The sequence below is a fragment of the Triticum urartu genome, chromosome 2A (assembly GCF_056163025.1).
Source record: "Triticum urartu cultivar PI428250 chromosome 2A, HENAU_Tu73, whole genome shotgun sequence".
Lineage (NCBI taxonomy): Eukaryota > Viridiplantae > Streptophyta > Magnoliopsida > Poales > Poaceae > Triticum > Triticum urartu.
Window position 1 is genome coordinate 164,750,601 of NC_141874.1, and position 72,089 is coordinate 164,822,689.

A 72,089-nucleotide genomic window follows, 5' to 3' on the forward strand; every position below is an offset into this window, starting at 1 on the left:
GGCCATGGCGTGATGTCATGCTGTCAAAACGTGTCAACAGATTAGATTTGTGGAAATATTATTCTCTCTATGGTGGTATGTGGAACTTATTTTCCAGGGTCGGACACTATCCTTGTATTCAAAATCTTCAATGGTGTATTCGGAGGAGGAACCTGCCTTGCAATGCCGAAGACAACACTATGTGCCGGACTCATCGTCATTGAAGCCTGGTTCAGGGGCTACCGAGGGAGTCCTGGATTAGGGGGTCTCCGGACAGCCGGACTATATCCTTTGGCCGGACTGTTGGACTATGAAGATACGAGGTTGAAGACTTCGTCCCATGTCCGGATGGGACTCTACTTGGCGTGGAAGGCAAGCTAGGCAATACGGATATGTATATCTCCTCCTTTGTAACCGACCTTGCGTAACCCTAGCCCCCTCTGGTGTCTATATAAACCGGAGAGTTTTAGTCCGTAGGACAATATACAATCATACCGTAGGCTAGCTTCTAGGGTTTAGCCTCTTTGATCTCGTGGTAGATCAACTCTTGTAATACTCATATCATCAAGAACAATCAAGCAGGACGTAGGGTATTACCTCCATCAAGAGGGCCCGAACCTGGGTAAACATCATGTCCCCTGCCACTAGTTACCATACGCCTTAGACGCACAGTTCGGGACCCCCTACCCGAGATCCGCCGGTTTTGACACCGACACAGGGTACCTTCGAAGAGTGTGTCCCCCACGCCGGGCGAGCCTTCCAAGAGGAAGGCAAACGAAAATACGGTCGTGCCTTCATCGAAGAGGTATGAATCCGCCAACCTGCGCCTAAACAGTCTCGCCCAACCATGACCTTCCTGTTATCCATGTGTCAGGAGAAAGATGCGACGGACTGTATCTGGAGGTTCGAGCAGCCGTACTTCCGGCAGCCAGGATTCAAATCCTACCATGAAGACGAGGGCTGATACGGATGCGAAGCCGGACTGTCCTCCAGCCGAGGACTCGGATGATGTATCCTTTACCAACTCGGAAGTGGAAAGTGCGATGAATCATCGGCGCCTCCATGCCATTTTATAGGACCTTGGCTTTTCAGAGGGGTCGTTTAATGCCTTCAACTCAGCCGATGTGTATATCTGAGATGCTCGAGATGGGATTAACAGGGCCACAAAGCAACAGTTGAAAGATGTGTAGGTAAATTTATTTTGTCTGACTATGATAACCAGTAGCCCCCGAGACTTAAAGGAGTTGAACCAACTGATTTAAGGATCAATGTGTTACCAAGTGCTTACAGAGAAGAACACCCAGCTAGCTCAGGAGCTGGAAAAGTGTCGGCGCCGGCTGCTTGCTGCCAATGCCGAACTGGAGAAATACAAGGCATCTCCCGGTAATGTTTCCTTCTATCGAAAATTCAGAATGATACGCCGACAGTGCGGATCCGGGTGTTAATCTTTGTGTTTGGCTGTTAGACCAAGTATAAGAGCAGCTGGACGCCGCTCGAAGCGAAGAACGCGGAGCCAAAAGGCAACTAGCGGCGGGCAAGCATGTATTGACAACGGTTGTCCAAGAGAAAAAGGAACTCCAGGACTCGAACGCCAAACTGGGCAAAGAACTGAAAGACGTGCGAGCTCAACTAGCTGACTCCGTGAAGGAGAAAAAGAAGCTGCGAGGCGGCATATTCAGTATGTGTCCACTATTGTTTTATAACAGCTTTGGAGGTAGTGGTAGCTGATATAGCTGTAATTGCAGGTGTTTTGACGAACCGCCCCGAAGAGGAGGTGTCCGGATCATCGAGTGATCTTCTGCAAGGGATGCCGCAGTTGCACGAGCAAGCTCGGCAGGCGATGTGGAGTGTATCCAAGGCTTTATGGCCCTCTGACTCCCCTCCCGAAAGCATGGAGCAGCTGGTAGAGCTATTCAAGGGAGCGCGGCGGCGTATCCGGCTGTGGAAGATATCGGCATGCCGCGAGGGTGCGCAAGAGGCCTGGGCCATGGTGGAGACATGATATACCAAGCTGGATCCTAATCACCTAGCTAGGGTCGGAGCAGTAGGGTCGAATGGGGAAGAAATTCCCGTAAGTGTAGTGTATAACCAAGTAGAGGTGGCCGCCAAATACTCCCAACAGGATTGTAAGTTAGATTGCATGTTGGAAAGTATATAAGAGGAGGTGTTCGAGTCCAAGTGACTACGTACTTTCCTCATCTAGCCGAATTATATATCATTTGTCATGCTAGACCTTTTCGCTTCAACCTCTGGTCCTGAAGGTGCGGAGTGTTTCCGAATACCGTCGCAGCCCAATAGGCCGGGGTATGCCTGGAAAACTAGGCGTAGGGGTCATAGTTGCTTGAACAGACAAGTTGTATCCGGCTAGCTATGTTATATTACATTGATATCGTAAGAAACATCTTCCAGAGAGAATAGTTCTGTTAAGGGTTCCTTTCCCTGGGTGTGTATGTGTTTAATGCGCATGTCCGAATTATGGTGTGAGCACCATGGTTTGTATACCTTCTAGGGGTGCACAATGGAGTGAGTGTAAAAACATCTTTAATTCACCGACCGAATATTCCCTTAAGAACGCTAGCTTTCGGGTTCACCCAGTCTGAGGTACACATCCGGATGACCCAGTGGTAACAATCGCAGTGGTGCTCCCTTTATGCCCTAGCCGAACTAATGGGAACATAGGGCATAAGCACAGGACCCAGGCAACCCAGCTTGGCCAAAACTTACGTCATATCGATGCATATAATGGCAAAGAAAAGGTACATATGGAAAAAAACTCATATGTGAGGAGCTTGATGCTCAAGGAATGAAAATAACTTCTGTCCGAGAAGCCCCCAGGTACAAGTGGCATACATGTTGAAAGATGTATGTGCCAATGGTGTGCGGTCTAGCCGCATCAAAGCTTTAAAGCGAAAAAAGTAGAAAGTAATCGGAAAAGTGAGGAAAAATAATGGGAACTACAAGGAAGGAGGAGACGAACAAGGGGTGTAGCGCTAGGCGTAGAATCTCCGGAGTCTAGCCGCGTTCCAGGGGTTCGGCTCGAGGCGATTGTCTGATGCATTGCGAAGACGGTATGCTCATCTGGTGAGAACTTCGTCAATTATGAAGGGACCCTCCCATTTGGGCTTGAGTTTGTCCTTTTTCTTCTCCGGGAGCCGTAGAACGAGTTCGCCAATGTTGTAAGTCTTGGCCCGTACTTCTCTGCTTTGATATCTTCGAGCCTGCTATTGGTAAACTACTGAACGGGCTTTTGCGACATCGCGCTCCTCCTCCAGGGCATCTAGGATGTCCTGCTAATCGAGCTCGGCTTCTCTCTCTTCGTAGATACGCACTCTAGGTGAGTTGTGAATAATATCGCAGGGCAATATGGCCTCTGTACCATACACCATGAAGAAGGGTGTGTACCCGGTAGTATGATTGGGCGTGGTCCGCAGCCCCCAGAGTATGGAGTCGAGCTCCTCAACCCAGTGCTTGTCTGATTCTTTTAAAGACCGCACTAGTCTGGGCTTGATGCCGCTCATAATAAGACCGTTGGCGCGTTTGACTTGACCGTTGGTTTGTGGGTTGTAGACGGAGGCGTAATCTAGTTTAATACCCAGATTAGTACACCAGGCTTTTACCTCGTTGGCTGTGAAATTGGAGCCGTTGTTAGTGATGATGCTGCGTGGGACACCATAACAGTGCACAACATCGGATATGAAGTCTATCACCGGGCCGGACTCAGCCGTTTTGACCGGTTTAGCCTCTATCCACTTAGTGAATTTGTCCATCATAACCAGCAGATATTTTTTCTTATGGCTTCCCCCTTTAAGGGGTCTGGCCATGTCGAGTCCCCAGTCCGCGAAAGGCCAAGTGATGGGGATTGTTTGTAGGGCAGTGGGGGCATATGGCTTTGATTGTCAAAGAGTTGGCATCCAACGCAATGTTGGACAAGGTATGTGCATCCGCTCGGGCCGTCGGCCAATAAAACCCTGTACGGAAAGCCTTGCTAACAAGGGCCCGAGCTGCGGCGTGGTGCCTGCCGAGTCCGGCATGAATTTCAGCCAAGAGCTGCCGTCCTTCTTCCTCGGATATACATCGTTGAAAGACTCCAGTGGCGCTTTTCTTGTAGAGCTCTTCATCGTGAACCTTGTAGGCCTTTGAGCGTCGGACAATGCAGCGGGCCTCATTCTGGTCCTCAGGAAGCTCCTTCCTATTTAGGTAGGCCAGGAAGGGCTCGGTCCATGGGGCAATGACTGCCATGATGAGATGCGTCGGTGGTGTTATGTCGATGTTTCCGGGATCTGGGGTTATGTTTTGGTCCGGACTAGAGTTGCTGTTTTCCCCCTGCCATACCACGGATGGCTTAAAGAGCCTTTCCAGGAAGATATTAGGTGGGACGGGGTCACGCTTAGTGCCAATACGAGCAAGAACATCCGCCGCTTGATTACTTTCTCAAGCCACAAGATGGAACTCGAGCCCCTCGAACCGGGCCGACATTTTTATGACTGTGTTACGATACGTTGCCAACTTCAGATCTTTGGCGTCGAAATATCCATTTATTTGAGATATTGCGAGGTTCAAGTCCCCACGCACTTCTAGGCGTTGTATGCCCATGGAGACAGCCATCCGGAGACCATGCAATAAGGCCTCGTATTCAGCTGCATTATTGGAGTTTGTGTATAGTATTTGGAGAACATAATGGACGATGTCTCCGGTAGGGGACATTAAGACGACACCTGCTCCTAACCCTGCCAACATTTTGGAGCTGTCGAAGTGCATGACCCAATTGGAGTATGTGTCGTACTCTTTAGGGAGTTTGGCCTCTGTCCATTCGGCGATGAAGTCGGCCAGTACTTGGGATTTGATAGCTCGGCGTGGTTTGTATGTAATGTTAAATGGTAGGAGCTCATTGGCCCATTTGGCAATCTGGCCCGTAGCATCGCGGTTATTTATGATGTCGTTGAGTGGAACTTCGGAGGCCACCATGATCGAACACTCCTGAAAGTAGTGACGGAGCTTCCGGGATGCCATGAAGACCGCGTATGCTATTTGTTGATAATGAGGGTACCGGGATTTGCATGGTGTAAGGACCGTAGAGACGTAGTATACTATCTTATGAAGCGGAAATTTATGTCTGTCCTGCTCTCGTTCAACAACAAGTACGGGGCTCACCACCTGATGTGTTGTCGATATGTATAATAACATCGGTTCGCCGGCGTTTGGTGCGGCCAGGATTGGGTTACCCGCAAGAAGGGTTTTTATTACTTCTAGTCCAGCTGTTGTCGCGTCCGTCCACTCGAGGTGGTCGGTTCGCCGTAAAAGGTGATAGAGTGGCAGTGCCTTTTCTCCTATTCTGGAGATAAAGCGGCTTAGAGCTGTCACACAAGCTGCAAGTTTTTGGACTTGTTTAAGGTCTGTTGGCTTAGCCAATTGTGACAGAGATCGGATTTTGGCTGGGTTTGCTTCGATTCCTCTATTGGAAGCGATGAAGCCCAGCAGTTTTCCAGCGGGGACGCCGAAGACACACTTTTCCGGGTTGAGCTTGATGTCATACGCCCTGAGGTTGTCGAATGTAAGACGTAAGTCGTCTATTAGTGTTTCCACGTGCCTGGTTTTGATGACGACGTCGTCAACGTAAGCTTCTACAGTTTTGCCGATCTGTTTCTCCAGGCATGTTTGAACCATGCGTTGATATGTGGCGCCGGCGTTCTTGAGCCCGAAGGGCATGGTATTGAAGCAGAATGGCCCATATGGGGTGATAAATGTTGTTGCAGCTTGATCGGGTTCCTTCATTTTGATTTGATGGTATCCGGAGTATCCATCGAGGAAACACAGTGAGTCGTGTCCTGCGGTGGCATCAATGATTTGATCAATGCGGGGGAGGGGAAAGGGATCCTTAGGGCAGGCTTTGTTGAGGTCTTTGAAATCGATGCACAGGCGCCAGGATTTGTCCTTCTTTGGTACCATCACCAGGTTTGCCAGCCAGTCCAGATGTTTGATTTCTCTAATGAATCCGGCCTCGATGAGTTTGGCCAGCTCCTCCCCCATGGCTTGTCACATGGGTTCGGAAAAGCGCCGCAGTGCTTGCTTAACTAGTTTAAACCCCTTTAATATATTGAGGCTATATTCGGCCAGCTTGCGTGGGATCCCTGGCATATCCAAAGGGTGCCAGGAAAATATGTCCCAGTATTCGCGCAGGAATTCTCGTAGTGCAGCGTCAACTGCTGGGTTTAGTTGAGCTCCGATGGATGTCGTCTTCTTGGGGTCCGTTGGGTGGACCTGGAATTTGATTATTTCTTCTGCCAGTTTAAATGAGGTGGCTTTGGAGCGTTTGTCGAGGATCACATCGTCACTGTCCACTTTGGAGGATAGCGCGCTTAATTCCTCGGTCGCGAGGGCTTCGGATAGCGCCTCCAAGGCCAGGGATGCGGTTTTGTTTTCAGCGTGGAGTGCTATGTCCGGGTCACTAGCGAGAGTGATTATACCGTTTGGTCCGGGCATTTTGAACTTCATATATCCGTAGTGAGATATAGCTTGGAAGCGTGTAAAAGCATCCTGCCCCAACAGGGCGTGATATCCGCTGCTGAAAGGGGCCACTTGGAAGGTTATTTCTTCGGAGCGATAGTTCTCTGACGATCCGAATACCACGTCAAGTGTGATTTTGCCCGTGCACCGCGCCTCCCGACAAGGAATAATTCCTCGGAAGGTTGTGTTACTTTGTTTGATGCGGCTCCTGTCTACTCCCATTTTATGGAGTGTGTCCTCATAAATGAGGTTTAGTCCACTGCCGCCGTCCATGAGGACCTTGGTAAGTCAAAACCCGTCCACGATGGGACCGAGTACTAATGCGGCAGGCGCACCTACTGTTCTGTACTTTGGTTCATCACCGGCGTTGAATGTTATAGCCGTGTCATTCCATGGGTTTATTACAGCGATTTGGCAGACTTCGTTGAGATCACAAAGTGCCCTTTTGCGTTTGCTGTTTGAAGTGAATGTCTCGAAGACTGTCAATACTCCTGGGTGGTCGTCTTCTGGGGGCGTTGTTCCGGGGTATCCTTAATAAGGATGTCCTCACCGCTCTTGGCTACCTATCATAGTATCCAACATGCTCTAAGGTTGTGGGTTGCCACGGTGTCTGTTGTTATATGTATTTTGAATGGGCCATCGAGCCACCCCTCCAGAACGGTGCCATGCCGCGTAGCGGTTTTGTGTTTCTTGACTGTCGGGCTGGGCGTGCCATGAGGGTGCGCCCTTTTCGCCTATAGGGGTAGTTGAGCTGGGACTGATGGTTCCCAGTGAGCTGCTTGAGTATCCCAGGCGCTCTCCATCGCGCTGTATTTTTGTACAATGGTTGTTAAGTCAGTGAATTTGAGTATGCGGTGTCAATTGATGGCGTTGAGTATTCCTTCGTCCGCACAGTTTTTGCAGAACGCTGATATTGTGTCCTTGTCGCGGCAATCTTTTACCTTGTTCTTGACAAGGAGGAATCTGGCCCAAAAGTGGTGGACCTTCTCCTGAGATTGTTGTTTTATGCTCATGAGAGACTCTATGTCTGGGTGGGTGGGTGGAATTAAATCCGAACCCCGACCTAACCGGTTGTCCGGGGTTCGATGACCATCCAGACTGGACAGTCCGGGTTCTGGAACATCTTCTGATTGTTCGGAGCCGCCGTCCGAGGCTATGTTCGAAGGGCTGGTTGCGTCTTTTCACGGGTGAGTATCTGGCTCTTTATGAACGGCGAGCCGAACATAGTCCGTCTTCGATATAGAAGAAGGCTCGCCGTCCTGCTCCAGGACTGCTGCGATCTGGTGGGTGCCAAGTGGAGCTTCGGTTTCTCCCTGATCGGTTTTAGGCCTGATCTGATCGTAATCTGTGACGATTCCCAAAACGGCGATGCAATCTAGGAGCTCGTTTAAGGACGAAAGCTCTACCAGATCCATCTGCTTGGAGTGCTCGGAGATAATGCGAAGGGGATTTTCGATGGCCCGTAGAGGTCATCGTCAGCTCTATGGCCGAACGGGCGATCATAGTAAAGTCGCCCAGCCGGAAGGTTTGGCCTGGGCCAAAACTACCCCCGCGGCGATGTTGCCTCCAACGACAAGGCGAGCCATCGAGCCTTTCATCGACGGCACAGTGGAACTCTTAATGAAAGCATCAATGTCGGTGTCAAAACCGGCGGATCTCGGGTAAGGGGTCCCGAACTATGTGTCTAGGATCGATGGTAACAGGAGACAGGGGACACGATGTTTACCCAGGTTCAGGCCCTCTCTAGGGAGGCAATACCCTACTTCTTGCTTGATTTATCTTGATGAATATGAGTGTTACAAGAGTTGATCTACAACGAGATTGTAATGGCTAAACCCTAGAAGTCTAGCCTATGAATATGGTAATGAGTATATGTGTCCTCCCTTCCGGACTATCCCCTATGGTTTATATAGACACCGAGGGGATCTAGGGTTTACATGGAGTCGGTTACATAAGAAGGAATCTTCGGTTGCCAAGCTTGCCTTCCACGCCTAGTAGAGTCCAATCCGGACATGGTGCCGTCTTTGGTCTTCATGTCTTCACAGCCCATCAGTCCGCCCATAGATAATAGGCCCGACGCCCGAGGACCCCTTAGTCCAGGACTCCCTCAGCTGCTTCTTCTTCTTGGGGACAACCTCAGGAGGGTAGATAGCGCCCTCATTGTCTAGGTCCTCGATAATCGCGGCCTGGTAGGCGCGCTCGAGAGAGAACACCGCGTCATCGCAGGCGACCGTGATGACATCGCGGCTCCCTGGCATCTTGAGAACATTGTAGCAATGGTGGGTCACTACCATGAACTTGGCCAGGGCCCGATACCCGAGGATGGTGTTGTACGGGAGGCGAATGTGAGCAATGTCAAAGTCGATGAGCTTGGTGCGGTAGTTGTCACGGGTGCCGAAGGTGACAGGGGGGCGGATCTGCCCTATCGGGTGGTGGAGCCATCGGTCACTCTTGAGAAGGGCTTCGTAGGCTGCAGCTGGTCATAGGACACCTGAAGTCGGTCGAACGTCTCGATGGAGAGGACATTGAGCCCTGCACCACCATCAATGAGCGTCTTGGTGACGAGCACGTTGCTGATGGTAGGCGAGCAGAGCATTGGGAGAGCGCCGGCAGTTTCCGCACACTTGAGCCGGTCGGAAGAGCTAAAGGTGATGGTGAACTTGGACCACCTGAGTGGGCGTGTTGCCTCGAGCTTGGGGAGGGCTGCGTTTACCTCACACGTGAACTGCTTGAAGATGCGATGGGAGGCTGGGGCCTGAGCGCCGCCTAGGATGGAAGCGACGGCACGAGGCTCCTGGAAGCCCCCAGCCCCCTCGTCCTGGTGATGGTCGTCATTCCTTCTTGGTGGTGGAGGCAGCGGGGGAAGGCCAGTGTTGCCCTGAGGGCGGTCCTCACGAGGATGATCTCTCCAGGCACCCTCGCGAGGCTGGCCCTGCCAGCGGTCCTCACAAGGCTGGTCACGCCACTCCTAGCGAGGATCGTAGCCGTCCTAGCATCCTCCGCTGCGGCCACCTCCGCGGCTGTAGCCTCAATCGTTGTGCTCGGGGCGACGACCGAGGCGCCCGTCGCGGATGGCCCTGAGCTCATGATAGTCATTGGTGTTGTGGTTGTGCATGTGGTGGAAGTCGCAGTACGGGCAGCTGCCCTTGGACGACTCCAGGTGGTCGCAGTCACGTTTCATCTCTGGTTCGGCCGCGAGCACGGCCGCTCCCTTGCGCTTCATGTCCTTGGCCTTGGCTTTCTTGTCTTCTGGATCCGTGTCAGGGAGCTCGAGAAGGGAGAGCTGCCCCTCCTTATCTCTCACGCACTTGGTTGCCATGTTGAACATCTCCAGAGCCATCCACAGGTCCTCGTGTATGGCGAGCTCCTTCATCTTGACGTTGCGGACCCCATCGGTGAATGCTGAGATGTTGGCCTCGTCCGACACCTTCGGGATCTTGAGGCAAACACTGTTGAAGCATTGGATGTACTTCTCCAAGGTCTCTCCTCGCTGCTGCTTGATACGCCGCAGGTCACCCGCCGCCCGCGGGCGGCTGCGAGTGCCCTGGAAGTTGGCGAAGAAACGCTCTCACATTTCATCCCAGGAGGAGATCGATCCCACTGGGAGGTTTTGGAGCCATGAGCGTGCACCGTCCTTGAGGGCCATGGGACACTAGTTCGCCATAACCTTCTCGTCGTTGTTGGCCGCCTCGATGCTCAACTCATAGAGCTGCAGGAACTCCGCAGGGTCGGGGGTGCCATCGTAGCATGGAGGCAGGTCGGGCTAGAACTTCCCTGGCCAGATGACGTTGCGCAGCTCCGGAGTGAACGCGCGGCACCTAGCTGTGTTCACGGGAGCCCGACGTGGAAATGGAGCCTGATCCTGGCGCTCACGTGCCACCACCGTAGGTGGCGCGCGGTCTTGACGCAGAGGTGCTGGAAGCGCACACGCCACTCCTTGCGGCCGCTGCACCACCTGGTAGCTCGCCTCGTCGCCTGCGGGCGCCTTGCGAGCCGGGTCGCGCCGTGGTGCCTCGTGCCTTGGCTTGATGATGGCATCCTACCTCAGAGGTGGAGGATGTGTTCCCTAAGCCACATCACCCGCATCAGGTGGCAGGTGAGGCAGCGAGCAAGATGGTGCAGGAGACTCTCCGACGGCGCTGACGAGCTCGGCGATGCGGTCCAGCCAGTCCTCATAGAGGTTGTCGATGGGGTGGCAGCGCAGGAGCTCGCATTCCATGAGCAACGCCGCATGCGCATTAGCTGGACCATGGCGAGCATGGGAGGATGAAGCAGCCGGAGTCAGCGACGGGGTGGCAGTGCGTCCATCACGCCGCACGAAAGGATGCGGCGACGAAGCCTACTGCTCATGGCCCGTGGGGCCGGGGGCGGCATTCACCACTTGCGACGGGGGATGGCGAGGGCAGCCGTCGCCTGCCGGTGCTATCTGAGTGACGTGAGCAGCAAGGGCGGCCCGACACTCAGCACGAGCTCGACGAGAGTCAGCCATGGGAGCGGTGGAGTGGTAGCGAATCGACCGGAGGAAGAGAGGTTCCGACGCACCCCTTGAGAGGTTCGAACTCTGGGGTGCGTGCGAAGGACTCATCCTCCCCAGTCTTCCTACTCACCAATCTCATGGCCTAGCTCGATGAACGGGAAGGAGAAGGGACACAGCAGTTTACCCAGGTTCGGGCCACCTTGCGGTGTAAAACCCTACTCCTGCTTTGTGGTGGATTGGCCTCGCGGGGCTGAGGATGAACTAGTACAGCGGGAGAACAACCTCAGGAGGAGGAGTGTTCTTGGGCTCGAGTGAGCTAGTGAATGCGAGGGTGGAATCGATGATCCTTTCCCCTCTACGGTGGTGGCTAGGCCCTATTTATAGTGGCCTTGGTCGTCTTCCCAAATGTAAGGCGGGAAGGGATCCCACAATGGCCAAATTCGAAGGGAGGCAACTAGTACATGCTATCCTGACAAAAGTAGTCTTCGCCTGCAAAAGCCTCTGGTCATGATGCTGTAGTGGGCTCGGCGATGACCTCCATCCTGCCATCCTGGCAGTCTTGTTGTTATTGCACCGGAATGGAAACCTTTGGGTGATGCCTCGAGACTCCACGTCTGCGCTTGCCTCCTTAGCACCAAAGAGGAAACTGGTACACTGCGCTCGCTGGCGCCCGCCTGTCCTTGGTCATCATGGCTCACATCATATGAACCTCGCGAGGTGAGGCTTGCATAGAAATCTCCACTTCTCGAGAGCCAGCCTAAGGTGGCCGCTCCTCGGAGAGGTCTTGGTGTCGCCCGCCTCGTGAGGCTTTGCACCTCACGGGGGTCTTAAGTTGTTGATGCTGAAGCTGGGCCGTACAAGGCCATCGATGAGCTACGCCGTGGGCCACAGGCAGGCAAGTCTGGGTACCCCCGTTCCTAAAACGCCGACAGCAGCCCCCGGGCCCAAAGCGCGCTTGTCGGTGTCAAAACCGGCAGATCTCGGGGTGGGGGTCCCGAGCTGTGGATTCTCGGATCAATGGTAACAGGAAAGAAGGAGAAGATGTTTTACCCAGGTTCGGGCCCTCTTGATGGAGGTAAAACCCTACGTCCTGCACTTCTTTATATTAATGGAGTATCAAGTACAGAGTTGATCTACCGCGAGATTATATGTTGTGGTCTAAAACCTGAGGGTATGATGAATATGTCATAATAATCTAGCGACTAGCCTGGCCTCGACTTATATAATGTACCAGAGGCCTAGGATAACAAGAGTCCTAGTAGAATACGTTGGTAGAGAGGAGTCCTTGTCTTGATCATCAAGTCTTGTGGAATCTTCCTCGTATGCGGCATGGGCCGCCCGAAGTGGCCCATGAGTGAACCGCCATGGGGGTCCTCGGCCCGATCCAGCTGGCTGGGAGACGACGTGGTGAGTACCCCCTAGTCCAGGACACCGTTAGTAGCCCCTTGAACCGGTCTTCAAGTTGGGGACACTCCTCGATTCTTCTGAACTGTTCTTCATCTTCGGTCGTCAGTCTTGAAAACTGGTTCAACAAATCTTCTTATCTTCGATCTTGAGGATCGCCGAAGTAAATCTGAAGAGTTTACATGTCGGGTATCCTGAGGAGCCCCTTTAAGTTATCGGCCATTATCAACGCCTTGTTATTTTTATGCCCACCTCGGGTTTGAAGTGTTTCCCGTGCGGCGGTGTACTCTCGTGTCTGAGCTCCAATGCCGGACTGCATTCAATGTATCTTTTGCAGCCAAGCACCAACGCCGGACCGCTTCTGAGCTTCAACGCCGGAATGTATCCGAGCTCCAATGCTGGACTGTATCCGAGGTGTCATAGATTACCTTGGTCTTGAAAAAGTTTTAGTCGAGCTTAATGCCGGAAATGCCCTCTAAGGAGCCAGCCACTTGCATCCGAGCTATATGTCGAACTGTGTCCGAGGTGGCTCAGCACCTCGGTCATGGGTTGATTGTTTGTCAATTTTATTTCTGATGCATATAAATTTATTTGCTGACCAGATGTATGGCCAGTAGCCCTCAAGGTGTCTGTCGACCTAAAATCCGAGATGCACCTAAAGGAAAATATGAAACTGTTGATCCTAGTAGCTTCTAAGACTCGGGTCATGAAATCGGCCTGAGGATCAACTCCTAGCTCGGCAGCATACATAGGAATAGAAATGCAGTGTAATATATTAGAGGTAATAGTGATCGACGGACGGGCCCTTGAGAGATGGTTTTGAGAAGTCGCTGTAATATATTAGCTTGATGCCGGATAAGTTCCAGATGGTACTTATTGTTGTCCGAAGACGCGTTTGCCCATAGTTCGGTCCAGCCGAACACTGAGCATTTTGAATTTTCTGCATTGAATAGGCAGTGTAGTAGCCCCCGAGTCACTGGTCGGGTGGCAACACCAGATCATGGGATCGATACGCCCCTTATAATATTAGTGAATGATAAGCCTGAAGCCCAGTAGCCCCGAGCCTTAATGTGGGCACGGGTGGCCGAATTAAGGATCGATATCCAGAGTAAAATCACAAATTATGTGTAATGATTCTACGTATCCAAGTACTTTACATCATTAATGCTCGGATCCACATTGTACAAAACTTTGTTGATCGACCATCGGCTTCAACCTCCTCGGCCAGAAGCTGGGGAGTGTTTGTCCTACTTTATAAAACCGTTATAAGGGCAAAGATTTATGCAAAACAAGGCAATCCGGCCATACGGTTTTTATAAATAAAGGTACGTAGAGAGATATGAAACATCTTCCAAAAAAATAATCCCGCTATCGGTTCCTTTCTTTGGGTTTTCACGCTGATCATGATCATGAAACCTCACCTCCAATCAATGTGGGAGGAAAATATTGAGGATTTAGTTCGGGGAAAGTTACCGAACTCTATGGTATTAATGAACCAAAATTTTCACTTCCGTCGTTGTCGACCAATTATATTCTTTAAGATCGCTAGCTTTCGGCTTCACCTAGTCTGAGGTACTAACTCGGATGAACTGGTAGTAACAATCATAGAGGTGCTTCCTTTACCGCCTAGCCGAACAATCGGGAACGTAGGGGTAAGCACAGGAGCCAGGCAACCCAGCTTGGCCAAAATCTTAAGTCAAATTGATGCATATTTATGGCTTTATAACAATGATTACGGAAGGTAGCCCTCGTATATAAAATACGAACACCGATGATATATTTATTTTGACTCCGTTGCGACCGTTTATCACTTGAAAGTGGCCCATCATTAACATGGGGTAATTGGTATCGATCTATAGTTTGATACCGTCATCGGATCGCTGACCAGTTTACGCCCATTGTGACAGTCAGTTTTCGGCTTTCTCCACTGAGATGCTTAACCATTCGAGTTCGAAGCACAATCGCAGTGGTTCTCCCTTTGCACACCTAGCCGAACAAAGCGGAATGTAGGAGGCAAGCACAGGAGCCGGGCAACCCAACTATTGACCAAAGACACAATTCGAAACCGATGCATATATAGCAATATCCGAGATTTTTTGTGCCAAATCTCTAAAGGTGTCCAGCGCTGCACTACGAGACTTATGCTGGAAACAAACAAATAGTTTAAAAGTGCCATAGGCTTGAAAAACCAAAAAACTTCAGTAAAAACTTCACGCACGAACTAAATCAAGTCATTTGGTGCCAATCCGAAAATTGGTCTTACTTTTGTGCTTCCGTCGTGCATTAATATGACACATCCGATCTCAAGACTTCAAGCGGGTCAGCCTATGGCTGCAACCTCCTATCCCGAAGGCGGAATACTACTCGTTAGACCAGTTTAGCGAACTAAACTCGAGCAGTCACTAGAGAGAAAATGGGCTATCTGGCTATTAACCACACACTCGCGTCAAAAAAGGATTGATACTATGAGACTTGTGCAATAGATTTTTGTACTCATGAGTTCCATTGTGTGCCGACCATGATTGAAAACAATAAGAGCGCTATATTTTGGCTTCACCCAGTCTGAGGTCCGAGCTTGGATGACCCGATCGTGACAATCGCAGAGGTGCTCCCTATACTCCCTAGCCGAACAATCGGGAACGTAGGGGTAAACACAGGAGCAAGGCAACCCAGCTTGCGGAACACTTAAGTCAACATGGTGCATATTGTGGCGTAATACACGAACAAGGAACGAAGCCGTACAAGTATAATCATATGCAAGAGGGAAGGCTTCATAAAGGAAGCCCCCAAGTAAATAGGGTATTTGAATTTGTGTGTCACAAACAAAGTTTTGACAAGGAAGTTTTTCACAAACAACTCTTTGCGAAAAAAGTATAATGTTTGGTCGAACCGAACAAAATTTAAAAATTTAGAACTTTGAGCATAAAAGCGACTTAGCTGGTTATTGTGTTCGCAGTGATGACGCGGTACGAGCTTACGGCGGGACCAGCCCCCAAGCCGGTCCTGAGGTGGCAGAGCGAAGAGCTCGATGCTCCGAAGTGGCAACATAGCATGGTCGATGCAGGCCAGCAATGTGATGCTGAAGTACCCGGCATGGGTTAATGAAGTGATGACGAAGGCCCGGTCCAGCCAAGGTGACAGCGCCAGGTTCGGGCCCTCTTGATGATGCTGAAGTCCCCAAGGCGACCGAACATGTTGATATGGCAATTCAATCAACAAGGTGATCATGCGAGCCGATTTATGCCAATTGGGACGACGACGTTGGCTTGCCGAAGTGACTGCGTGATGCAGTCGAAGTCGATCACCTACACACATAAAATAGTGCACTCCAAAAAGAATAATATAAAAATATATATATAATCCTTGCATAGTTGCTTTTCGCAAAAATAATTTATTTAAAAAGATGTGGCCTGGTGCCGAAGTCAATGTTGATGCAGGGCGTCGGCGTGACACGGTGAAGGCGTGGCAAAGCCTGAATTCACAGGCCGATCCGAGTTCCGGATTCGGCATTCGCCGAACTACATATAGAAACTAACCGAACCACCATGCGACCGTCGTTAATGCGGCCACCATTTGACAGACCTATGTACAGATGATTGAACAAACTAGAGTAATAATTCCACAGAAATAATAAACCCAAGCAAGAAAAATTACTAGGATCAATAGCACTTGGTTTATCTGTTGTAGCAACATGAAGAAAGATTACTTCCAAAATTGGGACTCGATCCACACACCCATTGCCTAATGAGCGATGAAGCGACGGCATGGCGATGCTGGCAAAGATTGGCTCGCCGAGACAAAGCCCCCGGTCCAGCTAACATGACGAAACTGGTCGGCTGGTGACGCCGAAGTCACCGGGGTATGTTGATGAAGAAATTGCAAAGTCCCCTGTCCAGCCGAGGTGTCGAAGCCTCCATGTTAGCCGATGAGTCGAAGCAGGTCGGCCAGTGACGCCGAAGTCACTAGAGTGGGTTTGATGAAGATATGGTGAAGCCCCCAGTCCAGCCGAGGTGACGGAGCAGGCCAGTAAGGAGATGTTGCAGCTGCCGTGTCAGCTGAGGTGTTGAAACAGTTCGGCGTGATGGACATCGGCTTGAAGAAGCAATAGTGCGGCCATGCCGACGCAGGTCGTAACTTGTGACATGGTCAATGCCGGCTTGATGAAGTGACCATGTGGCGATGCCGGTGTGCCCGCTCCGTGTGATCCGTGGGGTGGCGATGTTGGTGATGATTTATCCTTTGCGATTCTGAACTATGGTTCAGCTCGCCGATATGATGATTCGAAGAAGTTGAGCTTGGCTCAACAAAGCGACGATGTGTCTAGTGTAGGTCGGCAGCCGTGAAGCAATATTGCCGGACTGGTTTGACACCAGCGTGATGGTGAAGATTACCTTCTAAAAGGAGCAAAATTTGTGAGCATGTGTTCGAAAACAAAACATAATACCCTAGAGAGAGATTCTTCCAAAAAGGTTATCCAATATCTCGTTCATGAAAAGAGATGAACTCAGGTCGGATTCGTATTCGCGCAGAAAATAGATCCGAAAAGTGATGCACTAATCGGAAGGTTTCCGGAGTTTGAACGGTCGGATCGAGCTGAAATTTAAAGAGGTGGTAGGTATGGAAATTCCGCAGCAGATGAACGGTTGGATCTTCCAAATAACCTCCGAACAGGGCTCTGGAGATCACGCCCTAAACTCATCCTGATTCCCGTCCAGACTCGACAGGGCTATGGTATATCGAAGATCAGCGGAGACTGCTCAATCGGAACGCGACGAAATTTTACAGGGTTGTTGTAGACTCAATTTCGCACAATTTAACTGAAGGAATCGTCAAAGTGATGTTCGAGGAGGTGGTGGCAGCGGATACAAGTTTGCTGTCCGGAAAAACAGCACGGTCGCCCAAGGGCAATGTTGTCGTTGAGCCCCCGAGCTCCAAGGATGATTCCTCCATGATCATGATAGAGATCGGAGTTGATGTTTGATGAAGGCCTCATCCAAACATGACGATCGGAGGCAAGGCTCAGTCCTCGGTCAAGCCAAGGTGACCAGTCGAGCCGGCGACGAAGATGCCGACGTCGCAGTTGATCTGCAGGCAAGCCATTGATTCTTTGTCGATCTCACAACGGAACTCTCAATGAAAGCACTATTGTCGGTGTCAAAACCAGCAGATCTCGGGGTAGGGGTCCCGAGCTGTGGATTCTCGGATCAATGGTAACAGGAACGAAGGAGATGGTTTTTTACCCAGGTTCGGGCCCTCTTGATGGAGGTAAAACCCTACGTCCTGCTCTTGTTTATATTAATGGAGTATCAAGTACAGAGTTGATCTACCGCGAGATCACATGTTGTGGCCTAAAACCTAAGGGTATGATGAATATGTCATAATAATCTAGCGACTAGCCTGGCCTCGACTTATATAATGTACCGGAGGCCTAGGATAACAAGAGTCCTAGTAGAATCCGTTGGTGGAGAGGAGTCCTTGTCTTGATCATCAAGTCTTGTGGAATCTTCCTCGTGTGCGGCATGGGCTGCCCGAAGTGGCCCATGAGTGAACAGCCATGGGGTTCCTCGGCCCGATCTAGCTGGTCGGGAGACGACGTGGTGAGTACCCCCTAGTCCAGGACACCGTCAACGCTCGGACTTGGCTTCGAGGCAAAGCCAAAGGACAAGTGTGAAGCACCGCGGGCCCCAACTGCCTGCGGCCTCGGTCGACGCATGGCATTTGATGGGACGTGGGCGTCTTCGCTTCCCCACACTGCCTCGGCAACCGTTCGACTTGACGAGACCCTGCTGCATGCAGAGAAAGCCATGAATTCATGCGATCGTGGAGGCCGGCGGTTGGCCTCCCTCCGACTATAAATGAAGGGAGGGGAAGAGCCCCCTCGCTCATCTCCGCCTTCTCGCTGCTCGCTCCTTGTTCTTCTTCGTCATGTTGTAGAATCCATGGTGCCAATCAGGAGATTCTCCGCGGTGGAGAAGGGGAAAGCCCCTTGGGAGGAGCCTAAACCACTTCCGTCGAAGAACGGGTTTAGCCGTCCTCACACGCCGACGAAGGACATGCGGTGACGCGGCCTTGGTATGAGCGGCCTCCACCTGGCTTCCTTCTCCCCTTGTACGCTCGTGTGCAAGGCCCTGTGCCAGGTGGTAGTGCCCAGCACCGCACGGTTCAGGATCACGGTGGGCAGGCCGGGGCTGTGCAGCCAGCCGACCTGCGAACTCACGCCGAGGTCTCCTCGCGCGAGTTCGTGATATGGGCGACAATGTCGCCGCGCACTTGGATCCGGTTCCCTGAGTTCTTCGCCGTGGAGATGCCGCCGAGAGGGCCGCTCGAGCTGTGGCTGTAGCATATTGCGTGCTGCAGCCTGGCCATAGGGTGGAGGTCGAGGTCGTTCCCCTAGGCGGGATCTTCATGACTCAAGGATGCAGCGGGGTCGCCCGCGCCTGCCATCCAGAAGGGGCCCTCGTCATCCAGTTCGAGTATGATGGCGCCTCCACATTGTTCTTCAAGGTCTTCGACGAGGATGGTCGGCGCCTGGAGTGCTGCCCTGGGGGGAGCAGCCCGCGCAGCACGGCTGGGGGTGTTAAGCTCGCCCCCGGACTCGCCGGCAGCTCCTCTAGCAGTAGAGATGGCTCCCTGGAATCGAGCGACTCCCCCGAGTCCAGTGAGTCTCCGGAGTCCAGCGACAATAGCTACGTGCCATCGAGCTCTCGCCGTGCCCGGAGCGCGGCAGTGGCGTCTGCTTGGCATCGTCGGTGATACCCAGCGGCCGGGGTCCTCCGAGGTCTTCTTCTTTTGTTTCCCTGCGCAGAATTGTGACAGGTCCCGCGGGGACATGTAAAAAACTGTTGAACTTTTGGTTTAAATGCTATCCTCCCTAACGTAATGTTGAAACTGCATATTTCACTCCGGCACGGTTTCCCCTTTTCGTTCTTGCGGTAGCTTAGCACTCTACGCCAACAGGACCTAGTCCCCAGGCAGGCTTCAGCCGTTGCTGGTATTGCAGGTCGCGACACCGTGGTCAAGGCCAGGAGGTGAGCGGCCCAAGGTCCGGTGAGAGCACCTGAGGCGTGATGCTCAAGAGGTCCCCTTTGGCATCCAAGTAGCTCCCTGAAGGCCGAAAAGGAAAGTGGCATTGCCCGAGCGAGGCTGCGAGAGTCGAGGGATCGAGTGGCAAAGTTCACGCCGATATGTCAGGGTGACTTATCTCAGTGAGCCACGGCGGTTTTCTTGCACAGCGCATGGTCGCGCCTTAGTGGTGGCACTTCTAGGTAGGGCTCACCCCGACCTCCCCTTTTCCTTGCTCATCTCGATGCTCTACATCCTCGGGTCCCGGCCCTCGAGCGGGGCTCAGCCGCCGCTGGTATGCCAGGTCGCGATGCCGTGGTGAAGGCCAGGGGTGAGGGCTGGAGAGCCAGTAGGGACTCCTGACGCGGGGTGCTCAGGAGCCCCCTTTTAACGTGCAAGCGAATTGCGGGAAAAAGGGACGATCCGCAGGGGCCTGCACATAGTCAAGCTCCGGGGGTCCCTCCAAGTTAGTCCAAGGAGGAGAACATGTCACAATCTGTAACTTTCGTATACTTCTCTAACTTCAAAAATTATAAAAATTTAGGAAAATCTAAACAATTCACAGAGCAATAATGTGTCAAAATTTAAATATTTTATCATGCTCCAGTAAAAAATGAAAATTAAAAGACTACAGTAAAAGTTTCTGTTTTTCTGATGCACACACCAAACAAGAAATTTAAACATTCTAAAACCAAACCATGACACATTATTTTTATAATACAATGAGTATATACAAGGGGATACTTATTTTTGAGAAACTTCCATGAGCATGAACACAAGTGTTCAAGGTCGACCCTCACTTCTCCAATGCACAACCTTCCAATCACTTCCCTTTTTGAAAAAGTTTTTAGGCATAAGAGGCAAGTAAATTTTTTTGTATTTTGTATCTTGCATTTTCTAATTTTTTTGTTTGTTTTACCCACAACTAAATAAGAGGCAAGTAAATTGTTAACAAGATCGGTAGTCGTCATTGCAATTTCATATGAGGGAGACGCATAAGCTAACATACTTTCTCTTCTTGGATCATATGCACTTATGATTGGAACTCTAGCAAGCATCCGCAACTACTAAATATCATTAAGGTAAAACCCAACCATAGCATTAACATATCAAGTCCCCTTTGTCCCATACGCAACAACCCCCTTACTCGGGTTTAACCTTCTGTCACTCTAGCAATCCACTATAAGCGAATCATGAACGTATTGCAACACCCTATAGTAGGAATCCTCAAGTGTGCGCGGCACAGAAGGCACTATAGGACATCACCAAAATAAAACATACAACTCGTACCAATCTAGGTCATCAATCAACCCAAAGACAAAAGAAATCTACTCAAAAAATCATAGGATGGCAACACATCATTGGATCATAATATGTGGCATAGAGCACCATGTTCAAGTAGGGGATTACAGCAGGGTGCAGGAGAGTGGACCGCATAAAAGAGATGAGGATGGTGGTGATGAAGATGGTGATGTTGATGAAAACGACCACCACGGCGATGATTCCCCCGATGGCACTCTGGCGCAACCGAGAGAGAGCGGGAGAGGTTCTCCCCCTTGTGCTTCCTCCTCCATGGCTTCCCCCCTAGATGGGGAGAGGTTCTCCCTCTGGTCCTTGGCCTCCATGGTGATGATGGCCCCTCCGGGATCCTTCTCCATGGCCACCGGTGATGATGGCCCCCTCTGACAGGGTGCCAGAGAGGGCCTAGATTGGTTTTTGGTGGCTACAGAGGCTTACGATGGCAGAACTCCCGATCTCTCTTCTGTTCTGGGATTTTTTGGATTTATAGGAAGTGTTGGCATCGGTTTCATGTCAGGGGGGCCCATGAGGCGATCACAAGGTCGAGGGGCGCACCCTAGGGGGTGGGGGCACCCCCACCCTTGTGGTGGCCCCAAGACTCCTCTTACGTATATTTTTCTTCCAGTATTTTTTATATTTTCCAGAAAAAATCTCCGCAAATTTTCAGCCCATTGCGAGAAATTTTATTTCTGCACAAAAACAACACCACGGTAGTTCTGCTGAAAACAGCGTCAGTCCAGGTTAGTTCTAATCAAATCATACCAAAATCATATGGAATTGTTGTAAACATGGCCTGAATACTTCATAAATTATAGATACGTCGGAGACATATCACATACATGTCATCACAATAATCATCATAGATAGCAACTTTGCTCTCATAATCAATTGGAACCTCTTCCAAAATAGTGGATTCATCACTAAATAAAAACATGAACTCTCCAAATCCACTTTTATAAATATAATCATCATAAATAGGAGGCATTCTATCATCATAATAAATTATCTCATCAAAACTTGGGGGACTAAAAATATCATCTTCATCAAACATAGCATCCCCAAGCTTGTGGCTTTGCATATCATTAGCATCACGGATATTCAAGGAATTCATACTAACAACATTGCAATCATGCTCATCATTCAAAGATTTAGTGCCAAACATTTTAATGCATTCTTCTTCTAACACTTTAGCACAATTATCGGAATCCATATTTTCATGAAAGACATTAAAAAGCTGAAGCATATGAGGCAACCTCAATTTCATTTTTTGTAGTTTTCTTTTATAGACTAAACTAGTGATAAAACAAGAAACCAAAATATTCAATTGCAGATATACCTTCAAGCACTCCCCTCCCCGGCAATGGTGCCAGAAAAGAGCTTCGTTGATGGGATGTGAATGTCGCTTACCTAGCCTCCCCGGCAACAGCGCCAGAAAAGAGCTTGATGTCTACTATGCAACCTTCTTGTAGACTCGTGTTGGGCCTGCAAGCGCAGAGTTTTGTAGGACAGTAGCAAATTTCCCTCAAGTGGATGACCTAAGGTTTATCAATCCGTGGGGGCGTAGGATGAAGATTGTCTCTCTCAAACAACCCTGCAACCAAATAACAAAGAGTCTCTTGTGTCCCCAAAACACCCAATACAATGGTAAATTGTATAGGTGCACTAGTTCGGCGAAGAGATGGTGAAACAAGTACAATATGGATGGTAGATATAGGTTTTTGTAATCTGAAAATATAAAAATAGCAAGGTAACTAGTAACAAATGTGAGCAAAAATGGTATTGCAATGCTTAGAAACATGGTCTAGGCTTCATACTTTCACTAGTACAAGTTCTCTCAACAATGATAACATAATTAGATCATATAACAATCCCTCAACGTGCAACAAAGAGGCACTCCAAACTCACTGATAGTGGAGAATAAATAAGAGGTTATTGTAGGGTACGAAATCACCTCAAAGTTATTCTTTCTGATCAATCTATTAGGCTATTCCTATAAGTGTCACAAACAGCCCTAGAGTTCGTACTAAAATAACACCTTAAGACACACATAAACCAAGACCCTAATGTCACCTAGATACTCCAATGTCACCACAAGTATCCGTGGGTTTGATTATACGATATGCATCACACAATCTCAGATTCATCTTTTCAAACCAACACAAAGAACTTCAAAGAGTGTCCCAAAGTTTCTACCGGAGAGTCAAGACTGTAACAGCCACGATGCGGCTATATCTCCCATGTGTCGGAGCACGACTTAGAGGCATAAGCGCATTGTAGGCAATGTCGCAAGAGGGGTAATCTTTACACAACCCATGTACTGAATAAGAAAAGAGATACATAGTTGGCTTACAATCGCCACGTCACACAATAGCATAAATATATCATTACAATCATCCAGATACAATCAAGGTCTGACTACGGAACCAAAATAAAGATAACCCCAAATGCATAATGTCCCCGATCGCCCCAACTGGGCTCCACTACTGATCGTCTAGAAAGGAAACGTAGTATCGTCCTGAGTCCTCATCGAACTCCCACTTGAGCTCAGTCGAATCTCCTGGAATGGTATCATCGGTCCCTGCATCTAGTTTTGAAGTAATCTGTGAGTCACGGGGTCTCAGCAATCTCACACCCTCGCGATCAAGACTATTTAAGCTTATAGGTAGGGTAAAAGGTATGAGGTGGAGCTGCAGCAAGCACTAGCATGTATGGTGGCTAACGTACGCAAATGAGAGCGAGAAGAGAAGGCAAGGCACGGTCGAGAAACTATGATCAAGAAGTGATCCTAGAATAACCTATGTTCAAGCATAACACGAGACTGCGTTCTCTTCCCAGACTCCGCCAAAAAGAGACCATCACGGCTACACACGTTGTTGATTCATTTTAATTAAGTTAAGTTTCAGGTTTTCTACAACCAGACATTAACAAATTCCCATCTGCCCATAACCGCGGGCACGGCTTTCGAAAGTTCAAATCCCTGCAGGGGTGTCCCAACTTAGCCTGTCACAAGCTCTCACGGTCAATGAAGGATATTCCTTCTCCCAAGATAACCCAATCAGACTCGGAATCCCGGTTACAAGACATCTCGACAATGGTAAAACTAAACCAGCAAAGCCACCCGAATGTGCCGACAAATCCCGATAGGAGCTGCACATATCTCGTTCTCAGGGCACACCGGATTGTCCAAACTTCCGGTAGGCCAGCCCAGAGTTGCCCCTGGTGGCCACCGGCGGCTGACAAGTTGGACCAACACTCGGAGGAGCACTGGTCCGGGGGTTTAAAATAAAGATGACCCTTGAGTCCGCGAAACCCAAGGGAAAAAGGCTAGGTGGCAAATGGTAAAACCAATGTTGGGCCCTGTCGGAGGAGTTTTATTGAAGGCGAACTGTCAAGGGGTTCCCATTATAATCCAACCGTGTAAGGAATGCAAAATCAAGGAACATTACACCGGTATGACGGAAACTAGGACTGCAAGAGTGGAACAAAACACCAGGCATAAGGCCGAGCCTTCCACCCTTTACCAAGTATATAGATGCATTAAGTAGACAAGATATAATAATGATATCCCAACAATAAACATGTTCCAACAAGGAACAAACTCCAAACTTACACCTGCAACTAGCAACGCTATAAGAGGGGCTGAGCAAAGCGGTAACATAGCCAAACAACAGTTTGCTAGGACAAGGTGGGTCAGAGGTTTGACATGGCAATATGGGAGACATGATAAGAAAGTGGTAGGTATCGTAGCATGGCCATAGCAAAAGAGCGAGCATCTAGCAAGCAAAGATAGAAGTGATTTCTAGGGTATGGTCATCTTGCCTGCAAAGTTCTCCGAGTTGACGTAAGCTTGATCCTTGTAAACATTCTCAATGGGTTCCTCGATCACGTACTCGTCTCCTGCTCTACCCAAAGCAAGAACACAAGCAAAGGGAGACACAATCAACCACGGTGCAATGCACAAGCAACATGATGCAAAACATGGCATGATATGCGGGATGTGATATGCAATGCATATGCATGTTTCGGAAAGGAAAGATTGAACCAGGCCTCAACTTGGAAAACCAAGAGTGCCGCTGGAAAGATGGGTTGATTTCGGTCGAAATCGATATAAAGATCACCGGAATCGGATGCACGGTTTGCAAATGGCAAGCAAAACAAATATGGCACCGATCTGTGATTAACATCACGAGGCCATCTAAATGCATCAAGAACAACAAGATACTGCACTCTAACATAGAAACAAAACACATGGCAGTAATCCACTCAAGATGCTTGACAAAAGAAGAACACTGAGCTATGGCTAATTCACACAATAGAAGGTTCAAACAAGCATGGCAAAAGTGCAAAAGATATCAGGTTACAGACTTAGTGAAAATAACAACATGGCAGGAATTTAACATCAGGAAGCAATGTTTAGAGCAAGATAACAACATGCTACAGGAACATATCGTGGAAAAGCAAGGCATGGCACGAAGCTACTCAAAGCATACAACAAAATTCCCTTACTGACCATGAGCCAAAAGGGATCAGAAAATACAATGGCAACCATGTGAACATAGCAACTTTCATTAACAGATTCAGACTTAGCAGAAAACTGGAACATGGCAAAACAGATTCACGTAGGCATGTTTATGAGCTCGCTGCACTCATCACAAGGCAAGGCATGACAAACTAAGCATACACCCAGCAAGTAGACATGGCATAGAAGCTAAACATGGCAAGAACAACCTCATAGCATGCACGGATCAACTACAACAACCTCGGCAAAATTGCTTAACATGTAAACAATCTGCCAGGAACATTTTGTAGCAAAAGTAGAGCAAGATTGAGTCATGCTAGGGTGGTCCATAATTGTAAACGAAGACATGGATGGATAGAGCACAACAATATCTCAAAAACATCCTTACTGAACATGCTCAAAAGAGGCATGGATCACTCTGTAGCAACAAGAATACATGGCATAAAAATATTAACAGGGCAAAGACTTAGAAGATTTCTAAGTCCCTGAAATCAGCAACATTACAAGAGCTACTTTCCATGCTTGTGCTAGTCACCACAAAGATCACAAATATACATGGCATACACCCCTGTAAAGATGGCATGGCATACTTCAAAACACATGAAGGGCTCAAGTTCATAGGAGGCACACATTCATCATGGCAAAAATGACAAATGTCCAAACTCTGCTAAGAATCTGAAACTAACATTGCATAGCACTCTTGCAACAGCATTTAGGGCATCAAGATGAGCTCACATGAACATGGTGCAATGGAATGAAATGAAGTACACATCGAGACGAACAATTTGACATGCTACACGCCCAAAATGGAGCCACGGATGATGAGTTATGATACGATGAAGAATGCAAAAAAAATACTGGGACTTAGGAGAAAAAAGACCTTCGGGATCTAGGGTTCGTCCGGGACACGCGAACCGAGGTTGGACCTCGAGCTCGCCGGAGTTAGAGGTCGCCGGAGGAGGGACGGGGGAGGCCGGACCTGGCCGGATCCGATCGCCCGAGGTGCGCCGGCGACGAGGGGGCGCCGGACGGCGAGGGCGCGTCTCCCGCGGCGGATCTGGCCGGCGGAGGCAGTGGGCGATGCACGGGGCGGCGAGCGGCGATGGCGGCCATGGTGGCCGGACTTGGCGGCCGGCGAGGAGGAGGAGATGGCGGCGCGGCGGAGCTCGGGCGCGGGCAGGAGGGGGGTGGCGCGCGCGCGTGCCCGGGGGGCCTGCCCTGGGCCTGGCGGGCCGGCGATGTGGGGCGCGCAGGCGGGCGAATGGCGAGGCAACAAGTGACAGTGGCGGTGGCGGGATTCTGTGCGGCGGCGGGCGGACGCGTCCGGCCGCGCAGAGGGAGCGGGGGCTAGTGTTAGGGTTGGAGTGGATCTGAGATTTTCGGGGGAGATGCCTTTTTATAGGTAGGGGGAGCTAGGAGGCTCCAAATTGAGCACGGTTTGCGGCCACGCGATCGTGATTGAACGACCGAGATGATGGAGGAGGTTTAGGTGGGTTTTGGGCCACTTGGAGGGGTGTTGGGCTGCAACACACACGAGGCCTTTTCGGTTCCTCGGTTAACCGTTGGAGTATCAAACGAAGTCCAAATGGCACGAAACTTGACAGGCGGTATACCGGTAGTAAACCAAGGCCGCTTGGCAAGTCTCGGTCCAATCCGAGAACGTTTAGCACCCGCACACGAAAAGAGGTAAAAGGGGACACCGGAGGACATAGGAGCGCCGGAATGCAAAACGGACAACGGGGAAAATGCTCGGATGCATGAGACGAACACATATGCAAATGCGATGCACATGATGACATGATATGATATGCATGACAAAGACAAAAGCAACACGAAGACAAAACCCAACAACAAGGAATCTCATAACTTAGTGCCGGAAATGGCTAGAGTTGGAATACAAATATGGCAGGTTACATATGGGGTGTTACAACACTCCACCACTACGAAAGGATCTCGTCCCGAGATCTAGGACTGGAAAAACTCTGGGTACTCGAAATGGAGGTGGTCCTCGCGTTCCCAGGTGGCTTCATGGTCTTAATGATGTGACCACTTCACTTTTCAGGAATTTGATAGACTTGTTGCGAGTCTTGCGCTCAGTTTCTTCAAGAATAGCAATGGGGTGCTCATGATAAGACAGGTCTTCTTGGAAATCAATGTCTTCAAAGGTGATGGTGCGGTCAGGAGTCTTGAAACACTTGCGGAGTTGAGACACATGAAACACGTCGTGCACATTTGCAAACTTGGATGGAAGCTCAAGTTGATAGGCGAGATCGCCTCTTTTGCCAATGATCTTGAAAGGACCCAAGTATCTAGGGGCAAGCTTCCCTTTGATACTGAAGCGACGAGTACCTTTCATTGGAGAGACGTGGAGGTAGACATGGTCTCTTTTGGTGTCAAAACCGGCAGATCTCGGGTAGGGGGTCCCGAACTATGCGTCTAGGCCAGATGGTAACAGGAGGCAAGGGACACGAAGTTTTACCCAGGTTCGGGCCCTCTCGATGGAGGTAAAATCCTACGTCCTGCTTGATTAATATTGATGATATGGGTAGTACAAGAGTAGATCTACCACGAGATCGGAGAGGCTAAACCCTAGAAGCTAGCCTATGGTATGATTGTTGTTGTGTATGTTGTCCTACGGACTAAAACCCTCCGGTTTATATAGACACCGGAGAGGGTTAGGGTTACACAAAGTCAGTTACAATGGTAGGAGATCTGCATATCCGTATCGCCAAGCTTGCCTTCCACGCCAAGGAAAGTCCCTTCCGGACACGGGACGAAGTCTTCAATCATGTATCTTCATAGTCCAGGAGACCGGCTGAAGGTATAGTCCGGCCATGCGGACACCCCCTAATCCAGGACTCCCTCAGTAGCCCCTGAACCAGGCTTCAATGACGACGAGTCCGGCGCGCAGATTGTCTTCGGCATTGCAAGGCGGGTTCCTCCTCCAAGTACTTCATAGAAGATTTTGAACACAAAGATAGTGTCCGGCTCTGCAAAATAAGTTTCCACATATTACCATAGAGAGAATAATATTTACACAAATCTAATCTGCTGACGTATTCCGTAGTGTGACACACCACGGCCAAGCCTTTATTCGAGTCGTTTCATTATCCCACCTCAGCGCGTCATGCGAGGCGGTTTCCTTGGCACGTCTTGTTAAAGCAGAGATCGTGTCCCCTTATTCCGGGATTCTCATCAAAACGGGCGTGGGTAACCCAACCGCGCCATTGATTACGGCGCTTGGAGATAAGCGAGTTTTACCAGGCTGGTGGGGACATGTAGTTGCGTCCACCCATATAAGGGGATAAGGATCCACCTTTTCACCTACGCCTTCTTCCTCCCTTGCTTATCCATTCTCGCGCACTCGAGCTCCAGCGCCCAAGTCCGCACTCCCCACCTCAACCTTCTCCAGCCATGTCCGGAGCGGGAGGCAAGTGGATGGTCTCCTCCGTCACGGAGGGACACATCGAAAAACTGAGGAAGGCCAGATACTTGTCTAACGACATTGCGTACCGGCTTCCCGAAAGGGGCAGCTCATCCCCACCCCTAGGCCCCATGAGAGGGTGGTGTTCCTCCCCCATTTGCTCCGCGGACTGGGCTTCCCTCTTCACCCATTTATCCGGGGGCTCATGTTCTACTATGGCCTGGATTTCCACGATCTGGCCTCGAACTTTGTCCTCAACATCTCGGCGTTTATCATCGTGTGCGAGGCTTTCCTCCGTATCCGCCCCCATTTCGACCTATGGCTCAAGACTTTCAATGTCAAGCCGAAGGTGGTGCACGGGAACCAGGCGGAGAGCGGAGGCGCCATGGTGGGCAAGATGGCCAACGTCTTATGGCTCGAGGGCTCCTTTGTGGAAACCCTGAAGGGGTGGCAATCGGGGTGGTTTTACATCACCGAGCCGCGCGACGCCGAATGGGTCGCAGCCCCCGAGTTTCGATCGGGACCCCCTACGCGGCTCACCTCCTGGAAGGAGACGGGCCTGTCGTGGGGTAAAAAAGGAGAGCTGACCGGACTCCAAACATGCGTCCAAACCCTGGTGGACAAGAAGCTCAAACTTGTCAACGTAGTCCAGGTTATGCTCGTCCGCCTGATCCTCCCGTGTCAACAACGGGCTTTCAACCTGTGGGAGTTCGACCCGGTGCGGCACCAAAATCTAAGCAGGCTCTTCGACACGATGTATGAAGATGCCTGGAAGGTGCTTTTCAAGGGCGCCAAGGCCCCCGCATCCGCTACCGAGGATCTCGGATTCAGTACGCAGCGTCACGCTCATGCGGTAAGCTATTTTTCCTTTTACAGGGTATCAATTTTTCATAGTTTGACTCCATGCGGGATCTAAGCTCCCTTACCTTTGACAGGATTGGCAGGTGACGTCCGGACAGATCAACTATCCGGCTCCTTTGCCCGAAGGCCCAGCGGACGCTCGCTTGGCGAAGCTGCTGGTTCCGGCACCCTATGTGGCACCGGACAAGAAGGCCGTGAAAAAGGCCATGGGGACTCGAAAGAGTGCCCGGCGTCAGGAGGTGTCGAATCCATCATCCGACGGTTCCGAGACGCATTCCTCCCATGAAGACGAGGAGGATAGCGGCGGGTAAGGCATTCTTTATGCAAAGAAAACACATAAACGTGAGTTACTTTTTACTTACCCGAATCCGGAGCTCTCCAGGAGCGTTCGCAGATCTTCCCCGGAGTGTGTCCGATGCCGCCGCATTCTATCGAGCCGAGGAGGGCAGCTCGACAGAGAAGGTATTCTGGTCTCAGTATGCCGAGGCCGGACACCCCGTGCCCCTAAGCGACCAGCTGAAGCAACTGGTCGAGCTCCACAAGGCGGCCGAACAGGCCATGAAGGGCCTCATAGTTCGGCTGTGGCCTGGAGGGGCTCTGCCTGGGAGCTATTTCGGGCTAGTGCGGCGGCTGGTGGAGGCCTGTCCAAGGCTCGAAGTCATCAAGTGCTCCGTCTGCATTGAAGGTGCCCGTAGGGCCCTTGCCCGTGCTAAGGTGCACTGGGGCAAGCTGGATGCTGAGAAGCTTGTCAAGGACGGGCCACCGCCGGGGAAAGAGCATCGCAAGCCCGAGAATTATTATAAGGATGTTCTGAAGGATGCCTGCCTTGTGGCGGATGAATGTTCTAGGGATGTAATTTTTTAGTGAAACTTGCTCGTTTTGTCCTGTGCGCTGAAAACTTGTTCGTATGCGCTAAGCAATGCTGTTGGAATTTAAAATATTACCTTCTGTGCGGCTGTTTATCAATTCTGAGAGATGGCAAGTCGTTGGCTTCTGCCCCCGTGCCGCTAGTGCTGGGGTGCTCGGGGATAAACCTGAGCGCTCTTTTTCCCATGTTTGGGTCCTTCGAGGGAGGCGCTCAGCCCAACGAACAAGGCAATCGGACTATAATGCGTGAACACTCTCACTTAGCCATAGAATTCTATAATTTTAAATTTCGGCGAAGCCCCTGGTATTCGGAAAACCGAGTTTGGGGCGCTATCCACGCCTTGGCCGGACAGAGCCAGCTCCTCGCTCTAAGCGGCATAAGTCTTTAGGTACTCGAAAAACCTCTCGAACAACGACCAGCTCTCGCTTCATCATGACAGTCAGTTTTAGCTTTCTCCACTGAGGTGCTCGACCCAGCTCAACTGGGGCACAATCGCAGTGGTTCTCCTAGTGCTACCTTAGCCGATATAGCGGAACGTAAGGCACCAAAACATAGGAGCCGGGCAAACCCAACTATTGACCCAAGACATGATTCGGAGCCGATGCATATAATGCTATTAGTTCGGGGTGCCGCACTTGTTAAAGTGTTCGGACTTCTCACACCATATTGAGGGGTACTAAAGCCCCTGGCGTATTTTGGTCATACCAAACTGTACGGATGCAACATGTCGTTAAGGAACATATATTAAAAAGGAGTAATGCAAAAATAGACAAAAGCTATGCATTGTTTATTAAAGAGGGCTGCGATCAAAGCAGAACGATACAAATAATGCGATAAGCAAAAGGTTGGACTATTTAACGTGTCCGTTCCAGGGGCAAGCTGCGGAATAGTATGCGAAATAGGTATACTGCTCGTGATAGAGACCACCTTGTAGTTCCGTAATGCGGCGTGGCTTGTCTGCTTCCCTGGTTCTTGCGTCATTTGTTCGGCAATTGAACTGCCGAACGGGCCTTCCGAAGAGTGGAGTCCTGAAAGTAAGAGAAAATTAAAAAACGGCAGCCCCTGGTGCGGTTTAAGCCGTGTTTCGGGCGTGCCGTGATGGTGCCCCTCCCCCTGTACCCATGGTATTTCTAGAGCGTAGTTATGTACGCGAAGTACTGGTATCGCATTTTTGCGAGGGCTGGAGTTGGGGCCGCATTGCTACGCCTGCTCGGGTCGTGCCAGGCGGTCTTGTTGTAGGTAACTCCGGGCGCGCTTGACGGTGTCCGGTCGTTTAATGGCCGGACAGGCTGCTTTGTACTTCTGCTCCAAGGGCCACCGTGTGCTCCTCCGTTCGGAGGGAGCGTTCGGTGTTTCCATTGACCATAATTACTCCTCGAGGGCCTGGAATTTTGAGCTTAAGGCATGCGTAGTGCAGTACCGCATTGAACTTGGCGAATGCGGTTCGCCCGAGCAGTGCGTGATAGCCACTGCGGAATGGGACTATGTCGAAGATTAACTCCTCGCTTTGGAAATTATCCGGAGATCCGAAGACCACTTCAAGTGTGACTGATCTTGTACAGTTGGCCTCTACACCTGGTATTACGCCTTTAAAGGTCGTTTTGGTGGGCTTAATCCTCGAGGGATCTATGCCCATTTTCCGCACTGTATCCTGGTAAATCAGGTTCAGGCTGTTGCCGCCGTCCATAAGGACTCTAGTGAGATGAAATCCGTCAATAATTGGGTCTAGAACCAATGCGGCGAATCCTCCATGATGGATGCTAGTGGGATGGTCCCTTCGATCAAAGGTGATCGGGCAGGAGGACCATGGGTTGAACTTTGGGGCGACTGGCTTTACCGCGTATACGTCCCTTAACGCGCGCTTCGGCTCCCTTTTGGGGACGTGGGTTTCGTATATCATGTTCACCATCCGCACTTGTGGAGGAAAACCCTTCTGTCCACTGTTGTTCGGCGGCCGAGGCTCCTCATCGTCATCGCTATGCAGCCCCTTGTCTTCATTTTTGGCGTTTAACTTGTTTGCCTACTTGAACACCCAACAATCCCTATTGGTGTGATTGGCCGACTTTTCGGGGGTGCCATGTATCTGGCACAAGCGGTCGAGTATTCGGTCCAAAATGGACGGGCCCCTAGGATTCCTTTTGAATGGCTTTTTCCGCTGACCGGATTTATAGCCTCTGAATCCGGCATTAACTGTCGTATCCTCAGCATTGTCGCCGTTAATGCGGCGCTTCTGCTTGTTGCGACGCGACATGCCACTACTGTCCCTGGTATCCGAATTACCAGGGTTCTTGGTCATATTGTTGCTATGAGCAAGCCAGCTGTCTTCTCCCGCACAAAAGCGGGTCATGAGTGTCGTGAGTGCTGCCATAGACTTCGGCTTTCCCTGTCCCAGGTGCCGGGCTAGCCACTCGTCACGGATATTGTGCTTGAAGGCTGCTAGGGCCTTAGCGTCCGGACAGTGGACTATTTGATTTTTCTTTGTTAGGAACCGTGTCCACAATTGCCTGGCCGATTCCTCTGGCTGCTGAATTACATGACTTAGGTCATCGGCGTCTGGGGGTCGCACATAAGTGCCCTGGAAATTGTCGAGGAACGGCTTCCAGGTCCTCCCAACAACTGATTGATCCTGTTGGCAAGCTGTTAAGCCAATGCCGAGCTGTTCCTTTAAGCTTGAATGGGAGGTATTTGATGGCGTGGAAATCATCGCCACGGGCCATGTGGATATGAAGGAGATAATCCTCGATCCATAGCGCACGATCTGTTGTGCCATCATATGATTCGATATTTACGGGTTTGAAACCCTCGGGGATTTGATAATCCATTATTTCGTCTATGAAGCATAGTGGGTGTGCGGCGCCTCTGTACTGGGCTATATCACGACGTAGCTCCAATGAGCTTTGTCTACTGTGTTCGGCCCTGCCGAATTTGTGGACGGCGTGACGGTTACCGTCTCGAGCCGTGGGGCGCCCACGTGATCCGTAGATCGATCTTGTTTTGTCTTGCCTTGTCCTCCAACATATCTCGTAAGTCCGGCGCATATTCCCATGCCTTGGTACGGGGTGGGGCTTGAGTGGAGGGCCGGGAGGCCTCTCTGTCACGGCCACGAGGTGGCCGGTCGGCCGCATCAAGTGCTTCCTCCTCTAATCGGGGTAGCAACCTGCGCTTTGGGTAGCTCTTGGAGGGGCATTCGAGTTTATGCTCTTCGGCCGCAAGGACTTCAGTCCATCTGTCGACTAGCAAATCTTGATCAGCTCTAAGCTGTTGCTATTTTTTCTTGAGGCTTCTTGCCGTGGCCATAAGCCTGCGTTGAAAATGCTCTTGCTCGACGGGATCCTCTGGCACGACGCATTCGTCGTCGTCGAGGCTTGCCTCGTCTTCGGAGGGAGGCATATAATTATCGTCCTCGACCTCTCTGTCTGCCGCTCTCTCATGAGGGCTGGTTTCTCCATCCTCCTGTGCTAAATCTTGCTGGAGGGGGTTTTCTTCGGCACTTTCCGGAGTATTATTATCTCCCGTGCTGGAATCACCGTATTTGTTTTGGTGGGATTTTGAGCGGCGCCGCTGACGCCAATGCTTAGGCTGTTTCTTGGAGGGGTCATCCTCCACTGTTCCATCGCCATCTCCTTCTTTTGGGGTGTCCACCATGTATATGTCATATGACGAGGTGGCTTTCCAGGGCCTGATAGGCGCTGGTTCTTCATCGTCTCCTTCATTGATGTCCATACCGTCGATGTCTTCGGAGTCGAGCATGTCGGTTAAGTCGTCGACAATGGCTACAAAGTGGGTGGTGGGTGGGCTTTGAATTTCTTCATCGTCCGAATCCCAACCTTGCTGACCATAGTCCGGCCAGGGCTCTCCTGATAAAGGGAGAGACTTCAGTGTCTTCAGAATATCGCCGAAAGGCGAGTGCTGAAAGATGTCCGCGGCAGTAAACTCCATAATCGGCGCCCAATCGGATTCGATCGGCAGGGGCGCGGAGGGTTCGGAGTCCGGAGAGGAGTCCGGCTCCTTGGAGTCCCGAGTCTCGCAGAGTGTGGGGCTGGTGTTCGGCTCGATCGCCGTTGGGATCGCAGCCCCCGAGGCGGCGTCCAACCACCTATCCTCGATCGGCGCAGTTGGCTCCGAATTAAGGGTCGAAGCCGATGCGGGTGCGGCCTCCAGGGCACTGTTCGGCGGCAGAGCTAGATCATGCTTGTGGTGACAGTGCGGCGTGCTCGGTAGTGGCTCGAATCCGTCGAAGATCAAGTCCCCGCGGATGTCAGCCGTGTAGTTTAAACTTCCAAATCTGACCTGATGGCCAGGGGCATAGCTTTCGATCTGCTCCAGATGGCCAAGTGAATTGGCCCGCAATGCGAAGCCGCCAAAGACGAAGATCTGTCCGGGGAGGAAGGTCTCACCCTGGACTGCATCGCCATTGATGATCGTAGGAGCCATCAAGCCTAACGGCGACGACACGGAGGAACTCTCAATGAAAGCACCAATGTCGGTGTCAAACCGGCAGATCTCGGGTAGGGGGTCCCGAACTGTGCATCTAGGCCGAATGGTAACAGGAGGCAAGGGACACGAAGTTTTAGCCAGGTTCGGGCCCTCTCGATGGAGGTAAAACCCTACGTCCTGCTTGATTAATATTGATGATATGGGTAGTCCAAGAGTAGATCTACCACGAGATCAGAGAGGCTAAACCCTAGAAGCTAGCCTATGGTATGATTGTTGTTGTGTATGTTGTCCTACGGACTAAAACCCTCCGGTTTATATAGACACCGGAGAGGGCTAGGGTTACACAAAGTCGGTTACAATGGTAGGAGATCTGCATATCTGTTGGGGATATTACTGCTGGGCGTAAACCGGCCTATCTGGGCCGGGTCAACTTCATCAGTAGTTCAAGAGTGATAAAGCCCAGGAAGGCAGATGAGGGCCTAAGGCCCGTAGCCGGTTCAAGACTTGTAGCTATAAACCGGGATTTGTATATAAACTTGTATTGTAAGTTAGGAATAAGGAGAGACCAACCCGGAATACGAATATCGACCGGTGTTGGGACTCTGTGAACCGACGGGTGTCACCCGTGTATATAAGGGGACGACCCGGCGGCGGTTCAAAGAGAGACAACAACTCGAGACATAGGCGAAGCTTGTTTGCTCCCTAGTCATCGAAACCCCATCAATTCCATCACAACTAGACGTAGGCTTTTACCTTCATCAAAGGGGGCGAACTAGTATAAACTCTCTTGCGTCCCTGTGTCCGCTTTAACCCCTTCAAGCTAACCCGTCGCGATGGCTCCATGACTAAGTCCCTTCTCTAGGACATCTGCCGTGACAAAGCCACGACAGTTGGCACCCACAGTGGGGCTATCGCACGATGGTTTCCGGTTCTTGGAGGGCCGCTTCGAAGGACTCGAGGGCTACGCTGTAGGCTGGATGACTAAGAGTCGTCGCTGCAAGTTCTACATCGACGACGCAGGCTGGGGCCCCGAGGCCGGCTCAATTGAGTATGGGTACCGGGTCCCCTTTGGTGGCATTCATGTTTTCATTGGCAAGATCGGTGAACCGGGCCCTGAGCCGGACATCTGCACCGACCTCGTCGAGACGGCTCAGCGTGCGCGATCCGCCCGGGTTAAACCGGCCATGAAGCGTGCCTTCGTGGGAGTCATCCATGGAGGAAGTTATGAGGATGGATCGGAATCTTGCTGCGATACCGTCGTTTGTTCCGATGACGAGTCATCGACCGGAGAAACCGAATCTCTTTATCAGCTGCAAGACGGCCGGATTGGGGGCTGTTCCGATGGCGACAGTATTACGGACCCCTCTGATCTGCCCAACCGGGTTGGAATATTCATGACTGGCACACAAGCAACGCTTCATTCTTCGACTGCTGCGGCAACAACCTCCGGTTCAGCAGCGGCGACGGCTGCCGGGGCAGGAGGCCCTGTGCGCCCGCCGGCTCAAGTTCTGTCAGAGCTATTTGATGCATTGGCTGTGCTTATGGCGGAGGCTAATCCAGCGGATCAGGGCATTCACAACGCCGAGATTGCAAAAGTGATGGAACAGATCACCCAGGCCAAGGCAGATCTGGTAGCTGAGGACACCAGGATGGCCACGGAGCGGGCCGCGTTAGACGCGCAAGCCTACAGGCTCATGTTGGACCAGAGTGCGTCGCAGGAAGTCATGAGGAGGAAGTACCAATCCCGTTTGCCTCCGATTTTTGAGGCCAGAGACCTTTTCAACACTCCAGGAGTAGGAACCGGCAATCCGCTGGAGGGAAACCGGGCGGAAGCTCCCGGGACCGGTGCACCAGTTTAGCCTCGTCAGATGGACCCGCCTCGTCAAAACACCATTATACCTCAGGCTGTTTTAACACCTCCGGGTCACTACTCCAACTCGATGGACAATCTCGTTTCCGCTGCTGCACGGCTGGAGGCCATTCCAATTGAAGGTGATTTGCCGCAGGCAGTAGAGACGCGACGGGTCAAGGAGCTTCTGAGGACAGCTTTGGTCCAACAGGAAGCATACTCGTACAGTCGCGACCGGATCCACTCGACCCCCCGTCCAAGCCGGAGCTATAGCAGACATATGGATGAACCGGCAGTGTCGAGTAACGAACGACGTGGAGCGCCCCATGGCAACAACCCGACGGGTGGTGCTGATAACGCTCAGGAAGTGGTGAACCGGGCCCGAGCGCGCAGGGAGGCCGAGTTAGCCACACAGCATCAGGCTCGGCAGCTCACGCCGGTTCGTCCAACCATTTCGATCGAACCTGGTGTTACTTCTAGTTCTTTGGGGGTGCCTTGCCTTATCCCCGCTTTACGCAATGTGTGCCTGCCCAAGGATTTCAAGGGCCCGCGCAAGGTACCAAATTACACGGCGGATCAGCCTCCGGAGACATGGGTGGAGAGCTATGAGATGGCCATGGAGATTCTTGATGTGGATGACGCGGCATGTGTGAAATACTTCACCATGATGCTTGAAGGAACGGCCCGTACTTGGTTAAAAAGCTTGTCGGCTAATTCTATCAGTTCATGGGCCCAATTACGAGCCTGGTTTATCAGCAATTTCAAGGATACATGTAAACAGCCTATGTCGATAGTGGACTTAGCTGCATGCGTCCACGAGGAAGGAGAATCAACGACTCATTGGGTGCACCGGGTTTCACAAGTGTTGCACTCATCAGACCGCATCAATGCTGACACCGCAGTATTAACCCTAGAAGGCAACTGCCGGTTTGGGCCCCTGAAGCTGAAGTTGGGACGGATGAAGCGTCATTGCACTGACATGGGGACCCTCATGGCCGCTTTGGTGAAATATGTTGATTCTGATAGTACCAAGGATCCCGAATCTGATGATGACAAGACAGGGAAGGGAAAGAGGAACAACAACTCCAAAGGTCAGCAGCATCACTGGGCAGGCAATGGTGGTTGAGGCAAGCGGATGGTAACATGGACTTTGTGGCTAATACCAACGCACAGGACAATGGCCAGCGACGCAAGGGTAAACCGAAAAATCGTAATGGGGCACCCAACCCTAACCCAGACCGCCTAAACTATCTGCTAAGCCATCCCTGTCCAAGACATGGGACGAAGGAGGCGCCAGCAAACCACCTTTGGAAGGATTGCTTTATTATGCAGGAGTTCAAGAATTCTAATAATTTCCGGTATGATCATGAATCTGGCGGTGGCTCAGGATCCGGGCCGGGTTACGGTGGAGGAAGTTCCGGTTCAGGATTTAATGGTAATCCGGGCGGACATAATGGTCAAAATAGTCAGAACAACCAGGGTGGTTACAACCAACAGCAGCAACAGTCAGGTTACCAGAGCAACCCAAAGCAGTTGAGTAGTGGGCAGTACCATGTCTTCACCACTAGCTTGGACAAGCGAGACCGGAAGGTTCAGAGGCGGGCGGTCAACTCTGTTGAACCGGCCATACCCCATTATCTACGTTGGTCTGAAAAGCCAATCATATGGAGCAGAGAGGATCACCCTCCCCAGGTCGATAATCCGGGTGAGTTGGCTCTGGTGGTGGCGCCTCAGGTGGGAGGTTACAAGTTCACCAAGGTGCTCATGGATGGAGGTAGCAGCATTAATATCTTGTACTATGAGACCTTCCGTCGTATGGGACTGACAGATAAAAATCTTAAACCGTCTAATACGGTGTTCCACGGTGTAGTACCTCGCCGATCAGCATATCCTGTTGGTAAGATAGCTCTGGAAGTGGCCTTTGGGGATGATCATGATTCCAGGTCAGAGACATTGATGTTTGAAGTGGTGAAAATCCAAAGTCCATATCATGCCCTATTTGAGCGACCGGCCTACGCCAAGTTTATGGCACGGCCCTGTTATGTGTATTTGCAGCTCAAGATGCCGGGTCACAAGGGGACAATAACGGTTCACGGAAGCCGCAAAATCACTTTGGAGTGCGAGGAAGGTGATGCGGCCTATGCAGAGTCGGTTTGTGCCACCGAGGAGCTGAAGTATTATAAGGACAATGTTGATCCGGCGGACATGACTCCATTAAAGAAGCCAACTACGGAGCATGATCCGGCCCTGAAGTTCAAATCGGCAGCAGAAACAAAGCTTGTTGACTTTGTACCCGGCGATTCGTCCAAGCAGTTCAGCATCAGTGCTAATTTGGATCCGAAATAGGAAAGCGCGCTCATCAAGTTCATCCGTGAGAATCGGGACATTTTTGCATGGAAGCCCTCTGACATGCCAGGTGTACCGAGGCAACTCGCTGAGCACACCCTTAACGTGGATCCTAAATACAAACCGGTGAAACAGTTCCTCCGCCGGTTTAACAAAGAAAGACGCAAGGCAATTGGAGAAGAGGTAGCCAGGCTCTTAGCAGCTGGTTTTATTGTTGAAGTTTTTCACCCTGAGTGGCTTGCCAATCCGGTGCTGGTCCTTAAGAAAAACGGCACCTGGCGCATGTGTGTGGATTACACAGATCTTAATAAAGCTTGTCCAGCAGATCCTTTTGCCCTCCCCCGTATTGATCAAATTATTGATGCTACGGTGGGTTGTGAGCGTTTAAGTTTTTTGGATGCATATTCTGGCTATCATCAGATCAAAATGGCAGTTAAGGACCAGGAGAAAACGGCATTCATAACTCCCTTTGGACCCTTCTGCTATGTGTCTATGCCCTTTGGGCTCAAGAGTGCCCAGGCAACTTTATCAACGTTGTGTGCAAAATTGTCTACACAAACAGATTGGCCGTAATGTACACGCCTACGTGGATGATATCGTGGTTAAATCCCGGGAGAAGGAGACTCTAATTGGTGATTTAAAGGAAACTTTTGATAACCTGAGGACATACAAGATGATGCTTAATCCGGACAAATGCGTCTTTGGTGTACCGGCGGGCAAGTTATTAGGCTTCCTGGTGTCCAATAGGGGAATTGAGGCTAATCCAGAGAAGATCACAGCCATCACCTCCCTGGCTAAACCGAAGTGTATCAATGATGTTCAACGCCTGGCAGGCCGAATTGCCGCGTTAAGCCGGTTTATTGGTCGTCTTGGTGAGAAGGCAATCCCTTTGTATCAGATGTTGAAGAAGACGGATCAGTTTGTCTGGAGTTCTGCTGCTGATGAAGCATTTGAGGACTTAAAGCGGCAATTGGCCAATCTGCCTGTGCTCGCCGCTCCCATTGACAAGGAGCCGTTACTGCTATATGTTGCTGCTAATGCTCGGGCGGTCAGCGTGGCTATTGTGGTGGAGCGAAAGGAGGCAGGTAAGGAGCATCCGGTTCAATGTCCGGTCTATTATATCAGCGAGGTGCTCATTGAGTCCAAGCAAAGGTATCCGCATTGGCAGAAGCTGGTGTATGGAGTTTTTATGGCAAGCCGGAAGCTTAAACAATACTTCCAAGGGCATCCAATTACGGTGGTCAGTTCTTCTCCTTTGGGGGATATCATCCAGAACCGGGAAGCAACTGGCCGGATTGCCAAGAGGGCTATAGAGCTTGGGCCGCACGATTTGAAGTATGTGCCTCGGACAGCGATTAAGTCTCAAGCACTGGTTGATTTTATCAATGATTGGACGGAAATGCAAGCACCTGAAGAAAGGCCGGATCACACATATTGGACCATCCATTTTGACGGATCCAGGCAATTGGAAGGTTCGGGGGCTGGAGTCGTATTAACTTCCCCATGAGGTGATAAGTTTTGTTATGTTCTCCGCTTAATGTTCCCTTGTACTAACAATGCAGCTGAGTATGAAGCCTTGCTCCATGGTCTCTGGATGGCTAAGGAGATGAATCTAGGTCGAGTTAAGTGCTTCGGTGACTCGGACCTCGTGGCTCAGCAAGTGTCTGGCACTTGGGACTCCAAGGATCCACTCATGGCAGCATATCATCGTGAGGTGGATATTGTTGCAGGTCATTTCAAAGGCTATCAGGTGGACCACGTGGACCGGCGGAAAAATGAAGCGGCGGATGCTTCAAGCCAGCTGGGCTCTCAGCGCAAACCAGTTCCGCCCAATGTTTTTCTGGATGTGCTGCACAACCCGTCGGTCAAGATCCCTGGTGAAGCAGATTTGGCTATTCCTGATCCGGAGGCTCAATTGGTGGCAGCCCTTCATGTTATTCCGGATTGGACGCTTCCCTACCTGGCGTACAAGAACCGGGGCGAGTTACCAGAGGATGAGACTCTGGCCAGACAGATAATCCTGCGATCCAAGTCCATGACTATTATCAACGGCGAGTTGCATCATTGCAGTGTGTCAGGAGCATTTCAACGCTGTGTGTCTCTTGAAGAAGGCCGTGAAATTTTGCGTGAGATCCACGCAGGAGATTGTGGTCACCACGCCGGTTCAAAATCTCTGGTGGCTAAAGCGTTTCGCCATGGCTTCTATTGGTTAACTGCTCATGCTGATGTAGAGGATCTAGTCAGACGATGTGATGGTTGCCAAAAGTTCTCAAGACGTGCTCATGTACCAGCTCAAGAATTGAGAATGATTCCAATTACTTGGCCGTTTGCGACTTGGGGGCTGGATATGGTTGGGCCTTTCAAAAGGTCCAAAGATAAGAAGACCCACCTCCTGGTGGCGGTTGACAAGTTTACAAAGTGGGTGGAGGCAAAACCTGTTAGCAAGTGTGATGCAGCCACGGCGGTTCAGTTCATTAAAAAAGTGATTTTCCGGTTTGGCTTTCCACACAGTATCATCATAGATAATGGTACCAATTTGTCCAAAGGTGCCATGAAGGAGTTCTACGAACGGGAGCACATCCGGCTCGACGTTTCATCAGTGGCACACCCACAGTCCAATGGTCAAGCAGAAAGAGCTAATCAAGAGATCTTGAGAGGCATCAATCCCCGGCTCATGGTTCCTTTGCAGAGAACGCCGGGTTGCTGGGTAGAAGAATTACCATCTGTGTTATGGAGCATCAATACAACACCCAACAGGTCAACAGGATACACACCGTTCTTCATGGTTTATGGAGCGGAGGCGGTTCTCCCTAGTGATATCCGTCATGATTCACCTTGTGTGACGGCTTATATTGAAGCAGACAACAAGACAGCACGGCAAGATGCTTTGGACCGGTTGGATGAAGAGCATGACATAGCAGCCGCCCGATCGGCGATTTACCAACAGGATGTTCGTCGTTATCACAGTCGCCGAGTCAGAACCAGAACCTTCCAGGAAGGAGATTTGGTGCTTCGGCTCATCCAAGATCAGACTGATATGCATAAGTTATCCCCACCTTGGGAGGGGCCTTTCGTGGTCAGCAAGAATCTGCACAACGGGTCATACTATCTGATCGATATTCGAGAGCATAAGGACTCATGTACATCAGAGGAGGAGACCAACAGGCCGTGGAACATAGCTCATCTTCAGCCTTATTATACCTGAGCCATTGGTTCTACTTATGTACATATTACAATGATGTATATATCATGATTAAATATAATAAACCGGAACCTCAGCTAAAGCGGGGTATCTGTTCTTTTACATCATGTGTGGTTACACGGAGTTGTTCTAAAGCGGCCTCTGGTTTACCCCTTGAGTTCACTTTTTAAAAGCATCATGTTATATCACTTGGAGGTTTGGTCGTGTCCGAACCAATACCATACCTCTTGATAGGCGAGAGCCACCAGATCACTTGGGGACTTGGTCACGTCTGAACCAGTCATGCCTCTTGATCGGCCTAAGGCAACAGAATCACTTGGGGGCTTGGTCGAACCCGAACCATTTCCATGCCACTTGGTCGGCATAAATGCCATGGTTTCATTTGGGGACCTGGCTGACTAGAACCATAGTTACACCTAACGGGAGCTTGGTCGTGTTCGGCCATGGTAACGCCATTTGATCAGCTCAAATAAACCTTTTGTACAAACGGTTTTGTCATTGCTTTTGCTTCGCACTTTTCTTTGCAAGATACTTTTTTCTTTTTTATTGCGTTTTTTTAAACCGACAAAGTTTTCAACCAATCAATTGACGGAACACAGTTCACGTCAATCCGGAGACTATTCGCCCGGTTTGATCCTTGTCGTTAACATCCTCTTATGGAGTAGCACGGTGTTTATTATAACCCGGCATGGTTTACATGGTAAACCAGCGTCATATATATACAGGAGCTGTTATCTCCTCCAACAGTGTGGGTTTGCAAAACTCTGCTTCAAGATTGGCCAAGCCAACTTCACGCTCAACGATGGCAGGTATTATGTATCTCAAAAATTTGGTCATATACTTAAAATTTTTTGGATGTTTTGACTTCATATATGCAAACATCATATTCCTCCTGACGGTACAACCGCGGTGGCACTTGAAGAGTTTCTTATTGCAGAAAGTGCTTTGGAAAGTTCATCACCACAGGAAGAACAAATTATGCACGAAGGCATATCAACATCAAAAGTATCAGCTAGCCTATTACAAGGCAACACGGTGCCCATAATAATATCATTGTTTTTTGCAAAGGAGAGGCAGTTTTAAAACCGGCTTCCGGTTCAAGCTTGGTCACCAGCCTGGCCTGATGGTTGTGAGTCATCCTGCGCCGCTTCAGCCTCCGTTTCTCTACCCAGTGGCTGGAAATCAACAGTTGTCCAGTCGATTCCCATTAATGCTTGAAAAACAGCTTCATCATGGATCAGCAATGACGGGTCAATATCGGGAGCGTAAGTATGCTTACGGATTGGAGGGATCAGATTTTCCGATTCATGGATTGGTGCAGCTATTCGCTTGTTCTGATTGTCATATTGGGCTTGATAATGAGACAAGTCTGCTTCTTCAGCCAATTGACAAGCTAGCGGACGTACCTCCCGGTTTATTGCTCGCAGATCCGCTTCACCAAACTCTGACCCGTCTTCCCTCAAGCTGGGATAGCCCTGAGCCGCTTCAATAGGATCAAAATCTGGCACCCAGGATTATGCCTGGATTAAGGCAATGATCGCACCGGTTCGAGCAGCAGATTTCTTCAGCTCTTCAACCCGGGCAGGAAGCACCGACAGTTTCATCAGAGTGTCTTGAATCAAAGTGGGCGCCGGTTTGTTATGGGATGTGGTACAGATGATCCGCTGGGCACCAGTATACAATTGTTCAACCAATGTATAGGCGGCTTTCAGTTTCTTCCGCACATCTGACCCCAATTGACCAATGCGTGTCCCTGAAATACCATAAAGGGTTAATAAACCGGCAACTCTGTAAGAAGGCAGAGCCAATTCAGAAGTCAAACTGCCTTACCAAAGATAGCAGTAGTCATGTCATGCACGTGCCGCTTTATGCTAGTCAGTTCATCCGCCACTGGTTTTAGTGCAGCCTCGGCATCCTCTGCTCGTTTGATTAAAGCAGACTTTTCAGTGGGCCAATCCGCCCGCTTCTTCTTGAAGCTCTCCTTAAGCTGTTCCATGGCGCTTAAAGCGTTGGCTAATTCCTCTTTTGCTTTGGAGGTTTCAGCTTGTTGGGTTTTCAGATTTTCTTGGAGATCGGCGACTTGGCTTTCTTTCGTCTTCAGCTCCGCCTGCATGCAGACAGTTATATGCTTCAACAAAACGGTACAAGGATTGAAGTACGAACCACATAACAAGTTATGCACTTAGCACTTGGGGGCTAATGCATATTCGATCTTCATCTTTCAATTGCTTACAAAGTCCCAAGATCAATACAAGTATTCAACTTGGCACTTGGGGGCTAATGGCTATTTGCTCGTATATATATTCTGATGCGGCAATCTTAATTACTTAAAGTATCGGTTTAACTACGCTAAGTTGAACCGGCCCTTGGGGGCTACATTGGCGAATTTCAAAGTATTAAGATTTATATTAGTAAGTCCCGGTTTGAAAGAAGATTACAAATCGGCCCTTGGGGGCTAGGAGAGTTAGCAAGTATTGAAGCATACAAGCAGGAAAGAGCATATGGAAGTTACCTCGTATTTATCCTTCATCATATTAACCTGACTGGCTTCATAGTCACGGCTGGTATACAGCCGGTTCAGGTAGCTGGAATGGATATCTTGGGCGTTCAGAGCAGCGTAAGTTGCCAGATCAGCATTCCACTTGCCTTTACCAAAGGCAGCAAATTCTTCCTTGGCAGAATGTTTGGACAAAGCAACAGGATTGCTTGGCTCAGTATGGCCAGTGCCAGTAATGACAACCTCATCCTCCTGAGTATCGCCGGTTTGCACTGGGGCTGTTGGCTTGTCAGTAGGTTTTGCTGGACCGGTGGATCTCTCAATCCAGATGGAGCCTGTGGGCCGATTGACAGGACCTGAGGCATCAGTAGGTCTCTCTTCAGCAATAAGATCGTCGTCTTGCTGCGGTGGATCGTTGGGTATATCCTCAGGAATAGCCGCTTCAAGATCGGGTGTCTTGCCTGGCTCAAGAACGGCATCTTCTTCGGCCGCTTTGTCCAGGCGGGCCTTCTTTCTTGGCCTAGGTTTGGCCCTGAAAAGAATAACAAAATCAAATACAGCATATGTTCTAAGGCAATGTGCTGCAAGTATCATAATAAGTATAGCTTACCCAAGCACCGTTTTGAGCGGTGGCAGCTGAGTAGCCGATGACTCGCCAGAAGATGAGCGGGAAGTAACCTAGTAATCGGAGTCAGATGGATTAAGAGGTTGACGAAAGCAGCCCTCTTTAGGACAATCACTGACAAGCAAATTACAGACCTCTGAACGGCGTTTCCGAACCGAACTGTTCGGTAAACCGGCGGCGGTAACTACCTGGCCGCTGTGCCGGGTTGTGCGACGAGCTTCGTGCTGTTGGGTATTCATAAGAAATTTGGGATCCAAATAAGAAAGAGGATGAGAAAATTTAACTTTCCGGTTTGCCTGACGGATTTTTAGCGAAGGCAAAGGTTCTGAATTGGAAGAGAGAATAATTACCTCTGCAGCATTAGCGTGGCTAGCTTCGGCATCATCCTGAAAAATATCATCATCAATAAGACGCATGAAAAATAAGCCAAGTGAGTCAAGCTCTACCTCAAGGTCTGGATTATCCACATCATCATCAGGGGCCGGATTAGAAGATGCAGTAGTTCTTTTCCTGTGGGCAGTTTTCTTTACAGCTTTAGTCTTTTGCCGGGTTGCTCTTTCCGGTTTGTCTGGTTTTTCCGGTTTCTCCTGCGGCAATTTCTTGCTCCAAAACGGATCATTGCCCTGATTACACAGACACTGATATTAAACAATGACCAGATATATCAATAACAGATTCAGCAAAAGGAAAAATCAAGGTCTTACAGCTGGCGGTTTGTTGGTGGCACAGAAGGGAAGCAGGCCATTTTTAGCACAGATATGTTCCGGTTCATTCAGCATCTTATTCACAGCCTCTATGATTTCTTCATCGCTGAGCTGGATTTTGGAATGTCGCAGTGGGTCATCAACACTGTCGGTATACTCGCACATCAAACCGGAGCGCTGACTAAGGGGGAGTATGCTCCATGATATCCAACAGCGAGCGAGATCAACCCCTGTTAAACCGTTGGCCATAAAGGCTCTGATCTTCGACAGTTGAGGAGCATATTTGCTTCTCTCCTGGGCAGTCAATCTTTGCGGAAAAGGGTGTGTATTGCTGAGCCGCTCCGGACGAAAGTCGGGCAAGGGATTCTCACCAGCAGGGGAGGTGTCTTTGCAATAGAACCATGTCTGATTCCACTCTTTGGGGTGGCTGTGCAGTTTGGCGTGAGGGTATGTGACCTCTTTCCTTTTCTGGATCGCCACGCCACCCAACTCCGTATTGGAGCTGTCAGTAAACTCAGTACGACGGTTTAGATGGAAAAGGTCTCTGAGCAATTCCACTGTGGGCCCCTCTTGAAAGAACGCTTCACAGAGCACTTGGAAGTGACACATATTTGTAACAGAATTGGGGCCAGTGTCTTGTGGATGGAGTTGGAAATCGGCCAAAACATCCCGGTAAAATTTGGAACCGGGCGGCTTAAAGCCCCGAGCTAAGTGATCTACGAAAACAACAACCTCTCCTTCTTGAGGAGTGGGACGGCATTCTTTGCCAGGAGCCCTCCAATGGATGGTATCTTTGCTTCCTAAAGCGCCGATCAGGATGAGATCGTCCAGCTGAGCCTCTATGACGCAAGAAGGAACCCAATTGCATTCATATACTTGCTTGGCCATGATGGAATCTACAAGGTAGAAGATCCCGGTTCAAAAATGCATTTGATCAAGGTACATTGGTATGTGCAATGTTAAACCGGAGACAGATCTATCTGAACCGGAGTTTTATGAAGCAACAACATCTGGCGGTTCAACAAGGGGACTAATGGTATATACCGGTTTGGCAATTTTTTTCTACAAGGTTAAACCGCCTGGTTTAAACATTGAAGCAGATGAGTAAGTTTATAGAAACAGATTTCGTAAGATTTCTCTACAGCGATGGATCTGAAGCAAGTTCAGAAAAAAGATAAATATTCAGAGGTCCAAAGGGAGCAGTACCGAAACAATGAGCAAGACGTACATACATATCTATGGTTTTGAGATGTGTAAGTGAAAGCGAAGGGTAAACAGCTACCATGGCACAGAATAAAGATTTGCGGAGCCATCTAAAGATCTATCGTATGAGCAAGAGGCAGACGATGAACACTGAAGAACTGTGAAACCCTAGGTCAAATCTGCGGGGGAAAGGATAGAAGATTTACCGGAGCTGAGGAAGACGCGGAAGGTTGCCGGGATGCTCTGGTGCGCTCAGGTTGATGCAGTGGCCAAGGTTGAGGCAGAGGTCGACGGGGGCGGCGGAGCTCCGAGGCTGGCGACGCGAGGAAGACGAAGAAGGCACGAAGGGGAGAAAAGAAATGACCCTTCGGTCCTATTTATAAGGCGAAAGAACATGTGTCAGGCGCGATAATCAAGGGGCCACGAAACGGAGCTGTCGCCTCGATTTCCACAGATCTATTAAACAAAGAAGCATAATGGATAGCTTCGTTATGACAGGTGACGTCACTCCGGTTTACAGCAATCAGAGAAGATGACATCATGGCGGTTTACCAATTTATGAGAAGATGTTGAAGATGAAGCTTTTGTTAAAGGATTGACATGAACCCGTTCAAATCAATCTGGGGCCTAATGTTGGGGATATTACTGCTGGGCGTAAACTGGCCTATCTGGGCCGGGTCAACTTCATCAGTAGTTCAAGAGTGATAAAGCCCAGGAAGGCAGACGAGGGCCTAAGGCCCGTAGCCAGTTCAAGACTTGTAGCTATAAACCGGGATTTGTATATAAACTTGTATTGTAAGTTAGGAATAAGGAGAGACCAACCCGGAATACGAATATCGACCAGTGTTGGGACTCTGGTGAACTGACGGGTGTCACCCGTGTATATAAGGGGACGACCCGGCGGCGGTTCAAAGAGAGACAACAACTCGAGACATAGGCGAAGCTTGTTTGCTCCCTAGTCATCGAAACCCCATCAATTCCATCACAACTACACGTAGGCTTTTACCTTCATCGAAGGGGCCGAACTAGTATAAACTCTCTTGCGTCCCTGTGTCCGCTTTAACCCCTTCAAGCTAACCCGTCGCGATGGCTCCACGACTAAGTCCCTTCTCTAGGACATCTGTCGTGACAAAGCCACGACAATATCCGTATCGCCAAGCTTGCCTTCCAAGCCAAGGAAAGTCCCTTCCGGACACGGGACGAAGTCTTCAATCTTGTATCTTCATAGTCCAAGAGACCGGCTGAAGGTATAGTCCGGCCATCCGAACACCCCCTAATCCAGGACTCCCTCAGTCTCTGATCTCGAAAGCCAAGTCACGATGCTTGCTATCATAGTAACTCTTCTGGCACGATTGTGCTGCTTTGAGATTTTCACGAATGACTTTGCACATTTCTTCAGCCTCTGTGATCAAGTCATTTCCAAGAAGTTGGCGTTCACCAGTCTCTGACCAGTTAAGAGGAGTACGGCACTTCCTGCCATAGAGAATCTCGAATGGGGCCTTGCCCGAACTCGCTTGGATGCTGATGTTGTAGGAGAACTCGGCATATGGAAGACAATCTTCCCACTTCATACCAAAGGAGATGACACATGCCCTGAGCATATCTTCAAGAATTTGATTGACCCGCTCGACTTAGCCACTGGTTTGAGGATGAAAGGCTGTGTTGAAGAGAATGTTGGTGCCCATGGCCTTCTGAAAAGAATCCCAGAACTTAAAGGTGAAGATGATACCACGATCTGAAGATATCAACTGTGGAATGCCGTGCAGAGAGACAATCCTGGAGGTATATAGCTCTACCAACTGAGCTGCTGTGATAGATTCTTTGATAGGAAGAAAATGAGCCACTTTAGTGAGTTTGTCGATGACAACAAAGATAGCATCATTGCCACGCTTGGACTTGGGAAATCCAGTCACGAAGTCCATCTCAATATGGTCAAACTTCCATTCTGGAATGGCAAGAGGTTGGAGGAGACCAGCTGGTCATTGGTGTTCTGCTTTCACCCTTCTGCAGACATCACATTCATTCACGAACTGAGCAATCTCGCGCTTCATCCGAGTCCACCAATACGACTGCTTGAGGTCATGGTACATCTTTGTACTTCCAGGGTGAATAGAGAGGAGTGAATTGTGAGCCTCCTTCATAATGACTTTACGAAGGTCACCTTTAGGAACAACAACATGATCCTCGAAGAATAGAGTATCCTTGTCATCAAGGCAATAGCACTTGTACTTGGTTTGGCTCTTGGCAATCCCAATCTTCACCTTCTTCACCATAGCATCAAGAAGTTGAGCCTCACGAATCTGATCTTCCAAAGTAGGAGAGACTTGGAGGTTGGCAAGGAATCCTTGAGGAACAACTTGGAGATTAAGTTTGCGGAAAGCTTCACAAAGCTCTGGTTGGTAGGGCTTGATAATCAAACTATTGCAGTAAGCTTTCCTGCTCAATGCGTCAGCAATTACATTGGCCTTTCCTGGAGTATATTCAATACTCGGATTATACTCTTGAATCATTTCGACCCAACGAGTCTGCCTGAGGTTGAGGTTTGGCTGAGTGAAGATGTATTTGAGACTCTTATGATCAGTGAAGATGTCCACTTTTCTTCCCAACAAGAGATGTCTCCATGTTAAAAGAGCTTGGACAACTGCCGCCAACTCGAGGTCATGAGTGGGGTAGTTCTTTTCGTTGGTCTTCAACTGGCGAGAGGTATAGGCCACAACTTTCTTCTCTTGCATCAACACTGCACCGAGACCTCGAAGGGAAGCATCACAGAAAACCTCGAATGGTTCGGATTCATCAGGAGCAGTGACTAACTTCTCTTTGAGGGTGTTGAAAGCGATGTCACATTCAGGCGACCAGTCATACTTCACATGCTTCTGGAGAAGGTTGGAAAGAGGCTTCGCGATCTTAGAGAAGTTGTCAACAAACCTTCGACAATAGCTTGCGAGCCCAAGGAAGCCGCGGAGTTGCTTCACGTTCTGAGGCGGTTCCCAATTCACAATTGCAGACACCTTCTCAGGATTCACAGCTATACCCTTGGCGGAGATGATATGCCGAAGGTAGAGAACCTCATCGAGCCAAAACACGCACTTTGAAAACTTCGCATAGAACTGATGTTCTCTGAGTTTATCCAACACCAATCTCAAGTGCTTGGCATGATCCTCCTTGTTCTTGGAAAAGACCAAAATGTCATCGAGGTAGACCAAGACGAAGTCATTTGTGTAGGCATTGAAGATGAAGTTCATCATGCGAGAGAATGTTGGAGGAGCATTGACGAGGCCGAAAGACATGACAGTGTATTCATATGAACCATAGCTTGTTCTGAACGCCGTCTTGGGGATATACTCTTCAAGAATGTGAATCTAATGATAGCCCATACAGAGGTCAAGCTTGGAGAATACTTGAGCACCTTTGAGTTGTTCGAAAAGCTCATTGATGTTGGGAAGTGGGTACTTGTTATTTATGGTCTTCTTGTTCAATGGACGGTAGTCGACACAAAGCCGGTCCATTCCATCCTTCTTGACAAAAAGAACACCACAGCCCCATGGAGAAGAACATGGTCGGATGGGACCCATACGCTCTTGAATATCGAGTTGTTTCTTCAGCTCCTTCAACTCTTCAGGTCCAAGCTTGTAAGGACGTTTGCAAATAGGTTCCGTGCCAGGCTCAAGATCGATGACGAATTCAACTGGCCGGTGAGGAGGCATTCCTGGAAGCTCTTCTGGAAAGACGTCTTGATATTCACAAACGACTGGAATCTGAGAGATGGCATCCAACTCGCCCTTCTCATTGAGAGAAAACAGTCGAATGGTATCATCACGAGCGGCAAAGACGATTACATCCTCAGACGAATGTGTCAATTGAATCTGCCTGGCAGCACAATCAAGCTGAGCCTTGTGCTTAGAAAGCTAGACCATTTCGAGAATAAGATCAATATCCGAGTTACCAAGGACCATTGGAGAAGACAGAAACTTATAGTCGCCCATCGTGATGGTAACATCCGGAACCATGGAGTTGGCGTTCATGAGTTTACCCAGAGAGACAACTGCTAACGGACTAGGCAAAACTTGGAAAACCAAATCATGCTTAGATGCAAACGGTCTCGAGATGAAACAATGCGATGCACCAGTGTCAAAAAGAACTTTTGCAGGGATATCGCTAACAGGAAGGTTACCCATAATCATATGTGATGAGTCCTCTACCTGAGCTGCGTTCATCATGTTGACCTTTGCAAACTTGGGATTATGCTTGACCACTGCGGTACTAGCAGATCTCACAGGAGGAGGAGGAGGAGGAGGAAGACGCCTCTGATTGAAGCATTTGTTGGCATAGTAACCCTTCTGCTGACACTTATTGCACGTGACCTCTAAAAGCGGACGGTGATACGGAGCACTTGATCTTGGAGCGTGAGACGAAGTCTTGTTCTGAAAGCCTAGGTTGGGTGGGTGGGAAGATCCATTGCCACCTTTGCTCTTCTGCTGATAAGGCTAACGGAACGGGGGAGGAGGAGGCAACCAATACTTTTGCTGCTTAGTTGCCACTTGATTTGAGGAAGAAGGAGTTGCATCCCTGACTTGTTTCTTGGAAGCATCGCACTTAAGTTGAGCAGTCTCTTGTTTCAGTGCCATATTGTAGAACTCATCGTACTTCTTCGGCTCAAAAAGCACAAGATCTAGTTGGAGATCTTCTCTGAGGCCACCTCTGAACTGATAAATCATGCTCTTCTCGTCAGGGACGTCTTGCTTAGCGAAACAAGCGAGCTTCTGGAACATGATGTTATACTGGTAAACAGACAAGCTGCCTTGCTTCAGGTTGCGGAACTCCTCACGCTTGCTCTCAACAACACTCTGAGGGACGTGGTGAGCTTTGATGTCTTGACGGAATTCATCCCAGGTAATCACACGACCTCCTCTGGAATCTTTGTATTGCTGATACCATTCAGCAGCTTGGTCTTTCAGTTGGAACAAGGCAAACTTGACAAAGTCCTCAGGCCTGACGTTGCTGCACTCGAAATGCTTGCAGATATCCACGAGCCAATCATCAGCGTCTGTTGCCTCGACACAGTTACTGAAGGTCTTTGGCTGGTTTGCGAGGAACTGGTTGAGTGTAGCAAACTGATTCTGATTGTTGCCATGGCCTTGATTTCCTTGGTTGCGCTCTTGCAAGAGTTGCATGAGCATCTGCGTGTTGGCATTGGTAGCGGCCATCACAGCTTGCCATGCCTCCGAAGGTGGAGGTGGTGGCGGCGGTTCAGGATTCTGACGCGTTGGAGGAGCCATCCCAAAGCTAGCAAATCCTACATCCAGCTGTATCCATCCTTCAACACATAACCAAGAAACCTTTGGAAATCATTTACCTCAACCTTCAAAAAGCATCCGTTATACGAGTTATGGCAATACTCCCGAACTCCCGCCCCAGTACTGGGTGGCGTCGAGGTTATCTCACCGACAACTGCATAAAAGAGATTTTCGATGTCGGTGAAACTCAGGCATTCCAGAATTACAACGATAAAATTGTGACGACAACACCTCAGAGCTCAACTCCCCGGGACACTTCCACAACCCCTAAATGTCAGGAAGCACCAAGAACAATGTTCTCGTCACAAAACCATCAAAATGATTCCAAGATACCCGCGTGATCCTAAACTTTTTAGTGAAATTTGAGAAGAGAAGAGTCAAAACTCTACGTCAGGATGCCTCACCAGAGCGACGAAAGGACTAAGGAGTAAAAAGAATCCTACTCTCCGATATATATAATCCTAAATGACTCAAAACATTTTTCTAGACTCAACAACGCCAGCGATTCGATCAAGCAGGGGGCTCCTAAGTCGGGGAAGGCTCTGATACCAACTTGTAACACCCACGATGCGGCTATATCTCCCACGTGTCGGAGCACGACTTAGAGGCATAACCGCATTGTAGGCAATGTCGCAAGAGGGGTAATCTTTACACAACCCATGTACTGAATAAGAAAAGAGATACATAGTTGGCTTACAATCGCCACGTCACACAATAGCATAAATATATCATTACAATCATCCAGATACAATCAAGGTCCGACTACGGAACCAAAATAAAGACAACCCCAAATGCATAATGTCCCCGATCGCCCCAACTGGGCTCCACTACTGATCGTCTGGAAAGGAAACGTAGTATCGTCCTGAGTCCTCATCTAACTCCCACTTGAGCTCATTCGAATCTCCTGGAATGGTATCATCGGTCCCTGCATCTGGTTTTGAAGTAATTTGTGAGTCACGGGGACTCAGCAATCTCACACCCTCGCGATCAAGACTATTTAAGCTTATAGGTAGGGTAAAAGGTATGAGGTGGAGCTGTAGCAAGCACTAGCATGTATGGTGGCTAACATACGCAAATGAGAGCGAGAAGAGAAGGCAAGGCACGGTCGAGAAACTATGATCAAGAAGTGATCCTAGAACAACCTACGTTCAAGGATAACACGAGACCGTGTTCTCTTCCCGGACTCCGCCGAAAAGAGACCATCACGGCTACACACGCTGTTGATTCATTTTAATTAAGTTAAGTTTCAGGTTTTCTACAACCGGACATCAACAAATTCCCATCTGCCCATAACCGCGGGCACGGCTTCGAAAGTTCAAATCCCTGCAGGGGTGTCCCAACTTAGCCCGTCACAAGCTCTCACGGTCAACGAAGGATATTCCTTCTCCCAAGACAACCCGATCACACTCGGAATCCCGGTTACAAGACATCTCGACAATGGTAAAACTAAACCAGCGCAAAGCCACCCGAATGTGCCGACAAATCCCGATAGGAGCTGCACATATCTCGTTCTCAGGGCACACCGGATTTGTCCAAACTTCCGGTAGGCCAGCCCAGAGTTGCCCCTGGTGGCCACCGGCGGCTGACAAGTTGGACCAACACTCAGAGGAGCACTGGCCCGGGGGTTTAAAATAAAGATGACCCTTGAGACCACGAAACCCAAGGGAAAAAGCTAGGTGGCAAATGGTAAAACCAATGTTGGGCCTTGATGGAGGAGTTTTATTCAAGGCAAACTATCAAGGGGTTCCCATTATAACCCAACCGTGTAAGGAACGCAAAATCAAGGAAAATAACACCGGTATGACGGAAACTAGGGCGACAAGAGTGGAACAAAACACCAGGCATAAGGCCAAGCCTTCCACCCTTTACCAAGTATATAGATGCATTAATAGACAAGATATAATAATGATATCCCAACAATAAACATGTTCCAACAAGGAACAAACTCCAAACTTCACCTGCAACTAGCAACGCTATAAGAGGGGCCGAGCAAAGCGGTAACATAGCCAAACAACGGTTTGCTAGGACAAGGTGGGTCAGAGGTTTGACATGGCAATATGGGAGACATGATAAGCAAGTGGTAGGTATCGTAGCATGGGCATAGCAAAAGAGCGAGCATCTAGCAAGCAAAGATAGAAGTGATTTCGAGGGTATGGTCATCTTGCCTGCAAAGTTCTCCGACTTGACGTAAGCTTGATCCTCGTAAACATTCTCAACGGGTTCCTCGATCACGTACTCGTCTCCGGATCTACCCAAAGCAATAACACAAGCAAATGGAGACACAATCAACCACGGTGCAATGCACAAGCAACATGATGCAAAACATGGCATGATATGCGGGATGTGATATGCAATGCATATGCATATTTCGGAAAGGAAAGATTGAACCAGGCCTCAACTTGGAAAACCAAGAGTTCCGCTGGAAAGATAGGTTGATTTCGGTCGAAATCGATATAAAGATCACTAGAATCAGATGCACGGTTTGCAAATGGCAAGCAAAACAAATATGACACCGATCTGTGATTAACAGCACGAGGCCATCTAAATGCATCAAGAACAACAAGATACTGCACTCTAACATAGCAACAAAACACATGGCAGTAATCCACTCAAGATGCTTGACAAAAGATGAACACTGAGCTATGGCTAATTCACACAATAGAAGGTTCAAACAAGCATGGCAAAAGTGCAAAAGATATCAGGTTACAGACTTAGTGAAAATAACATGGCAGGAATTTAACATCAGGAAGCAATGTTTAGAGCAAGATAACAACATGCTACAGGAACATATTGTGGCAAAGCAGGGCATGGCATGAAGATAATCAAAGCATACAACAAAAGTCCCTTACTGACCATGAGCCAAAAGGGACCAGAAAATACAATGGCAACCATGTGAACATAGCAACTTTCGTTAACAGATTCAGACTGAGCAGAAAACTGGAACATGGAAAAACAAATTCACGTAGGCATGTTTACGAGCTCGATGCACTCACCACAAGGCATGGAATGACAAACTAAGCATACACCCAGCAAGTAGACATGGCATAGAAGCTAAACATGGCAAGAACAACCTCATAGCATGCACGGATCAACTACAACAACCTCGGCAAAATTGCTTAACATGTAAACAATCTTCCAGGAACATTTTGTAGCAAAAGTAGAGCAAGATTGAGTCATGCTAGGGTGCTCCATAATTGCAAACGAAGACATGGATGGATAGAGCACAACAATATCTCAAAAACATCCTTACTGAACATGCTCAAAAGAGGCATGGATCACTCTGTAGCAACAAGAATACATGGCATAAAAATATTAACAGGGCAAAGACTTAGAAGATTTCTAAGTCCCTGAAATCAGCAACATTACAAGAGCTACTTTGCATGCTTGTGCTAGTCACCACAAAGATCACAAATATACATGGCATACACCCCTGTAAAGATGGCATGGCATACTTCAAAACACATGAAGGGCTCAAGTTCATAGGAGGCACACATTAATCATGGCAAAAATGACAAATGTCCAAACTCTGCTAAGAATCTGAAACTAACATTGCATAGCACTCTTGCAACAGCATTTAGGGCATCAAGATGAGCTCACATGAACATGGTGCAATGGAATGAAATGAAGTACACATCGAGACGAACAATTTGACATGCTACACGCCCAAAACGGAGCCACGGATGATGAGTTATGATGCGATGAAGAATGCAAAAAAATACTGGGACTTAGGAGAAAAACGACCTTCGGGATCTAGGGTTCGTCTGGGGCACGCGAACCGAGGTTGGACCTCGAGCTCGCCGGAGTTAGAGGTCGCCGGAGGAGGGACGGGGGAGGCCGGATCCGGTCGCCCGAGGTGCGCCGGCGACGAGGGGGCGCCGGACGGCGAGGGCGCGTCTCCCGCGGCGGATCTGGCCGGCGGAGGCGGCGGGCGACGCACGGGGCGGCGAGTGGCGATTGCGGCCATGGTGGCCGGACTTGGCGGCCGGCGAGGAGGAGGAGACGGCGGCGCGGTGGAGCTCGGGCGCGGGCAGGCGGGCGGCAGCGCGTGCAGGGGCCCGGGGGGCCTGCCCTGGGCCTGGCGGGCTGGCGATGTGGGGCGTGCGGCGGGCGAATGGCGAGGTGACATGTGGCAGCGGTGGCGGCGGGATTCTGTCCGGCGGCGGGCGGACCCGTCCGGCCGCGCGGAGGGAGCGGGGGCTAGGGTTAGGGTTGGAGTGGATCCAGGATTTTCGAGGGGAGAAGCCTTTTTATAGGTAGAGGGAGCTAGGAGGCTCCAAATTGAGCATGGTTTGCGGCCACGCGATCGTGATCAAACTACTGAGATGATGGAGGAGGCTTAGGTGGGCTTTGGGCCACTTTGGAGGGGTGTTGGGCTGCAACACACACGAGGCCTTTTCGGTTCCTCGGTTAACCGTTGGAGTATCAAACGAAGTCCAAATGGCATGAAACTTGACAAGCGGTCTACCGGTAGTAAACCAAGGCCGCTTGGCAAGTCTCGGTCCAATCCAAGAACGTTTAGCACCCGCACACGAAAAGAGATAAAAGGGGACACCGGAGGACATAGGAGCGCCGGAATGCAAAATAGACAACGGGGAAATGCTCGGATGCATGAGACGAACACGTATGCAAATGTGATGCACATGATGACATGATATGAGATGCATGACAAAGACAAAAGCAACACGAAGACAAAAACCCAACAACGAGGAATCTCATAACTTTGTGCCGGAAATGTCAAGAGTTGGAATACAAATATGGCAGGTTACATATGGGGCGTTACAAAGACGAAAATGTGTGCCAACCCCTATGCATAAGTTCACAAGGTCACAGAACCCGCAAGTTGATCACCAAAACATACATCAAGTAGATCACGTGAATATCCCATTGTCACCAAAGATAAGCACATGCAAGACATACATCAAGTGTTCTCAAATCCTTAAAGACTCAATCCGATAAGATAACTTCAAAGGGAAAACTCAATCCATTACAAGAAGGTAGAGGGGGAGAAACATCATAAGATCCAACTATAATTGCAAAGGTCGCGGTACATCAAGATCGTGCGAAATCAAGAACACGAGAGAGAGAGAGAGAGAGAGAGATCAAACACATAGCTACTGGTACATACCCTCAGCCCCGAGGGTGAACTACTCCCTCCTCATCACAGAGACCACCGGGATGATGAAGATGACCACTGGTGATGGTTTCCCCCTCTGACAGGGTGCCAGAATGGGCTGATTCGTTTTTCATGGCTACAAAGGCTTGTGGCGGCAGAACTCCCGATCTAGGTTTCTTTTCAAGGGTTTCTGTATTTATAGGAATTTTTTGCCTTGATTTCGCGTCAGGGGGGTCCACGAGTCAACGACAAGGACGGAGCACCTTCCCCGGGGGATAGGGCGCGCCCTCCATCCTTGTGGTTAGCTCAGGACTCTTCTGGCCCAATTCTTTTGCTTCAGGGGCTTCTTCTAGTCCATAAAAAATCACTGTAAATTTTCAGGTCATTTGGACTCCGTTTGATATTCCTTTTCTGTAAAACTCAAAAAACAAGGAAAAAACAGAAACTGGCACTGGCACTGGGCTCTATGTTAATAGGTTAGTCCCAAAAATCATATAAAATAGCATATATATATATGCATATAAAACATCCAAGATAGATAATATAATAGCATGGAACAATAAAAAATTATAGATACGTTGGAGACGTATCATTGGCTCTGCAGCAGCAATGGCGAAGTAGATTCGCTGCATAGAAACTTATATAGGAGTTTGTCCATGAACGTGAGTTCAAGTTTCAATCATTTTGTGCATGCTAGAGAGTGATGGCACAAGCGTGCATGCTAGAGAGTGATGGCACAAGCGTCAAAAGCCACATTCCATTTGCATTTGAACCTTAGTTGTGAGGCAGCTTGCTGAACAAAGGATATGATGTCGGGCAACCGGCCTGCCAAAGGGGCTAGGAGCAACCGATGCCAGAGGGCAGACGCCGCCCGACAACGCAGAACTATGTGATGAACTAACTCCACTGCGGGACAAAGATCACATTCTGCACTCGGAGCGATAGCCACCCAATGTTTCTTGATCATATTATTTCTGGTGTTGAGACGGTCCCAAAAGGCCAGCCAGAGGAAGGTTTTGTGCTTCAGAGGGATCAATGCATCCCACACCCAACTATGGAAAGCACAACTGACTCCTCGGAAAGTCAGCAGCCGGTAGAAGTTGCCTGCACTGATCTGCTTAGCAACCATGGAGGGAGTGCGTGCATCCTTGCGTGAGCCGTCAGGAGTTGTATCTGCGATGAGTTGGTGCAGCAAGAGAAGCTCATGCTCGGCAGAGCGGGAGAGGTTTGGGTGGAGCTGCACTGACGAAGACCCATCCAAGAACTGCGACTGAACCGAACAACAATGGTTCCTGGCAAAGGAGTATAGGACTGGCAGCAGCAAACAGAGTCTACCATTTTCAAGCCTTTGATCATGCCATAAGAATATGAGATTTCCGGAGCCCAACGCACACCGCGAAGAGTTGATAACTAGAGGGATATGATCCTTGAAACCTCTCCACAAGGTTTTATCTCTGTTGTTAGCACCATAGGGTATGGACTTCTTGCAATATTGTGAGGCAAACCGCTGGTAGCAAGGAATATCATAAGACTACGGAATCTTGGAAAGAAATTTGCATAACATCGCCTGATTATGGGCTTGCAGATTCCTCACACCCAGGGCACCACTTTCCCGGTGAAGAGTGGCCTTGTCTGAAGCCACAAGACACTAGCCACCTTTAACTTTGTTCTTGCCTTGCCAGAGAAAAGCACGCAGAAGGCTGTCAGCACAGTGATGGACACCTTAGACCATGGAAAGCAGGACATGAAATAACTAGGTATGCCGGCCAGCATAGAGTTGACGAGCGTGAGCCTTCCTTCCAGTGTTAAGAAAGTAGCCAGACAGCCCGAGATTCCACGGTCTACTTCATGTATGATTGGCATTAACATCCCGTGTGTGATCTTATTCAAAGACAGAGGCAGCCCAAGATATGTGCATGAAGCAGAGGACAGAGGACAGCCAAATAGCTGAGCAATCTCACAAGCCAGTTGCGTCTATAAAAATTGGTACCAACGCACTCTTGTAAAAATTGATAGAAATTGATAACCACGGTGATCAAGAACATTCTGGCCTCCTTCTCAGCTTTCTCAGGAACCACCCCTCCTCGCGACGCTCGATGCACGCCATGAAGGTGCGCTAGGGGACCGGGTTGCCGTTCGAGACAAGTGAGTGGGAGGCCGGAGGGCCGCAAGGGCCCATCCTCCTCGCTGTTCGCAGTGGTGCCTCTGCCGCCCCTGCGAAGGTGGAAAGACCGGCCCAGCGGCTGATAACCCACAAGTATAGCGGATCGCAACAGCTTTCGAGGGTAGAGTATTCAACCCAAATTTATTGATTCGACACAAGGGGAGCCAAAGAATATTCTCAACTATTAGCAGTTGAGTTGTCAATTCAACCACACTTGGAAACTTAGTATCTGCAGCAAAGTGTTTAGTAGCAAAGTAATATGATAGTGGTGGTAGCAGCAACAAAAGTAAAGATAGCAAAAGTAATGTTTTTGGTATTTTGTAGTGATTGTAACAGTAGCAGCGGGAAAGTAAATAAGCGTAAACCAGTATATGGAAAACTCGTAGGCACCGGATCGGTGATGGATAATTATGTCGGATGCGGTTCATCATGTAACAGTCATAACATAGGGTGACACAAAACTAGCTCCAATTCATCAATGTAATGTAGGCATGTATTCCATATATAGTCATACGTGCTTATGGAAAAGAACTTGCATGACATCTTTTGTCCTACCCTCCCGTGGCAGCGGGGTCCTATTGGAAACTAAGGGATATTAAGGCCTCCTTTTAATAGAGAACCGGAACAAAGCATTAGCACATAGTGAATACATGAACTCCTCAAACTATGGTCATCACCGGGAGTGGTCCCGATTATTGTCACTTCGGGGTTGCCGGATCATAACACATAGTAGGTGACTATAGACTTGCAAGATAGGATCAAGAACTCACATATATTCATGAAAACATAATAGGTTCAGATCTGAAATCATGGCACTCGGGCCCTAGTGACAAGCATTAAGCATAGCAAAGTCATAGCAACATCAATCTCAGAACATAGTGGATACTAGGGATCAAACCCTAATAAAACTAACTCGATTACATGATAAATCTCATCCAACCCATCACCATCCAGCAAGCCTACAATGGAATTACTCACGCACGGCGGTGAGCATCATGAAATTGGTGATGGAGGATGGTTGATGATGACGACGGCGACGAATCCCCCTCTCCGGAGCCCCGAACGGACTCCAGATCAGCCCTCCCGAGAGGTTTTAGGGCTTGGCGGCGGCTCCGTATCGTAAAATGCGATGATTTCTTCTCTCTGATTTTTTTCTCTCTGAAAGAAAATATATAGAGTTGGAGTTGGCATCGGAGGGCATCTAGGGGGCCCACGAGGTAGGGGGGCGCGCCCCCACCCTCGTGAGAAGGGTGTGGGCCCCCTGGTCTTCATCTTTGGCGAGGATTTTTTATTATTTTTTCTAAGATGTTCCGTGGAGTTTCAGGTCATTCCGAGAATATTTGTTTTCTGCACATAAAACAACACCATGGCAATTCTGCTGAAAACAGCGTCAGTCCGGGTTAGTTCCATTCAAATCATACAAGTTAGAGTCCAAAACAAGGGCAAAAGTGTTTGGAAAAGTAGATACGACAGAGACGTATCAACTCCCCCAAGCTTAAACCCTTGCTTGTCCTCAAGCAATTCAGTTGACAAACTGAAAGAAAGAAAGAAAAACTTTTACAAACTCTGTTTGCTCTTGTTGTTGTAACTATGTCAAGCCAGTATTCAAGTTTTCAGCATAGATCATAACTAACCACATTTGCAATAATTCTCAGGTCTCACAATTACTCATATCAATAGCATAATCAACTAGCAAGCCATAATAATAAATCTCGGATGACAACACTTTGGCAAAACAATCATAATATGATATAACAAGATGGTATCTCGCTAGCCCTTTCTGAGACCGCAAAACATAAATGCAGAGCACCTTTAAAGATCAAGGACTGACTAGACATTGTAATTCATGGAAAAAGAGATCCAATCATAGTCATACCCAATATAAATTAACAGTGATGAATGCAAATGACGGATGTGCTCTCCAGCTAGTGCTTTTAATAAGAGGGTAATGACTCAACATAAAAGTAAATGGATAGGCCCTTCGCAGAGGGAAGTAGGGATTTGTAGAGGTGCCAGAGCTTAGTTTTGAAATAGAGATAAATTGTATTTTGAGCGGTATACTTTCATTGTCAACGTAACAACTAAGAGATGGCGAAATCTTCCATGCTGAACACATTATAGGTGGTTCCCAAACAGAATGGTAAAGTTTATACTCCCCCTCCACCAACAAGCATCAATCCATGGCTTGCTCGAAACAACGAGTGCCTCCAACATACATCAGGTCCCAGGGGGAGTTTTGTTTGCAATTAATTTTGATTTAGTTTGCAAAAAGAATGGGACTGGGCATCCCGGTGACCAGCCATTTTCTCATGAGTGAGGAGCGGAGTCCACTCCTCTTGAGAATAACCCGCCTAACACGGAAGATAAGGATAGCCTTGGTTGATACATGAGCTATTCGAGCATACAAAACAGAATGTTTATTTGAAGGTTTAGAGTTTGGCACATACAAATTTACTTAGAACGGCAGGTAGATACCGCATATAGGAAGGTATAGTGGACTCATCTGGAATAACTTTGGGGTTTAAGGGATTGGATGCACAAGCAGTATTCCCGCTTAGTACAAGTGAAGGCTAGCAAAAGACTGGAAAGCAACCAACTAGAGAGCGACAACAGCCATGTACATGCATTAAAATTAATAAATATTGGATGCAAGCATGAGTAGGATATAATCCACCATGAACATAAATATCGTGAAGGCTATGTTGATTTTGTTTCAACTACATGCGTGAACATGTGCCAAGTCAAGTCACTTAAATCATTCAAAGGAGGATACCACCCCATCATACCACATCATAATCATCTCAATAGCATGTCGGCACACAAGGTAAACCATTATAACTCATAGCTAATCAAGCATGGCACAAGCAACTATTATCTCTAATTGTCATTGCAAACATGTTTATTCATAATAAGTTGAATCAAGAACGAGGGACTCATCATATTTACCAAAACAAAAGAGGTCGACTTCATACCAAATTTTCTCATCTCAGTCAGTCCATCATATATCATCATAATTGCCTTTCACTTGCACGACCGAACGGTGTGAATAATAATAAGAGTGTACATGCATTGGACTAAGCTGGAATCTGCGAGCATTCAATAAACAGGAGAAGACAAAGCAATATGGGCTCTTGGTTAAATCAACAATAATGCTTATAAGAGCCACTTCAACAATTTAATGATGGTCTTCTCCTACTGACCCCCAAAGAAAAGAAAAGAAATAAAACTATTTACACGGGAAAGCTCCCAACAAGCAAAAGAAGAATGGGAAATATTTTTGGGTTTTCTTTTTAATTATTACTACTACAGCAGAAAAATAAACTACTACTATTTTTTGGTTTTTCTTAAGGTTTAACAAACACACAAGAAGAAAGCAGGAAAAAGAAAATAATCTAGCATGGACATTACAGTGAAAAAGTATGAGCACCGACATCTAGCAATGAGTGTGTGTGAACATAAATGTAATGCCGGTGAGAAATACGTACTCCCCCAAGCTTAGGCTTTTGGCCTAAGTTGGTCTATGGCCACGGCTGGCCTGGCGGATATCCATAATAATAGTTGTTGGGGTCGTACTGTGATGAGGAAGAAGAAGGCTCCGATTGCCATTGGCTGGCAATCATCTCCGGATCCCACTGATAGTTAGACTGCCGTGAAGGATCAAATTGTGGTTCCGGTTCTGGCTCCTCGGCTGGTGCAGGGTTCCGGTAGGCATGAATAGCCATCAATGGAACAAGGTGCGTGCCTACAATCAAATCCAACAAAGAAGGAGCAGGCAGGATAATAGTCTCAGGATGATGTTTGTTAAAGAACAAATGATATTTAAGCTCTCCTGCCCTATTCTTAACAATAAAATCATGTGCTACCATACTTTTATGATCTAGATAAACACGGGGCGGCACCTTTTCTTCCTTCTCAGCATGCCTAATAGGTATGTTAAAATGTGCAGCTAGGCGTGTAGCATAGATGCCTCCAAAGATGGGACCCTTAGTACAGTTCATACTTAACCGTCTAGCAATAATACCGCCCATACTAAAAGTGTTATCACTGTATAAACCGTGGTGCAGAATAATTATATCAAGGATACTAAGGTTTCCACAGTTTCCGCGTCCAATTAAATAACGACTAGCAAATAATGCAAAGTAATGTAAAATAGGAAAATGTATGCTAGTGATTCGTGCATCGGAAACCTTCCTAGTTTCTCCTACAGTGATAGTATCAATAAACCCAGCCACATCATCATGATGTGGTTCTTTTGTCTTGCCCTCAAAAGGGACTAAACAAATCTGACAGAAATCATAAAGTGACATCTCCTTATGCTCATCATATAAATGAAACTCCACCGTAGGTGGTGAGTTCCTAGAATGAAAATGAAAGTTTTGCACAAAAGTATTTGTGAGTAAGAGATACTGATCGCATTGGTCGTGGAGGAAAGCGGTGAGGCCTGCATTGTGAGCCAGTTCATGAAAATCTTCATAGATACCGGCTGCTCTCAAGAAATCATCAGAAGGACATTTACATGCCCGAATCTCCATGGTGCGCGGCAAATTATACTTAGGCTCTGGTGCCTTTTCCTTCGAGCGTTGGCTTGATGAGCCCCTCAAAAATCTCCTCATTATTTTTCTGAAATAATCTGAAATTTTTAGTAACTTCAAACAAAAGTGAACCAACTTCAGTAAAACTGATAGCAACTACTCCTACAAGTGCCTAGAGCCTAAATCAAGCATTAGAACTACTTGGAACCATATAAATTTGACATGCAAGCTCAAGAACATGGTCACCTATGCAGCACAAATTTGCAAAGAATAAAGTACTAGAACAAAAACTAATTGGACCAATGGAGGAGTCACATACCAAGGAACAATCTCCCCAAGCAGTTTTGCGAGAGGTGCTTTGAGCAAGGAGATCCAAAATCACAGCAAAAGTGGCTGGAACTCGTGCTTGAGTTGGTTTTTCGGGTTTGTGTGAGACAGAGGAAGAAGATGGGTGCTGGGATAAGTGAAGGAGGGCCACCGTGGGCCCATGAGGCAGGGGGCGTGCCCTAGAGGGGGGGCGCGCCCACCAACCTCGTGGCCAGGTGGCAGCTCGGACCGCGGTAATTTTTGCACAGTAAGTCCTCAAATATTCCCAAAAAAATCATATTAAATTGGCATGGCATTCTGAGGACTTTTATTTTCGGGATATTTTTATATGGCATGGATAAGTCAGGAAACAGACAGAAAAATACTATTCTTACTTTATTTAATATAAATAACAGAAAGTAAAAGTGGGGTACAGAAGGTTGTGCTTCTAGTTTCATCCATCTCATGCTCATAAAAAAGAATCCACTAACAAGGTTGATCAAGTCTTGTTAACAAACTCATTCCGATAATCATGAAACCGGAGAAATTTCGAATAACACTAAGTTACCTCAACGGGGATATGCACATCCCCTATAATAAGTATATCATATTTCTTTTTGATAGTAGGAAGAGGAAATTCAAAACCTCCTATTATAATCGATGGAATTTTTCCAATAGAATTGGTACTATGAACTTGAGGTTGTTTCCTCGGTAAGTGTACCGTATGCTCATTACCATTAACATGAAACATGACATTGCCTTTGTTGCAATCAATAACAGCCCCTATAGTATTAAGAAAAGGTCTTCCGAGAATAATAGACATACTATCATCCTCGGGAATATCAAGAATAACAAAGTCCGTTAAAATAGTAACGTTTGCAACCACAACAGGCACATCCTCATAGATACCAACAGGTATAGCAGTTGATTTATCAGCCATTTGCAAAGATATTTCAGTAGGTGTCAACTTATTCAAGTCAAGTCTACGATATAAAGAGAGAGGCATAACACTAACACCGGCTCCAAGATCAAATAAAGCAGTTTTAATATAATTTCTTTTAATGGAGCAAGGTAAGTAGGTACTCCGGGGTCTCCAAGTTTCTTTGGTATTCCACCCTTAAAAGTATAATTAGCAAGCATGGTGGAAATCTCAGCTTCCGGTATCTTTCTTTTATTAGTAATGATATCCTTCATATATTTAGCATAAGGATTTGTTTTGAGCACATCAGTTAATCGCATACGCAAAAAGATAGGCCTAATCATTTCAGCAAAGCGCTCAAAATCCTCATCATCCTTTTTCTTGGATGGTTTCGGAGGAAAAGGCATGGGTTTTTGAACCCAAGGTTCCCTTTCTTTACCATGTTTCCTAGCAACAAAGTCTCTTTTATCATATCGTTGATTCTTTGATTGTGGGTTATCAAGATAAATAGCAGGTTCAATTTCTACATCATTATCATTACTAGGTTGAGCATCATCATGAACATCATCATTAATATTTTCATTAGGTTCACGTTCATTACCAGATTGTGTTTCAACATCAGACATAGAAATATCATTTGGATTATCAGGTGGTTCAGCTATAGGTTCACTAGAGGTTTGCACAGTTCTATCATTTTTCTTCTTCTTCTTTTTAGAAGAACTAGGAACATCAACATTATTTCTTTGAGAATCTTGCTCGATTCTCTTAGGGTGGCCTTTAGGATAGAAAGGTTCCTGAGTCATTCTACCAGTTCTAGTAGCCACTCTAATAGCATAATCATTTTTCTTAATATTCATTTCATCAAGCACTTCTTTTTGAGCCTTAACTACTTGTTCTACTTGAGTGGTAACTAAGGGAGTCCTGGATTAGTGGGTGTTCGGATAGCCGAAATATACCTTCAGCCGGACTCTTAGACTATGAAGATACAAGATTGAAGACTTCGTCCCATGTCCGGAAGGGACTTTCCTTGGCGTGGAGCGCAAGCTTGGCGATACGGATGTTCAGATCTCCTACCATTGTAACCGACTCTATGTAACCCTAACCCTCTTCGGTGTCTACATAAACCGGAGGGTTTTAGTCCGTAGGACAACATACACATCAACAATCATACCATAGGCTAGCTTCTAGGGTTTAGCCTCTCCGATCTCGTGGTAGATCTACTCTTGTACTACCCATATCATCAATATTAATCAAGCAGGACGTAGGGTTTTACCTCCATCGAGAGGGCCCGAACCCGGGTAAAACTTCGTGTCCCTTGCCTCCTGTTACCATCTGGCCTAGACGCACAGTTCGGGACCCCCTACCCGAGATCCGCCGGTTTTGACACCGACATTGGTGCTTTCATTGAGAGTTCCTCTATGTCGTCGCCGTCAGGCCCGATGGCTCCTACGATCATCAATGGCGATGCATTCCAGGGTGAGACCTTCCTCCCCGGACAGATCTTCGTCTTTGGCGGCTTCGCACTACGGGCCAATTCACTTGGCCATCTAGAGCAGATCGAATGCTACGCCCCTGGCCGTCAGGTCAGATTCGGAAGTTTAAACTACACGGATGACATCCGCGGGGACTTGATCTTCGACGGATTGAAACCACTGCCGAGCGTGCCGCACTGTCATGATGAGCATGATCTAACTCTGCCACCGAACGGTGCCCTGGAGGCCGCACCCGCACCGGCTCCGACCCTTAGTTCGGAGTCAACTGAGCTGATCGAGGATGGGCGGTTGGATACCACCTCGGGGGCTGCGACCCAAACGGCGATTGAGCCGAACACCAGCCCCGTACTCTGCGAGGCTCGTGACTCCAAGGAGCCGGACTCCTCTCCAGACTCCGAACCCTCCGTGCCCCTGCCAGTCGAATCCGATTGGGTGCCGATCATGGAGGTCACTGCCGCAGACATCTTTCAGCACTCGCCTTTCGGCGATATCCTGAAGTCACTGAAGTCTCTCTCTTTATCAGGAGAGCCCTGGCCGGACTACATTCAGCAAGGTTGGGGTATGGACGATGAAGAAATTCAAAACCCACCCACCACCCACTTTGTACCCACTGTCGACGACTTAACCAACATGCTCGACTTCGACTCCGAAGACATCGATGGTATGGAGGCCGATGAAGGAGATGATGAAGAACCAGCGCCTACTAGGCCCTGGAAAGCCACCTCGTCATATGACATATACATGGTGGACACCCCAAAAGAGGGAGAGGGCGATGGAACAGCGGAGGATGACCCCTCCAAGAAACAGCCCAAGCGCCGGCGTCAGCGGCGCCGCTCAAAATACCGCCAACACAAAAACGGTGATTCGAGCACGGGAGATAATAATACTCCGGAGAGTGCCGAAGAAAACCCCCTCCAGCAGGGTTTAGCACAGGAGGATGGAGAAACCAGTCCTCATGAGAGAGCGGTAGACAGAGAGGTCGAGGACGATAATTATATGCCTCCCTCCGAAGACGAGGCAAGCCTCGACGATGATGAATTCGTCGTGCCAGAGGATCCCTTGAGCAAAAGCGTTTCCAACGCAGGCTTATGGCCATGGCAAGAAGCCTGAAGAAAAAACAGCAACAGCTCAGAGCTGATCAAGATTTGCTGGTTGACAGATGGACTGAAGTCCTTGCGGCCGAAGAGCATAAACTCGAACGCCCATCCAAGAGTTACCCAAAGCGCAAGTTGCTACCCCGATTAGAGGAGGAAGCACTTGATGCGGCCAAACGGCCACCTCGTGGCCGCGACAGAGAGGACTCCCGGCCCTCCACTCATGCCGCACCCCGTACCAAGGCACAGGAATATGCGCCGGACTTACGAGACATGTTGGAGGACAAGGCAAGGCAAACACGATCGATCTACGGATCGCGTGGGCACCCCACGGCTCGAGACGGTAACCGTCACGCCGGCCACAAATTCGGCAGGGCCGAACACAGTAGACAAAGCTCATTGGAGCTACATCATGATATCGCCCAGTACAGAGGCGCCGCACACCCACTGTGCTTTACAGACAAAATAATGGATCATCAAATCCCCGAGGGTTTCAAACCTGTAAACATCGAATCATATGATGGCACAACAGACCCTGCGCTATGGATCGAGGATTATCTCCTTCATATCCACATGGCCCGCGGCGACGATTTTCACACCATCAAATACCTCCCACTCAAGCTTAAAGGACCAGCTCGGCATTGGCTCAACAGCTTGCCAACAGGATCAATCAGTTGTTGGGAGGACCTGGAAGCCGCATTCCTCGACAATTTCCAGGGCACTTATGTGCAACCCCCAGACGCCGATGACCTAAGTCACGTAATCCAGCAGCTAGAGGAATCAGCCAGACAATTCTGGACATGGTTCCTAACAATGAAAAATCAAATAGTCGACTGTCCGAACGCTGAGGCCCTAGCAGCCTTCAAGCACAATATCCGTGACGAGTGGCTGGCCTGGCACCTCGGACAGGAAAAGCCAAAATCTATGGCAGCACTCACGACACTCATGACCCGCTTTTGCGCGGGAGAAGACAGCTGGCTCGCTCGTAGCAACAATATGACCAAGAACCCTGGTAGTTCAGACACCAGGGACATTAGTGGCAGGTCGCGTCGCAACAAGCAGAAGCGCCGCATTAACGGCGACAATGCTGAGGATACGATAGTTAATGCCGGATTCAGAGGCTCTAAATACGGTCAGCGGAAGAAGCCATTCAAAAGGAATCCTAGGGGCCCGTCCATCTTGGACCGAATACTCGACCGCTTGTGCCAAATACATGGCACCCCCGAAAAGCCGGCCAATCACACCAACAGGGATTGTTGGGTGTTCAAGCAGGCAGGCAAGCTAAGCGCCGACAATAAAGACAAGGGGCTGCATAGCGATGACGACGAGGAGCCCCGGCCGCCGAACAACAATGGACAGAAGGGTTTTCCCCCACAAGTGCGGACGGTGAACATGATATACGCCACCCACATCCCCAAAAGGGAGCGGAAGCTTACGTTAAGGGACGTATACGCGGTAGAGCCAGTCGCCCCAAAGTTCAACCCATGGTCCTCCTGCCCGATCACCTTTGATCGAAGAGACCATCCCACTAGCATCCGTCATGGCGGATTTGCCGCATTGGTTCTAGACCCAATTATTGACGGATTTCATCTCACTAGAGTCCTCATGGACGGCGGCGGCAGCCTGAACCTGCTTTACCAGGATACAGTGCGAAAAATGGGCATCGATCCCTCGAGGATTAAGCCCACCAAAACGACCTTTAAAGGCATAATACCAGGTGTAGAGGCCAACTGTATAGGCTCAGTCACACTTGAAGTGGTCTTCGGATCCCCGGATAATTTCCGAAGCGAGGAATTGATCTTTGACATAGTCCCATTCCGCAGTGGCTATCATGCACTGCTCGGACAAACCGCATTCGCCAAATTCAATGCGGTAGTGCACCACGCATACCTTAAGCTCAAGATGCCAGACCCTTGTGGAGTAATTACGGCCAATGGAAACACCGAACGCTCCCTCCAAACGGAGGAGCACACGGCGGCCCTTGTAGCGGAGTTACAAAGCAGCCTCTCCAGGCAGTTCTCCAGTCCGGCCATTAAACGTCCGGACACCGTCAACGCGCCCAGAGTAACCTACAACAAGACCGCCTGGCATGCTCCGAGCAGGCGTAGCAATGCGGCCCCCACCCCAACCCTCGCAAGAAGGCGACGCCAGTACTTCGCGTCCATAACTACGCCCTAGAAATACCATGGGTACAGGGGGAGGGGCACCATCACGGCACGCCCGAAACACAGCTTAAACCGCACCAGGGGCTGCCGATTTTTTAATTTTCTCTTACTTTCAGGACTCCATTCTTCGGAAGGCCTGTTCGGCTGTTCAATTGCCGCACAAATGATGCAAGACCCCGGGAAGCAGACAAGCCATGCCGCATTACGGAACTCCCAGGTGGTCTCTATCACGAGCAGTATACCTGTTTCGCATACTATTCCGCAGCTTGCCCCTGGAGCAGACATGTTAAATAGTCCAACTTTTCATTTATCGCATTACTTGTATCATTCTGGTTTGATCGCAACTATTTTTAATAAACAATGCATAGCTTTTGTCTATTTTTTGCATTATCTTTTTATAAATGAATGTTCCTTAACGACATGTTGCACCCGTACAACTTGGTATGGCCAAAATACGCCATGGGATTTTAGCACCCCTCAATACGGTGTGAGTAGTCCGAACACTTTCACAAGTGCGGCACCCTGAACTTATAGCACTATATGCATCGGGTCCGAATCATGTCTTGGGTCAATAGTTGGGTTTGCCCGGCTCCTATGTTTTGGTGCCTTACGTTCTGCTATATCGGCTAAGGTAGCACTAGGAGAACCACTGCGATTGTGCCCAGTTGAGCTGGGCCGAGCACCTCAGTGGAGAAAGCTAAAACTGACTGTCATGATGAAGCGAGAGCTGGTTTTTTCGAGTCCCTAAAGACTTATGCCGCTTAGGGCGAGGAGTCGGCTCTGTCCGGCCAAGGCGTGGATAGCGCCCCGAACTCGGTCTTCCGAATACTAGGGGCTTCGCCGAAATTTAAAATTATAGAATTCTATGGCTAAGTGAGAGTGTTCATGCATTATAGTTCGATTGCCTCGTTCGTTGGGCTGAGCGCCTCCCTCGAAGGACCCAGGTTTATCCCCAAACACCCCAGCACTAGCGGCAAGGGGGCAAAAGCCGACGACTCGCCATCTCTCAGTATTGATAAACAACCGCACAGAAGGTAATATTTTAAATTCAAGCAGCATTGCTCAGCGCATATGAACAAGTTTTCAGCGCACAGGACAAACACGAGCGAGTTTTACTCAAAAATTACATCCCTAGTACATTCATCCGCCACAAGGAGGGCACCCATCAGAACATCCTTATAATAATTTTCTGGCTTGCGATGCTCTTTCCCCGCTGGTGGCCCATCCTTCACAAGCTTCTCGGCATCCAGCTTGCCCCAGTGCACCTTAGCACGGGCAAGGGCCCTACGGGCACCTTCAATGCATACAGAGCGCTTGATGACTTCGAGCCTTGGACAGGCCTCCACCAGCCGCCGCACCAGCCCGAAGTAGCTCCCAGGCTGAGCCTCTCCAGGCCACAGCCGAATTATGAGGCCCTTCATGGCCTATTCGGCCGCCTTGTGGAGCTCGATCAGTTGCTTCAGCTGGTCGCTCAGGGGCACGGAGTGTCCGGCCTCAGCATACTGAGACCAGAACACCTTCCCTGTCGAGCTCCCCTCCTCGGCTCGATAGAATGCGACAGCATCAGACACACTCCGGGGAAGATCTGCGAACGCGCCTGGAGAACTCCGGATTTGGGTAAGTAACAAGTAACTCACACTTATGTGTTTGCTTTGCATAAAGAATGCCTTACCCGTCGCTATCTTCTTCACCTCATCCAACTACTGGAGGGTCTTCTGGGATTTGGCCTTGGCAGACTTGGCACTTTCA